The following is a 69,184-nucleotide window of genomic DNA, read 5'->3' as shown; positions in this document are numbered from 1 at the left end:
GGTCTCTACGGGGGTCCAGAAACGTTCGCGGCTGCACAGCCCTGTGGATGTACCAAAAGCCCCGAATTGTGCGTCGCGTGCGGATGGTATCTCAACACGGCTGGGTAAAAAAAAAATCACACCGGTTACCGTTACAGCATCCAGATGGGCTAACGGTTAAGTGCCCGACGGAGCCGAGCTCTGCGGACGATGCCGGCGATCAGGAGGTCTGGCACCAAAACGGGAACAGGTGCGGCGCTTTGAGAAGCAGCTGGGCATGACCCGGGAAAGGTGAAGGCACGTAAATGTCACGACACACACGTCCGCGAACGGTCACAGCGGCCCCAGATTCGCCGTGGAGCAAATGCCCGCCCGAGAGGGATGGCGAAGCCACGTGAACACACGATGGCTAATTTCCAGGAGGCTGCACTCGCCCTGAAGAACGTGGACCGTTTGCGCGGCTGAGGAAGGTAGGGAAAGGGTGTGCGTGCAGCGTGGCCCCGTTCGTGCAGCCCTGAGAAACCGGGGGGGGGGGGGGGGGGCGGCGCTACGGTCTAGGAACCTGTCCTAAGGGGTCACGATAAGGGAAGGCAAGAGAGCTCTTTGCTCGAAACGTAGGGGGTGTCGGGTGTCTGACCGGGAGACTCCACAGAAAGCAGGTCTCTTGGCAGAAACAGAAGGCTCGAGAAACATCGCGCCTGGAAAGGGCCCAGCACGGGACTGTCTGCCGACTCTGTGCTTAGCAATGTCGGCCTGGGGAGCAAACGCTCAGGTAAAACCAAGCAAAAATTAACCGAAAACAATAAAGTGAGTGAATTTTAGGGATAAGAAGCATAGACACTAAATATTAGCCGGTAGCAGGTACAGAGGAGAAAGACTGGGGGTGAGGGCGACGCAGAGATGAACAGTAAACACAGTGAATAATGCCTGTTTTACATCTAACGCACGTTTAATCGGACGTACGGCAAACTTCCCGTCTCGATGCACGGTCCTGTGAGTGCCCCACACGCCACAACCGTGTCCTCCCAGCGCTCAGGGTGCAGGAATGGGACCCCCAACGCGGCTCCGTCCTCCCCGCTTCTGTGAGTGTTTATTTTCGTTGAATTTTGCCCTCCTCTCTGGCTGACACAGCCTCAGAAGTGCGGTGGGTCTGGGCCCCCCCATGGTGCACCCCCAGTTTAGGGAACCCCCATATTGTGTAAGGGCCCCTAGCAAACCCACCGCCTTGCACCCAGAGGGAGACATTACCCACGTTGTTCCGACACCTGCTCTCAGTTTTACTGGTTCTACTAACGTTGGCTGGATGGAAATTTAGATCACTCATTCTAAACCTCTGTTCTTTACTAAGATGACCATGTTAAACTCTTCACTTCCTTCTAAGCAATAACTGTGTCCCACGATGCTGTGTTTTTCTTTTCATTTTTATTTGGCTCAAATGCTCGAATTTCCCTTGGAATTCTTTTTTTTGGGGGGGAGGGTGGGGAGGAGAATATCAAATATTTCAGGACTTTTCTAGGCATCTTTATTTTTTTTTAACTTTTTTTAAAAACGTTTATTCATTTTTGAGAGACAGAGACAGAGCATGAGCAGGGAAGGGACAGAGAGAGGGAGACACAGAATCGGAAGCAGGCTCCAGGCTCCAAGCTGCCAGCACAGAGCCCAATGCGGGGCTCGAACTCACGAGCCGCGAGATCATGACCTGAGCCGAAGTCAGACACTCGACCGACTGAGCCACCCAGGCGCCCCTCTAGGTATCTTTAAAGAAATTTTTTTCTAATTGCCATTGGGTTCAGGTAAACTATTCCATAAGACTTAAATCTTTTGAAAGTTAAAAAAAAATTGTTTTTAATGTTTATTTATTTTTGAGAGAGACAGAACGCAAGAGGGGCGGGGCAGAGAGAGCCAGAGACACAGAAGCCGAAGCAGGCTCCAGGCTCTGAGCTGTCAGCACAGAGCCCGACTCGGGGCTCGGACTCATGAGCAGTGAGATCATGACCTGAGCCTGAGTCGGACGCTCAACCGACTGAGCCACCAGGCGCCCCTCTCAGGAGCCTTTAAATGGCACGTTCAATTTCTCTAGGCGGTTGAGGGCCATTCAGATCATCTGTTTTGTCTCAGTTGAATACAAGTAGTCTGTGAGTTTTTAGGGACTTCTCCGCTTCTGCCAATCTGTCAAACTGGCCCAGCGCAGAGCCGCTGTAGCGTTCCAGTGTTTTTTGTCGCTGCAGACTGCTTACCTCCTCCCCAAGCATGCAGAGCTTGCAAAGACCTCGTCTCGCCCCTGCTGAGAACATTCGTCTTGTCCCCAGGCTTACTGTTGGGGCACGGTGCGCTCCGAGGCCGTGGCCCTCCTGGGGTTTGGATGGACCCCCTAGGTGTGTACCAGGTTCCCCGCTTTGCTGCTGTCGCCTTGCCGAGCACTCTGAAACTCTGGGGTCTTTCAGTGCCCTCGCTGCCGCTTTCAGCCAGGCCCCTGGATCTCCCCCTGCACGTGCTTCGTTCAGGGGTCAGGGGCCCTGGATTTGGAGGGAGTTACGTGCAAATGGAGGGTCCCCTCTCTGTGGCTCCCTCTTACCTGGGGTGTCTTCTGTCACCCCAGGCCCTGCCCTCTGCCCTCCGAGTTCACCAAGGTTGAGATTGCTGCTCGCGCTGGGGCCGCCCTGCTGCGCGGGCCGGAGACCCTCGGGACCAGAGCCCCCGGGGCTCGCCCTCACGTTGAAGCTCATCAAGCTTCTGCCAAGTCCTTTTAAGGAGTTGAGAATGTGTATATTTTGTCTTCGGAGGGCTAGTCTGACACAAGCTGCCTGCAATTTCTGGAACACAGCCTGCACGGAGGATTTAACCGCACGGTTAACAAGCCCCATCTAGCAGGACCCATGCAGTTCTCTGTCCCCGACAGAGTCACCGTTCTCCTCAGGCTCACATTTGCGCTAACCGATGACCTAAGCCCACCGCCTGAGTCTCGTGTACTTTCGTGAATGTGCGCCATACCGACCCCCCATCTCTGATCATACAAGAGAGGAAAACAAAATAACAAGAACCTGTAAAATGCATCCTGAGCCTGGAAAAAAAAAAAAAAGACGTTCTAAACGAGCCGGAGGGCAAAGAATAACTCATAATGGGGGTCAGATAGAGCTTGGCACAAGGCGATGATGAAAACAGGAAATACTGTGGAGCAGAGTCTCGGGAATGCAGCTGACGCCGTGCTTGGGAAAACCGGAAGCTCTCCGCTGGAAAGGAAGCCGGGCTGAGGTCAGCGGGGCGGTCACCTTGCGTACGAAGAAGACAGGGCAAATAACCGCCCTCCAGAATTTGAGGGAAACACATTTTTAAAATGCAATAGGAATTGATGACATTGAAAACAAAGACGTATCAGAAGTGTTCACAAGACCCAAGGGGGTGTGGGGGGAAACCACCCACAACACCAACAGCGAAAAGGAGACAAATACAGATGCATCCGAAACTTTACACGATAAAGAGAGAATGCTATAAACAGCTTTATGCAAAGCAATTTGAATTGTTTTTGGGATAAACGACCTCACAGAAAAAGATAACATTGAACCGACTCAAGAACAGTAAAACCCAAATGTATCTGCCCCTTGGAAGACACGAAATCAGAGGTAGAACACTCCACAAGGAGGAAAGAAAATCAAAGAACAGGAGTTCCGATCTCACACAGGTCCTCTGCTGAATATAAACATAAGTGGGTTTTACTATCCCTTTTACGAGGCTGGTATGACTTCAATACCAGAAGCAGACAAGAACAGTCAAGAAAGAAGAGGTCCAAGGTGAGCCTATTTTAAATGCAAAAATCCTAAACGAAACATCAGCAGGTCATGTCCCGAAGCGTGTAACAAACCCTCCCAAACCAATGTGGGCTTGTTCCAGGAGCGTAAAATGGCTTAACGTTGAAAACTGCATTCATGTAAGGCCACGTCTGAGGGGGAGTTCAGGACGATGCCTCATTCGGGGTGACGGGAGCATCTTTTGGCCGACCGGTCAGAGGCCCCTGGAATCAGCAGCGAGCAAAGCCAGGGAGCTTCCGTTCCGGGGCAGGGCGGGGGCGGGGTGGGGGGGGACAACAGGAATGGAATGAGCAAGGACAAAGACACCTGCTTTGAATACAAGTAAAACCCACTACACTGTTACACGGCCCCTACCTTTGCCAGGGCCCTTGCGTCTTAACAGCCACTGTTTCAGAGTGATGCTTGCTAGTGATGGGACGGAAGCCTGTTCTCTCTCCGTCTCTGTCTCTCTGTGTCTCTCTTCCTCTCTTTCCAGTTACTAAATACAAAGACATTCTTGACAACACTGCTCTTTTATATTAATTTTAGAATCAGCTTGTCTAGTCCCCTGGGAAACTCTGTCCTGTCTGTCTCTCCATTAATTTAGTTTCTTTTTAATCCTTTGACACGTTGTTTGTAATTCTCTGTCTCCACAAACGTCATAAACATGTTTGTTAGTTACCTTTTTTGTTACTGTTGGTCATAAACATGTTTGTTAGTTACCTTTTTTGTTACTGTTGGTCATAAACATGTTAGTTAGTTATCTTTTTTGTTACTGTTGTAATTGATACATGTAATTCTGAAGCATATTGTCTGTTGCTCCTAGTTTGGAGAAAGGCATTTCATTTTTGTCGTTGTTGTATATTAATCTTTTATCCAGGAGCCTTGCTACATTCTCGTATCAAGTTTTTTCTGTAGATTCTCTAGGTTTTCGCAGTGACATCGCCTGAGAATGCTAAGAACTTTCTTCCTTTCATATCCCGGTCCTTTTTCTCCCTCCCCTATCGATCTGGTTGGTCTGCAGACTGGCGAGGCTTCCTGCCAATGTCTAAGAAAAAATGGTGACAGTAGGCATTCTTGTTATATTCTTGATCCGGGAGGGATGCTTTTAATATTTTACCATCCAATATAGTATTTGCCATAGATTTCTGGTAGCTAACTGTTATCAAGCTAAAGAACTTCCCTTCAGTTTTTAATTGGTTATGATACTCATTATAAAAAAAATAATGAATAGACGTTGAATTTCATGAGGAAAATTTCCACAGCTTATAAGATGAACATACGTTTTTTTCTTCTTTTTTGTCTTAATGGATTTTCTTGAAACATGTTTAGAATTCAATTTATTGTTGGGGTGCCTGGGTGGCTCAGTCGGTTGAGTGTCCAAGTTCGGCTCAGGTCACGATCTCTCGGTTGGTGAGTTGGAGCCCCTCATCAGGCTCTGTGCCGACTGCTCGGAGCCTGGAACCTGCTTCGGATTCTGTGTCTCCCTCCCTCTCTCTGGCCCTACCTCACTTGCTCTCTGTCTCTGTCTCTGTATCTCTCTCTCTCAAAAATAAACATCCAAAACAACTTAGAATTCGATTTATTGTTTTTGACTAATATGTTCACATGGCTCTAAATGAAAAGGGGTGTGCAGTCAAAGCTCTCGATGGATGGTTTTCCCTCTCCACCCCCCACCCCCCTTCCTCCCAGAAGACTCCTGGGTCCCCAGGTTCATTTGTGTCCACCCTGAGATATCCCGTAGAAAAAGGGGAGATTAAAATACATTATTTGAATTCCTCTTTCCTATTATATCATACTAATTATTCTGGGCCATGTTTTCTTCTTTTGTTTTTGTTTTGGCTTAACAAATGTCTCCGAGATCATTCCCCAGAGTGTATACAGGGACCCTCCTTATTCTCATTTCTAGCGTAGCCCTCCAGTGCTCCATTGTACCTAGTGTTCCACATGTACCTAGCCAGCCTTCTCGGGACGGACGTCTATGTCTGGCGGACCCCCGCTAGCGTGCGCGGGGCTGTGGTGACGGCACCGCACACGTTCCGTCTGCACACGCACGAGGGTGTCTGCACGACAAATCCCGGAATGAGAACCGGTGGGTCAAAGGTTACGTACACTTGAAACTCAATGCATTTTATCAAATTCCCTTTCCCAGAAGTCGGTCTGATTTATATTTCCTCCAGCAAGGCACGCGAGACTTGTTGCCCCATTCTCTTGTTTCACAAACCTGTGTGCATGTTAAAGGCTTTGTTTTGTTCTGTTTTTCTCATCTGATGAGAAACCGATGGTATCTCTGTTCTCATCCACATTTCTTTTATTACGAGGGGGTTTGAACACGTCTTCGTACAGTTAGGCCAATTATATTTCCTTTCCTCTGAATGCTTGCTTATCTCGGTTGTCAGTGTTTCCACTGGTCCTTGTTAAGAAGATTATTTACAGGAGCTCCCCATATATTAGGGAAACGCAACCCCTTCTGTGATTGCCATCCATTCCGAGTTGGTCCGTGGCCTTTTGACCTGGCCTACTTAGGGTTTTACCTAATTAAACGCTTAAAAAATTTTCGACTTAATTCAACGTAAAAGAAAAAAAGTGTACGTAACCAAATTCATCCGTCTTTCAGGTGTTTGGCCTCTGGGTTCGGTGTCACACTTGGAAAGGCCATCCCGGCTCTGAGGCACTAAAGCGACGCAAGTAAAAACCAGAAGAAAAACCACCAACGATGATGATGAGGGCTAACCCACGTCTAGCGGGTCATCTGGGCCAGGCTGTTTGTTCCAAGAGGGAACTCCGCCATTATTACATGGTACAGATGAGGAATGAGAGGCACGGGGGCTGGTGACCTCCACAAGCTCACAGAGGTCACGCCTGGCCCCGCCGGGATTGGAACCCGGACCCGCCACCTCCAGAGTCTTGTCATCTCCGCTCCTCCGCTGCCCATTGCTTGCCGCGTTCCTTCCACAGTTCCACCTTTTACTGTTAGATCATCTGTACACCTGGGACTGGTTTCCACGGAGGGGGAGGCATGTCCTCCCGGCCGTGAAATAACGATCGCATCGCCACCTTGTCCAACCCTCCATCTTCCTCCCGTTTGAAACGCCTCATGACCTCAGCCTCCGCCCTGTCGCTGCTTTGGGTGTGCCCCGTCCCCAGGGAGCTCGGTCAGTGATGCCTGCAGCCTTCAACTCCACGTATCCACGGACCCTCAGCCCAGACCTCTTGCCTGAACTCGACTCCCGAATCCGACCCATGGGCTGCACCGCAAGCATGTCCCCTCCAAGGCTTCTCCTTCCTCTGATGTCCCCAGCTCTGCAAAGGGAGGCTCTCTTCCCTCAGGCCATGCAGCCTCCTTCCCTCATACCCCACTCCACATCCATCAACCAAGTTCTCACTCAAAACACACAAAATACATCGAAACAGCTATTGGGAGCTATGCGTTCTGTTATTTCCCTCCAGACCGCTCAGTGGGGTCTAGGTAGACATTGCAGTCACCAGCTCATGGCAGGTCACGTTGGTGCCCTTGTTCCATTTTGTCTGTAAGCCTAGTGTCCATACAGAATGACGTTCCAGAGACAGGAGGGTCACTGTGACGAGGTTAGGTCTGCTCAGTCGGTTGAGCATCCCACATCAGCTCAGGTCATGATCTCACGGCTCATGAGTCTGAGCCCTACATCGGGCTCACTATTGTTATCACAGAGCCTGCCTCAGATCCTCTGTCACCCTCTCTGCCCCTGCCACGCTCACACTCTCTTCTCTCTCAAAAATAAATAAATATCTTTAAAAGACATATGATAAAAATAAAAATAAACGTGAAGACCCAAAACACCAATAGGTTAAAGTAAATGGACAGAAACAGATACACCACGGTAACCCTCGTCAACAGAGAAGAGAGTGGCATATATTAACTTCAGACGCTTACGGAACCAGGCCGGATCACTGGCGGAAAAACCAAGCAGCACTCGGAGATCTTGGTGGATCGGAGTTTTATTTTACACCGGCGGGCTCAGAGGAGATCCTTCTCCAGATGTCTGAGTCTTGCGCACAAGCAAGGGGGACAGTTTATCATAATGCATTACTTCTGCGTCCCGCGCTGGTACTAATCTGGCTCACACGGCAAGCAGGGCAGGAAGAAGAACCTGGAAGGAGTTTCTAAGCTAGGAACTAGAGTTATGTTAGTCCCATCAGCCATCTTACGGTGCAGAACTTTACTTATTTTCCCAACAAGACAAAGTACGTTTTGTGCAAAGAATATTACCGGGCATAAAAAAGTCATTTCATAGTGGTAAGTGGGTCAATGCATCGAGAGGTGTAACAATCCTACATGTTAACGCACCTGATAACAGTGCTTCAAAATACATAAGACAGGGGCGCCTGGGTGGCGCAGTCGGTTAAGCGTCCGACTTCAGCCAGGTCATGATCTCACGGTCCGTGAGTTCAAGCCCCACGTCAGGCTCTGGGCTGATGGCTCAGAGCCTGGAGCCTGTTTCCGATTCTGTGTCTCCCTCTCTCTCTGCCCCTCCCCCGTTCATGCTCTGTCTCTCTCTGTCCCAAAAATAAATAAACGTTGAAAAAAAAATAAAAAAATAAAAAAATAAAATAAAATACATAAGACAAAAATTAATGGCGTTGAAAGGAGAAGTAGACAAACCCACAATGGCGGTAGGAGAGTTCAACAACTCTGTCAATAATTGCGGCAACAAGTAAGCAGAAAGTCAGGAAGGACGTGAACTTGGTCCCCGCTGCCCACCCAATGGACATCATTGACATTCATAAAACACTCCACCCTGAAAACAGCAGAATTCACATTCTTTTCAGGTACCCATGAAACATTTACCAAGGTAAACCATACTTCGGGCCGTGAAACAATTCTTAAATAACTTAAAAGGATTCAAATCAGACCAAGTGTGGCTACCGTAGAATTGAATTCTAAATGTAAAAGAGGGCAGTATGTGGGAAACCCCCAAATCCCCGGGGAGGTGGGGGGTGGCGTGAGTGGGGTGGGCAGAATTCTAAGGTGGACTTGTGACCTGTGCCCTCTGGTGTTGGTGTGACTCCTGTGAATTTTCTGTTAAACAAAGGGATTTTTGTATACGTAATTAAGGCACTATTCAGTTGACTTTAAGACGGGGAGATTGTCTGGATGGGCCCAACCTAGTCAGAGAGTTCTAAGTCCGAGGTCTGAAGCTTGAGGGAGAAGAGGTTCATTGTCATTTCGGTAGGTGGAGGGGCATGAGGAGGACCTGAGAGGGGCCTCTGGGAGCTGCGAACAGCAGTCAGGTGGCCACCAGGAGGCCCGGACTTCAGTCCTCCGACGGCAAGGGCCTGAGTTCTGCCAGGCGGGTGTCCGTGCAGGAGAGGACCCACGCTGTCCCGCCACATCCTGGCCTCCGGGACCGGGTGAAAATAAGGGGGTGTTGTTTGAAGCCTCTATTTGCGTAACCGGTCATTCAGCGGCAGGAAACTGATACAATATAGAAAGCAAGCAACACACTCGAGTATAACACGTGCGTCAAAGAAGGAAAACCAGAAAGCATTTCAAGCAGAATGAAAACGGAAACACGACGTAACCCTTCATTGGACGGAACATGGACGGACCTCGAGGGGACAGTGTTGGGTGGGAGGAGTTGGAAAGGCAAAAACACCATGTGATTTCACTTGCACGCACGTGGAGTTTAAGAAACAAAACAAAGGAGCAGAGAAAAAGAGACAAAGAAGCAGACTCTGAACTTCGGAGGGCACGCGTGTCCAGTGGCCGAGGAGGCCGGGGCGGCGACAGGGGCGGGGACTCAGGCGTGTGCTCCTGGCAGGCACCAAGGAGGACCGAGCAGGACTGCTGGGTCACCATACCGCGCACCTGAACCTAATACAATGCGTCCATTAGCCACACTGGGATTTAAAAAGTAAATTAATTTTTAACAAGTTCATCGGATCTGGCTTAAGTCACATGAGAAAAGAGGAGAGGTCTCAAACCTGTGACCTCAGCCTCCGCTTGAAGAGATCGGAGAAGGAAAACAGATGAAATCTGAGGTCGGCAGAAGAAAGGAAGCAACGGACGTGAGGGCAGAAATCTATGAAATTGGAAACGGAAAATCAATGAAACCAAAGCTGGTTTTTTTTTTTGTTTTTTTTTTGTTTTTTTTTTTCAGATTAAACAACTTAATCAACCTTTGACGCGTCGGAGTGATGCGAATAATGAGAGCAGACACGGATTGTCGGTATCAGGAGAGAGACCCTGGTGGTTATCACAGATGCAGCAGAAGCGCGAAGGAGAGTAAGGGACGGTGACGAGCGCCTTTCTTCCAGTTCATCCACGGAGGCGAACTGACCACACGCCCCGGCTTTGCCGAAGGAGGCGCGCGAGCCAGATGACCTCGAACCGACCAAGAAATTGAACTTGTGCTTTAAAGCCTTAGAGACGTCCAGGACCGGACGTCTTCATGATGGATCCTACCCAACACCTAAGAAGGAAATAACACTCATTCTACGTGAACTATTCCAGAAATTTGAAGGGAAGGAAACAGTTCCGGGGGCTCCTCCGAGGCCGGCGTTGCTCTGCGCCCGTAACCAGACACAGGTGTGAGTTATCAGAAACGAAACTACAGGCCGTGAACAGAAATGCGAACATTCTTTTTTTTTTTTTTTTAATTTTTTTTTTCAACGTTTATTTATTTTTGGGACAGAGAGAGACAGAGCATGAACGGGGGAGGGGCAGAGAGAGAGGGAGACACAGAATCGGAAACAGGCTCCAGGCTCTGAGCCGTCAGCCCAGAGCCCGACGCGGGGCTCGAACTCACGGACCGCGAGATCGTGACCTGGCTGAAGTCGGACGCTCAACCGACTGCGCCACCCAGGCGCCCCAGAAATGCGAACATTCTTAACAAAATCTTAACATGACACAGATAATACACAACCAAGTGGGGCTTCTTCCCGGCAGGCCGGGTGGTTGTGACATTTGAAAACTGATGAATTTTAGTTCATCATATAAACAAACAGACTAAAAGAAGCGAACGTGTGTGATCATCTTCAAACGTGCAGAAGATGCATTTTATAAAACCTACCCTCCATTCCTGAGAGAAGGTCCCAGAAAACGGAATGAAAGGGAAATCCCACGACCTGATGACAGGCGTCTATAACACCACCAGGGCGGACATGACCCTTCCTGGTGCAGGACGGAGCACTCTCTCCACTGACGGGAGAGAGGGAGGGTGCCTGCCGTCACCCCTCCTATCCGATGACGTGCTCGAGGTCTTGCCAGTACAAGCAGGGAAGGAAAGCAAAGCATTCAGAGCAGAAAGAAAATAAAACTGGCTCTATTTGAGGAAGACAAAATCATCTTCTTAGAGACCCTACAAAATCTGTGAGTTGCTAGCATCAACCTGTGAGCTCAGCGGGTTTGTAGGATAGAAGGTCAGCACACAAAGTCCGTTGTGTTTCTCTCTTTCTTTCTTTTTAATGTTTATTTATTTTTGAGAGAGAGAGAGATAGAGGGAGAGAGAGAGAGCATGAGCAGGGGAGGAGCAGAGAGAGAGGGAGACACAGAATCTGAAGCAGCTCCAGGCTCCAAGCTGTCGGCACAGAGCCCGACGCGGGGCTCGAACTCATGAACCACGAGATCATGACCTGAGCCGAAGTCGGACGCTCAACCGACTGAGCCACCCAGGCGCCCCTATTATTGTATTTCTTACACTAGAAACGAACATTTGGAAATCGAGGTTTCAAAATGCCATTTTAAAAAGAATAAAAACATAGAAAATATTTGTAGGTAAATTTGACAAAAGGCGTCTAAGACTCGCACTCTAAAAACTGCAAGATGCTCCAAGAGAAGGTAGGAAGCTGAAATAATGGACAGAGGCAGGGTTCACGGACAGGAAAAAATTCCATGTGACCGGGGTGCCTGCTCTTCCCAAGCTGCTGTATAGATTCAACCCAGTGTGAATCAAACCCCGGGAGTTTTTTTTTTCTTTGTTTCTTTCTTTCTTTCTTTCTTTCTTTCTTTTTTTTTTTTTTACAAATTAACAAGCTGATTCCAGACTGTAAAAATGCAAGGATGTAAGGGAGGTGAACTCACTTTGATGCAGAGGAACAGTGAATGACTCAGTGACCTGACCCGGAGACTCCGGTCGGAGCAGCGTCCACGCGTGAGGTCGCCCAGTTTTCAGCCAGGTTGCCGAGGCAATCCTGTGGAGAAAGGATTGCCTTTGCAAGAATTAATTCAAAAGGGAGGGTATACCTCATGTCGGAGATCAGACTGTGTAGCTTGTGGAAGAAAGCAGGGATGAAAATCTTACTGACCTTGAGCTCGGCAAAGATTTATTAAACACGAGACTTGACATGGGGCACCTGGGGGGCTCAGTCGGTTAAGCGTCCGACTTCAGCTCAGGTCACAATCTCACGTTCCGTGAGTTCGAGCCCCGCATCGGGCTCTGGGCTGATGGCTCAGAGCCTGGAGCCTGCTTCCGGTTCTGTGTCTCCCTCTCTCTCTGCCCCTCCCCCACTCATGCTCTGTCTCTTTCTGTCTCAAAATAAATAGGCGTTAAAAAAAAATTAAAAAAACAAACAAACACGATACTTGACAGAAAAAGCAGTATAAAAGAAAACAATCAATAAATTTGAATTCACCAAAAATTTTTTTGAACTTCTCTTCGAAAGACACTGTCAAAAGGATGTGAGAAGAAACCACCAGCTGGGAGAGAATATTTGCAAAACACGTATATTTTGCAAAACGACAAAGGACGTGTAGCTAGCATATATAAAGAACTTTCCCCACCAACGATAAGACAAGTGCACCAATAAAGAAACGGGGAAGGGTCTGCAGGCACGCTCCACGAAGATTCACAAGTGGCCGATGAGCACCTGAAAAGATGCGCAAATTCCTAAGTCGTTCGGGACACGCAAAAGAAACCCACGGCGAGAGGCCACAAAACACCTAGTACAGCGGCTAAAATGGGAAGTAGAGACCCTACCAAGTGCCGGTGAGGGCACTGGAGGCACTGGGGCCCCCACGCGGCCCTGGCGCGAGGGGAGAGCCACACAGGCACTCTGCAGAGGCCGTTTGGACAGGCCTTTGAACATCCCACACGCCCCTCCCCACGAGGCAGCAATCCGTTCCACGGGACAGTCAGGCATACACCCCCGCGAAGACGGGTACGTGAATGTTCTAGCAGCTTTGTTTGGAACAGCCAGAAACCGGAAGCCACCCAAATGTGCGCCCGCGCTGAAAAGGAGGGACAGGTTGCGACACGTGCATGTTCTGGAACACTATTCATCGGTGAAAAGTAATGTGACATTGATCATGGCAGGCAGAACAACGTCCCGGAAGACGGGCGTGCCCCGACCCTCGGAACAGCGGGTGGCACCGGAGGAGAGGTTGCAGACGGCGTTAGGATTGCTAGGCAGCTGACCTTGAAAGAGGGAGATCATCCCGGATTAGCTGAGGGAGCCCTGTCATCACAGGGGGGCTTAAGGTGGGAGAGGCGCATGTGGCTTCCCGGAAGGAGGGCCGGAGGGAGGCCACAGGGGACTGGCCGCCGTGGCTGCCTCTGGAGATGGAAGGCGGCCACAAGCCGAGGAGTGTGGGGCCTCGAGCGGCCAGAAAGGACAAGGAGCCGGGGTGTCCTTGGAGCCTCTGAGGGAGCGCGGCCCAGGGACACCTGGGTTTTGGCCCAGTGAACCCCATTCAGGTTTCTGACGTCCGGGATCGTAAAATGATATATTCGTGCTGTTTTGAGGCACGGAGAGAATGGTCATGTGTTACTGGGCAACGGTAAAGCAACATTGATAAAGGCAGTGACAAGGACACATCGCGGAATAATTATGCTGAAGGGCAAGAGACCAGAGGAAGGGGCGCCCGGGTGGCTCAGTCTGTTGGGCGTCTGACTTCGGCTCGGGTCATGATCTCATGGTCTGTGGGTTCGAGCCCCACGTCGGGCTCTGTGCCGTCAGTGTGGAGCCTGCTTCGGATCCTCTGCCTCCCTCTTTCTCCGTCTCAAAAATAAATAAATAAACATTGAGAGAGAGAGAGAGAGAGAGAGAGAGGCCAGAGAAAGATACTAGTGCTATCTGACTACGACCACACCAAAGCCCAGACTGCGCAAACTCCGGCAGGTGCTGCTGGGTGGGTGGGGGCAGGGAGGGGCCGGGAGGGCGGATGTCGGTGAGTGGGTCACAGGGCACCAGGGGGCCCCCAGTGTGCTCACCCCCCTCAACCGCAGAGCCGCGTTCCTTGGGACAGCCGGACGCCAAGACTGGTTAGACTAACTTTAAGGACGGGTTCACACCACAGGTCACCGGGACAGCAAACGCAGCGGGAAGAGAGGTGCGGCACCATCTGAATACCTGAGCAGGTGCAGTGAAAACGGTGCCAGGTGGTTCAGATTCGGGCTGGGGAGCCCCCTGTCGGGGCCCTGGGGGGGCTTCTCTGCACGGGGTGGGGGCAGGACCTCAGGACAGGAGGGGAAGGGGGCCCAGAGCAGGCAGGCACCGGGGACGGCACTCTCGAGGCTGCTTGGGAAAGGTCTGCGGGGCGAGTCGGCAGCCGGGCTGAGCAGGGGTGAAGTGCACGAGGCGCGGGGGCCTGGGGAGAACCACGTGGACCTGCGTCCTGTGTCCAAGTGCACCGGGAACCATTAGCAGGTGTTCAGAGGAGCGGAAAGGGAGCTGTGGGGGGGGTGGGCAAAGGAGTCTGCGGGCCCCAGGGTGCAGAGAACAGAGGACTGTGGGCCCGGGTGGGCCGGCGGAGGGGGTCGTGGGGACCCGGGGCCTGAGCGGGAGAGCCCCGTCTCTAGTGCACAGTGGGAGGTCAGCAGGCCGCGGTTCCAGGAGGCTACTTGGAAATACGCAGGTGCGTGTGCGCACAGGAAAGAGGTGCGTGTGCGGGGGTGAGGACGTGGAAGAGGCAGGGGTGCTGCCGTGACGGCTGAGTTGTGCCCCCAGATCCATGTTGGAGTTCTGGCCCCAGGACTTCAGGACGTGACCACACACGGGGATGGCATCTGTGAATGTTTAAGGTGACACGGGGTCACCGTGGTGGGCCCTGGTCCTGTGTGGCCGGGGTCCTTGTAAGAAGAGGGGATCGGGACTCAGACACGCACGGAGGGACAACCCCGTGAGGACACAGGGAGAGGACGGCCATCCACACGCAGGAGAGGGGCCTTGGGGGGACCCTGCCCCGCCCACGCCTGGACCTCGGGCTCCAGCCTCCAGGGCGGGGGCCGGTGACCGTCTGCGGTGTGAGCCACCCCGTGTGTGTGTGGGGGGGGGTGTGAACGTGGTCTGAGCCCCGTGTGTGCGTATGGGGTGGGGTGTGACCGCGGCTCTAAACACGTGCGTGCACTGCTTTTCTGAATACACCTCTTGGAGCTAATTGCCTGCACCGCCGAGAGCGTAAAAGTGACCAACAGAAACAACGCTCCTTGGGAGTGAGGGGCAGGAAGGCCCCTGATCCTGTGGGGCCGCTCCCAGGGCAGTACAGGAGGTGACAGGGCCCTGTCCTCTGTCCCCGGCCCACAGGGGAGCGGGGAGGGCAGGAGGAGGGCCGAGCAGACTCTTGTCACCGCCCTGCCGGGGTGCGCCTGCCGCTGTCGGTGACTGGGGGCTCCCTTTCCCCGCCAGACCCAGCTCCTGGCACCCACTCTGGGAGGGCTCCTGGGTCTCAGCGGGGGGCTGTGCTTGGTGACCCAGCAAGGTCAACGAGAGGTGAAGCACAGGGGCCCAGGAAGGGGCGGGGGCCGGGAAAGCACCCCTGCTCCGGGGCGCAGTCTGGAGGGGAGACTCCTCCCTGTGCCCCTGGGGGTGGTGGCAGGGCTCAGGCCCCCCCCCCCCCCCCCCCCCCCCGCCCCGGAGAGCTGCTTGAGCAGCCTGTTCCATCCCTCCCCTGGCTCTGAGGAGTCGGCACGTGGACAATGTCGCCCCCCCTTGGCAAGTCAGGGACTCACACGTGAGGGGGACCAGGAGCCTGACCCAATGCCCCCAGGCCGGCTGGAGGCCTGTGTCCCCTTCCCACAGCCAACATCAAGGCTCAAAGCCACACCCACCACCACCTGATGGTCTGGGAGCTGCTGGGAGTCCAACATGGGTGTCACTGGGCTCAAGTCCAGGGGGTCCCCGGGGCTGGCTCCTTCCGGAGGCTCCACGGCAAATCCATTCCTGGCCTTTTCCAGCTTCTGGGGATCCCAGTCCGTGGCCCCGTCCCCCAACCACATGGGCAGCGGCTGGCATCTTCCAGACTCTCCTTGTCTCTGGCCCTCCTGCCTCCGTCTCATCGGGACACTTGTGATTGCCTTTAGGGCCCACCCAAACCACCCAGGGCAATCCCCCCAGCTCAGGGTCGTCCACTCAAGTCCATCTGCAAAGTCCCTTTGCTGTGTGAGGTCATGTGCTCACAGGTTCTCGGCATTAGGATGCTGTGTTAGTCAGGGTTCTCCAGAGAGACAGCCGACAGGATGTCTGTCTGTCTGTCTGTCTGTCTGTCTGTCTATCATCTGTCAATCATGTATCCTCAATCAATCTGCGTATCTATCCACCTGTCTGTTTTATAAGGAATCGGGTCACATGATTACAGAGGCTGGCAAGTCCCGAGATCTCTAGGTGGCAAGCTGCAGCCCCAGGAGAGCCGACGTTCCAGTTCTAGTCCAAAAGGCAGGAAAAAGCCGACATCCCAGGCTAAAAGCCATCAGGCAGGAAGAGTTCCCTCTCACTCAGGGGACGGTCAGCCTTTTGTTCTAGTCAGACCTTCAACTGATTGGACGAGGCCCACCCACCCTGTGGAAAACCAACTTCACTCAGTCCACCGATTCACCTGTTAGTCTCATCCAGAAACACGTGCATAGACACACTCAGAATCAACTTCCACCAAATGTCAGCCCTCCCCCCCACCCCCCCACCTGCCATGGCCCAGCCCAGTTGACACAGAAAATTGACCCTTACAGGTATGCCTATCTCTTGTTGGGAGGGGGTGCTATTCAACCCAGCACCAGGACAAGGGGACCGGTTGGCAGGAAGGGACAGGGCAGGGTGAGCGGACTGAGGGTCAGGGACGGGGAGAAGTGGCATTCGTGCTCTGTTCCCCACGGGGGCACGGGGCCTGGACCCCACTCGCCGCCGGGCAGGTCCTGAGATCTTCCGTGGCCGGGGGGCGGGGGGAAGGACAGGCAGGGCCACCCAGATGGCAGAAACCAGCAGGGCCAATGGGCTGTGGCCGCTCTGAAGGGGCTTCGAGAGCCTCTGTCCCCGCTCCAGGCTCAGGCGGCTGTGGGCAGAGACCGGCCGAGGCTGAGCAGAGGGGCCGCCTCCCCCAGGGGGTGCTGCAAGGCAGAGGATGGCCCAGGGCGCAGCCCAGCCTCCCACGACCGCCCCCACCCGCAGCGCGCAGAGGCCGCTTCGGGAAAGGGAAGGAAGTGGCCGGCCAGGCCCTGCTGACCACAAGAAGGCCTCTCATCATGCGCTCAGAGGTCGGCGGGGCCTGGGGCCTCCCCGCTGTCCTGTGCCAGGCGGGACCCCGCAGTCATCTTGGCGATCCGCCTCCTTCTCCCTGTCTCCCCCGGGGGGCTCTCCCTGGGGAGGCTTGTCCCCAGCTGTCCCTCTGGCCGCATTGGCCATGTCCCTCGGGGCCGGTCCTGCCCCTGGCCTGCCACGCTCCCCGGGGTTAGCGACAGGCACCAGCCACTCCAGCACCTCTGAGGGCGGCTCCCAGGCTCAGCGGTTTGGGGCCCCCGGCGCCTTCCTGTTGGCCGAACCCACCTCCTTTGGGTCCTTCCCACTTGCTGCCCCGTCCCTTGGCTGGGACGCTTGCCCCAGTGGTCAGGAGGCTCGCTTTCCCCCGGGTCATCACCCTGACCTCCCATGTAAGTTGTGATGTGCCCCCAGCCAGTGCCCCGTGCCCCCTCCCTCGACGGCTCCTGAAGTTGCCACCCCCCCCAACTTGCCCAGGCTCCCAGCTCCCGGAGGGCAGGGTTTGCGTGGGTTCTGCCCATCATGCGTCCCCAGGGCCCCCACGGGCGCCGCATGGATGTCCCCTTGCTGTGGCCGCTCCTCCCGAGGCCACCCCTGCAGGCACTCTGTGGTACCAGGTTTTCCCGAACATACTCCTGAGGGGAGGCCTGCACAGCCCCAGGTGCCCTCCGGGGGCCCTGTGAGACCCCACCCCCTGCCCAGGGCCTGGGCCTCCCCGTGCCCTCCTTTGCCAGCATCCAGGGTAGGGGCCCCGTCCTGCAAACTCGCGGCAGAGCAGTGAGTGGGGGTCCTCCTCGGGTCCCCCCTTCAGCATGTGGCCAGAGGGGGCAAAGTTCAGAGAGGCGCGTGGCCGGGGCGTGGGGGGCAAGGACACCTGGCTCAGGGGTCCTGAACAGACCCGGTTCGGCCGCTCGCCACTCACAACATCCAAAGGCAGAGGCCGGGTGGTGGTGGTGACACAGAGGCTGTTTCAGCGAGGCGAGCTCTGGGAGGACGGCGGGCCCGCGTCTCAAGAACAGTCTCCTCAGTGCTGAGACTGGCTGGTTTCTGTAGGGAAATGGGGCGAGTGGGTGGGCGTGGGCCGGTGGGCGGCGAGGGTCAGGTGGGTGCCATCTGCCATCTCGGGGCGGTCAGGGAGTCTCGCTGGCTCCCGGCAGGCTTGTGCTGGAGACATGGTTTCCGTCCCCATCAGGGGATGCTGCCCCGGGGGCTTCTGCCCGATGAGAGGCCAGCTGGAAAGAACTTCACCAGTTAGAAGGTACAGACGAGGTCAGAACAGAGGTGGCCAAAGTCCTCGTTCAGACAGAGGGGGGTGGGCTATGCCTCGGGCACCGGGCACTGCGCCCTCCCTGCAGGAGAGGCTCTGTATCAGTCCCATTTTACAGACAAGAGGCCAAGGCTCCAGGAGCAGCCTCTGAGGGCCTGCCTGGGGTCTCGCAGCAGGGGACCCGCGTGTCTCCAGAGCCACGTTTCCCCAGAGCGAGTGTGGGAAGTGCAAGGGACAGCCCTGGGTCACCTGCAGGGCAGGGGACTGGCACCCACGGTCTGGGTCCCTCCAGACTGAAAGTGGAGGCCTCCAGGGGGCGGGGCCCAGGCCCATCGTCCCTGTCCCTCTGCCTACTGACTATCTGAGCCAGAGTCGCAGGAACACTTGGGGTCACGGAGGAAGAAACGGGGCATTGTGCACGGGACACGGGGCCACTGCCCCCACCCACCCTCCCTGCCTTTCTGAGTCACCGCTCCCAAGAGAGGGGGCGTTACAGCCCCAGACCCGTTTGTCCGGCTGCCTGGGAGGGGCTGGGTGCCACAGAGGAGCTGGCATTCCCCAGAGCAGGTGGGTACTGACCGCCGGCCACCGGCCCAGCCCTGGGAACAAGCCTGGCAGCCCTTCGGGCCGTGGGCAGAGGGCGGAGGGCTGCAGGAGAGATAACATCTGTTCCGGTCACACTGAGGCCAAGCAGGTTCTCCCAGGAGTGGAGATGATCTGGGATCTGGCCCGCACCCACCTGTGCACCCATCGATGTGAGGCTGTGCTGGGCTCACATGGCCCTGCCCCTGCGGGGCACTGAGGCAGACACCCCCTTCCCCTGCAAGGACACTTCTGGTGGACTGAGGCAAGATGGCCCCAGGCCCCTTTCCAGGGGCAAAGCCGGCTCCCCTTAGAATGGGATGCTTCTGGGGAAAGGTCAGCTGCAGCCAGCTGCCAGGAAGGTGGTCACTGGCACATCTGGGTGGAGCCCGATGCAGGTGTTTGGGCAGCACCCCTCCCTGGCATCAGCCTCCACCTGCCGGGAGCGACAGAAGTCACACCTTCTTCTGTGGGACACTTGGAGTACCTAGGGGAAGCCACAGGCATCGCCCAGCTCTTCCTGACACAGAGCAGGACTGACAAACAACCCACCCAATCCAGCCCAGCAGACTTGGGACAGACAGTCTAACCACCACTGCCACCCCAGTTGAACCAACCTTCCCTTCCCACCCAACCTGGCCCCCATGACCCAATTCACCCACCCAACCCGGCCCCCATGACCCAATTCACCCACCCGACCAGCCCCCATGACCCAGCCCCCAGGGCCCACTCCATCCAACCCAACCCAGACCCCATGACCCATTCTATCCAACCGAACCCAGCCCCCATGACCTATTCCATCCAACTCAACCCAGCCCCCATGACCCATTCTATACAACCCAACGCAGTGCCCATGACCCATTCTATCCAACCGAACCCAGCCCCCATGACCCCAGCCCCCATGACCTATTCCATCCAACTCAACCCAGCCCCCATGACCCATTCTATACAACCCAACGCAGTGCCCATGACCCATTCTATCCAACCGAACCCAGCCCCCATGACCCCAGCCCCCATGACCTATTCCATCCAACTCAACCCAGCCCCCATGACCCATTCTATACAACCCAACGCAGTGCCCATGACCCATTCTATCCAACCGAACCCAGCCCCCATGACCCCAGCCCCAATGACCTATTCCATCCAACTCAACCCAGCCCCCATGACCCATTCTATACAACCCAACGCAGTGCCCACTACCCATTCTATCCAACCGAACCCAGCCCCCACAACCCCAACCTAGCCCCCAGGGCCCATTCCATCCAACCCAGCCCCAAGGGCCCCACTCTACCTAGTCCATCCCCCGTGGCCTATCTTCTCACAGTCCAGTCAGCTCTCTCAAGTCCAGCCACCCACCCATCCCATCTCCAGCCCCTCAACTCAGCCTCCCTCGGGTTATGGGGCACTTGCCCCAGGCCCCATTATGGGCCACTCAGATGCCCTTCCTTTCTTTACCTGTCCCTTTGCTCTAGTTTTCCTGTATGTGCCCCCTGGCACCCCCCCCCCCACCGGCAGCCTGCTCCCACAACTGTCCCTCCCCTGGCCTCGCTCTGACTTCGCCCCTCATGTCCAAGTACCAGCGAGGCCAGAGGGTCAGAGCGGAGAGGGAGGATGCTAGGTGGCTGGCTGTGAGGACGGAGCAAGAGACCCTGAGCTAAGGAATGCAGGCGCCTCCCCGGAGCTTCCAGAAGGAACCAGACCTGTGACATGTCTGTTTTAACCCAGTGAGGCTGGTTTCGGACTTCTGGCCTCCAGAACTGGGAGAATACTTGTTGTTATTTCAAGCCACTGACAGAGGATTCCTAACACAGTGGGCTTGGCCCGGACCCGTCCCCTCCCCGTCCCCCAGGGCCCTCCCCCCCCCCACCCTGCCACAAGGCAGGCTGGCCACGTCACTCATTCTGCGTCGTCGGTACTCTAACCGGGCGCTTGCCCAGAGCCTGCAGACCAGACCCCGTCACCTCCCACCCTGCGGGGCCTGGTCACCACCATTGATTGGCGTGGTGCGCAACCCACCTCGGGGGCACCCTCCCCAGGAAGGTTTTCCTGAACCCAGTGCCCCAGAGAAACTAAAACCAAGAGGGTGTGAATATCACACAGAGAGAAACTCCTTTCAAGGAATTGGCTCATCGTCGGGGGGGCTGCAGGCTGGACACCAGGGAAGAGCGAATGTTGCTCTGGCCTCAAGGCCCATCTGCGGACAGAATTTCCTCCCTCTGACCCCCGCTCGTGCATGCTCCCCACCTCTCCCAGCCCCGGGAGCCTTCTCTCCATCCCTGGAAGCCACCAGACTCAGGTCCGGCCTCGGGTCTCTGGAGTTTTCTTTCCAAGCCTGAGAGCCTCTCCCTACCTTCCCGGGCCCCAGCCCCCCAGCCCCCCAGCCCTGCGCCGTTCCCAGGCCAGCCCCTGTTCATCACCTCGCCGTTGTCCTGAAGACAAGCTCCCTCCTCACCTTTCTTTTCATGTTTAATTTTTATCGTTTTAAATATACATCCAAGCTAGTTACCTTATAGTGTAATAATGATTTCATGGATAGAATTTAATGATTCATCACTTACTCATAACACCCAGTGCTCATCCCAGCAAGTGCCCTCCTAATGCCTGTCACCCATTTAGCCCATCTCCCCACCCAAAGCCCCTCCAGCAACCCTCAGTGTGTTCCCTGTATTTAAGAGTCTCTTAGGGTTTGTCTCCCTCCCTGTGTTTATATTATGTTTTGCTTCTCTTCCCTTATGTTCATCTGTTTTGTATCTTAAATTCCTCGTATGAGTCATATGATATTTGTTTTTCTCTGACTGATTTCACTTAGCATAATACCCTCCAGTTCCATCCACATAGTTGCAATTGGCAAGATTTCATTCTTTTCGGTTGCCGAGTAATACTCCATTGTGTGTATATCCCACATCTTCTCGATCCATTCATCCGTCGATGGACATTTGGGCTCTTTCCTTCCTTTGGCTATTGTCGATAGGGCTGCTATAAACATGGGGGTGCATGTGTCCCTTCGAAGCAGCACACCTGTATCCCTTGGATAAACACCTAGTAGTGAAATTGCTGGGTCTAGGGTAGTTCTATTTCAGTTTTTGGAGGAACCTTCCTACTATTTTCCAGAGTGGCTGCACCAGTTTGCCAGAGGGTTCCCCTTTCTCCGCATCCTCGCCAACATCTGTTGTTGCCTGAGTTGTTAATGTCAGCCGTTCTGACGGGTGTCAGGTGGTATCTCATTGTGGTTTTGATGTGTATTTTCCTGAGGATGAGTGATGTGGAGCATCTTTTCATGTGTCTGTTGGCCATCTGGATGTCTTCTGACCATTTCTTACTGTCTTTTGCTTATTTCTTCACTTGATTGTTTGGTTTTTGGGTGTTGAGTGTGACAAGTTCTTGATGGATTTTGTATACCCTTTATCCAATATTGCATTTGCAAATATCTTCTCCCATTCTGCTGGTTGCCTTTTAGTTTTGCAGATTGTTTCTTTCACTGTACAGTAAGTAGCTTTTTATCTTGATGAGGTCCCAATAACTCATTAAAATTTTTTTTTAATGTTTTTTTTTATTTTGGAGAGAGAGAGAATAGACAGATGCAGCGGGGGAGGGGCAGAGAGAAGGAAGACACAGAATCCGAAGCAGGCCCCAGGCTCTGAGCTGTCAGCACAGAGCCCGATGTGGGGCTCACACCCACGAACCGTGAGAGCATGACCTGAGCTGAAGTCAGACGCTTAACCGACTGAGCCACCCAGGTGCCCCCCAATAGTTCATTTTTGCTTTTGTTTCCTTTGCCTCCGGAGACGCGTTGAGTAAGAAGTTGCTGCGGCCGAGATCAAAGAGGTTTTTGCCTGCTTTCTCCTCAAGGATTCTGATGGCTTCCTGTCTTACATTGAGGTCTTTCATCCATTTTGAGTTTATTTTTGTGTCTGGTGTAAGAAAATGGTCCAGGTTCATTCTTCTGCAGGTCTCTGTCCAGTTTTCCCAGCACCCCTTGCTGAAGACGCTGCCTTCATTCCATCGGATATTCTTTCCTGCTTTGTCAAAGATCAGTTGGCCATTCGTCTGTGGGTCCATTTCTGGGTTCTGTATTCTGTTCCATTATCTGGGTGTCTGTTCTTCTGCCAGTACCGTACTGTCTTGATGATGACAGCTTTGTGATACAGCTTGAAGTCCGGGATTGTGATGCCTCCTGCTTTGGCTTTCTTTTTCAAGATTGCTTTGGCTACTTGGGGTCTTTTCTGGTTCCATACAAATTTTAGGATTGTTTGTTCTAGCTCTGTGAAGAATGTTGGTGTTATTTTCACAGGGATTGCATTGCATATGTAGATTACTTTGGGCAGTATCGGCATTTAAACAATATTTGTTCTTCCTATGGAGCATGGAATCTTTTTCCATTTTTTTGTGTCTTCTTCAACTTCTTCATTCAGCTTTCTGTAGTTTTCAGTGTACAGATCTTTTTTTTTTTATAAATTTTTTTTTAACGTTTATTTATTTTTGAGACAGAGAGAGACAGAGCAGGAACGGGAGAAGGTCAGAGAGAGAGGGGGAGACACAGAATCTGAAACAGGCTCCAGGCTCTGAGCTGTCGGCACAGAGCCCGACGCGGGGCTCGAACCCATGGGCCGTGAGATCGTGACCTGAGCCGAAGTCGGACGCTTCACCGACCGAGCCACCCAGGCACCCCTTCAGTGTACAGATCTTTAACCTTTTTGGTTGGGTTTATCCCTGCATATTTTATGGGTTTTGGTGCCCGGCCCTCATCTTTAGAGCGGCAGCCTCAGCTGTCCCTCGGCCCATGCCACAGCCCATACGAGGCCATTTATTGGCTGAGGACCTGGTCTGTGTCTAGCCGCCCCAAAAAGGCAGGTCTGCATCTGCCTTGCTCAGCGCAGTGTGTATGTAGCACAGTGGCCGGCACCCTCCAGTACGGTGGGTTTTGACAAAGAGTAAAACCAGGGGTCCCCAACCAAGCTCCAGGACCAGAGAGTCTGCACACAGTGATTCCAGGTTTGGGGTTGCTGCTGAGGCAGGTCCCTGACCCCTGGGCCGCTGGGGACCCCTAAAGGTCCCATGTGGCCGCCAGCCCCTCACCCCGCCTCCCCAGGGCAGCCATGATGGAGGAAGACCACGGCTCGGGGCTCAACCCTTGGGGCTGGGAGGGTCTACTCCAGAGGACTTGTGAGCCACTGGGACCCTAACTGTGCCACAGGCGAAGAAGTCGGGGTGGGGTGCCAGGCACCTCCCTCCTTCCACCTGTGCCTGGGCACCCCACCCCCGCTTCTTCGCCTGTGCCTGGGCACCCCCTCCCCCACCCTAACCGTGTCAGCCACTCCCACCCTCCCCCACAAGCTGCCCAAGGTCAGCTGATCTGAAGCTAATTCCCTCACATGGCCTCCCACACAGCCCTTCCAGAACTAAGAGCACGGGCCTGTGGCTGGGGCCCCGGGGCGCTGCACCCTCACCTTCCTCCCAAGGGCCAGTGTAGCCGGCTCTGAGGGCTGAGCGTGGGCTGACTCAGGCCCAGGAGGAGGGCAGGGCAGGGAGGACGCGAAGAGGCAGAGTAGGCATGACTCAGCATCTCAGTGGCTCACTCGTAGCCCCGTGGGAGGAGGGACCTGATGAAAACCATTATCCCCTCCCTGGGGTTCTGCCCCTTGGCAAGTCCCCCAGCTCCAGGGCTGAGCTCAGGACCCGCAGACCCTCCTTTTACGTCGGGGCGGGGGGTGGGGGGGGTCCAGGAAGCCACAAGTGCAAGCCCAGAACTCTAGTGGGAGGGAGGGCCTGGCAGTTTCCAGCCTGCTTTGCACGGGGAGCCACTGGGGGGTCTCAGAGCCTCTGCAAGAGATCCTGGCCTGGGGCAGGGAGACCAAGGCAGAGAAGAGCTAGCGGGGAGTCCCCACTCTCCTCCTTCTTTTTTTTTAAATTTTTAAATATTTATTTATTTTTGAGAAAGAGAGAGAAACCGAGCACAAGCAGGGGAGGGGCAGAGAGAAAGGGAGACAATCTGAAGCTCCGAGCTGTCAGCACAGAGCCCGATGCGGGGCTCGAACTCACAAACTGTGAGATCATGACCTGAGCTGAAGTCAGACACTCAACCGACTGAGCCTCCCAGGCACCCCCCCTCCTCCTCCTTTAACTGAGGGGTGGGGGGCGAGGGAGAGAAGGGCCACGGGTGCAGTGGGGTTTGAGGGGTTCCTCGCGGTGCGCGTGATGCTAATTCGTTCATTCTCAAGGACGTGAGCCCCCATCGTGTGACTTTGTCACGAATCGTTCGTCCCTTCCACAGCCTTGGGGACAAGCTTCTCCAGGCTTTGGCGTCCTCGTCCCCGACTTGGTGGCTGGGTGCATTTCGGTTGGATGTGGCCTGAAGAGATGCCACCGACCTGGGACAACTTCTTACCATCTTGGGTTTGCCTTTTCCAGAACGTCATAGCGTGGGGTTCACACAGTCTGGGGCACCCGGTTGGTTTCTTGCACGGAGTGAGGTGCATTCAAGACGCCTCCTTGTCTTTTCACGGTTCGTAGCTGGTTCTGTTTCCACGCTGAACGGACCACGGTTTATTCACCACCTACTTGGACATCGCGGTTGCTTCCAAGTTGTGGCAGTTAAGAACACAGCTTCTATGAACGTCCACATGCTGGCTTTCATGTGGACATACCTCTTCAATTCCTTCGGGTAAACCGATGCCAAGGAGCGTGATGGCTGACGGAACGTCGGCGTAAGTTCGGTTTTGTGCCGTCGCTGGCTGGGGTTCGGCCATCCTAACAAGTGTGGAGTCGGATCTCGTGGTTGGGATGTGCATTTCCCCCCTGACGTGAGCATCTTTTCACGGGTTTATTTGCACTCTTGTTTCTTCCGCGGGGTCCCGGTTTGGGTCTTTGCCCATTGTTCAACGGGTTGTTCATCTTCTTGTTGTTGAGTTTTAAACGGTCTGGGGCGCCTGGAGCGGGGGCTCGGTCGGTGGAGCGTCCGGCTTCGGCTCAGGTCCCGATCTCATGCTTTGCGACTTTGGGCCCCACCGTCTGGCTCTTTGCTGCCAGTGCAGAGCCCCACTTGGGATCCTCTGTCCCCCTCTCTCTGCCCCTCCCTCCCTCCCTCCCTCCCCCTCCTCCAAGAAATACATGTCAAGAAAAAAGGAGTTCTTCACACATTTTGGACATCGGTCCATTACCAGGGGCGTATTTTACGAACGTGTTCCTCCGTGTACAGTTTGTCGTCTCATCTCGATAACGTCTCTTGCAGGTTTGGCCTCATTTTTTGTATTTCCTACTTAAACAACGAATCTCGGTCGGTGAAACCCGTGATCCCAAGATCACGAAGATGTTCTCCTCCGCCTTCTTCCCCCTCAGGGATTTCCCCTTGACTGTTTATGTCTCTAATCCCCCCGGACTGGGTGGCTGTGCATGCCGTGAGGGGGAGACCCACATCCTCCCGTCCACCTGCCCATTCACGGAGACGTTCGTCCCTCTCAGTGTGTGGGACCCTGCCGTCCCCGCCGTCTACTTGGCTTCTCTGTGTCAACACCCCTCTGTGTTCACCACTGGATCTTTACAACTACTCCCCAGCCCCTCCCTGAAACTGCTCTCCTCGAGGTCAGATTGCCAAATCCAGTGGTCGGCGTGCAATCCCAACCTGCACCTGGTCCGCGGTGGGGCTGACGCGGCCGGCCGCCACCTCCTCCGGCTGGTCTTCGTCCGGCTTCCAGGCTGTCCCTTCTTGGTCTCTCCCGTCCCCGGCCGCTCCTGCCCAGTCTCCTTTGCTGTCGTTCCCTCTCGATCTCCTCACCTCTCAGAGTCGAGGGGCTCATCGTCTCCGTCTACATTCAGCCCTGGCTGCCTCCAACCTCCGCCCCCAGCTCCGGCAGCTGCTGCCCCTCAACCGTGCTCCCTGCAGCTCAGCCCCCCTCAGAGACAAACAAGGTCCTCCCGGTGGCCGCACAGCAGAGTGACCCAGCTGGGCAGCCCCTCTCTGGCCCCGGGACCGTCGCGTGCTCTCGGCCCCCACCCGCTGCGCTCAGCCTGCTCCTGCCCAGTGTGTTGACCCATCACCTCCTTAGTCTGCTCTCAGGAGCTCCTCCCTTCGCTCCTCCTCGTTTCTGCTGAGTCCTCCCTGTGTCCCGAGTCCCCTGTGCTGTCCCCTACATTTCCTCAGCACCCAGAGCAGTGCCTGGCCTGTGGCAGGTGCTGGACAGCTGTGCGGGGGAGAGAAGACAGGTGCCTAAGGTCCCAGAGGGGCTGACCCGGGAGGCCTGAGAGAGGAGGTCAAGGGGAGGGGCTTCCGGGAGGCCTGGTGGCTCAGTCGGTTGAGCGTCAGCCATCAGCTCAGGTCATGATCTCACAGTTGGCGGGTTGGAGCCCCACATCGGGCTTTGTGCTGACAGCTCAGAGCCTGTGCGGGATTCTCTGTCACCCCCTCTCTCTGCCCCTCCCCCACTCACACATATATGTGTGTGTGTGTGTGTGTGTTCTCTCTCTCTCATAAATATAAACATTTAAAAAAATTTTTTTTAAGTTAAAAAAAAAAGAAGGGAAGTGGCTTCCAACCGCTCTCACCCTCTGACTCACCCAGGCCCACCAACCCGTCAGGGCTTTGGTTCTCCCTGCTAGAGTCCATCCAGGGTCGGGCTGGACAGTCTCCAGACCATGGCCCCACCCACTAGGAGCCAGAGACACCAGAACCACGCGCGGGACTCTTCACTGGGTTCAGCTTTCTGGGACACACACACCCGCTGGACTGACTTGGGAGACCTGTTCCCACCAGGTTTGCCTTGGGGCCCCCAGTCAGTGGGCACCAAAATGCCTCTAGGCCCTGTAGTTCTGTGCTGGGCCCACTGCCTTTGGCCCAAAAGGGGAGTGCCTCTCCTGGCCTTTGCCAGGGGCAGGGAACGGGGCCCTCTTCGGGACCCTTGCACCTGGCTGAGGCTATACAGGGTTTTGTGTAAGGTGGGGACACAGCTCCGTCTGGTGCCGGCCGTGGATCCCAGCCCAGCCCAGATCCCAGCCCACGCGGTCCTGTGGCACCGCCCACCGGGGATGGAGCCCCGCACTGCCCTCTGGGGAGCAGCCGCAGGGCCCGGGGGCAGCCCCTTCGGCTCCCTTTCCACCCCCAAGCCTCTCCCGGGTGCTGGAGAGGTAGGGAGGCAGGGTATTGCGGAGAGCTTTGTGGGGGAGGGGCACAGAAACCAGCCAGGAGCCAGCCAGCACCACGCAGGGCCAACGCCTGTTGGTGGGCACATGCCAGGCCCTGCTCTGGGTGCTGGGGGATCATGGGAACAAGCAGCACAGACACAACGTCCTCGCGGCCTACGGAACGGATGGACACGCGGTCTCTCTGCCCAGGGCCACCGGCGGCTCCCCACTGTCCTCAGGGGAAAGCCAAGGGTCTCAGGCCGGCACAACTGACTACTGGTCACGCCCCTGACCTCTCTGACCAGCCACTCTGCCTCTCCTGTCCACACTGGCTGCTGGCCTCACCGGCCTTGTAAATGTTTCTGTGGGTAAAGCAGATGGGACCCTGCGAAGGTGTCTTTTCTCACACATCTGTGTCTGAGCATCATGGGACACACACGGTCTTGTCCGCTAGTGGGCACTGGGACCCAGGGGGACACCAGCTAGGACCACCTTCAAGTGATCGTGGCGTCCAGCCCATCCAGAGCCCAGCTGACCTCCCAAGACAGCGGTCTGCTCTGCCGGGGACGGGGAGAGGGTAGAGAGGGAGGTGATAGTGACCAGTGCAAGGGTCCCGCTTGGGCCTGCATGGGGCGAGGCCTGGACCCACGCGCCTGGGTCAGACTCTGAGGGCAGGATGTTTGCCTGCTTCGGTCCTGGCTTGAGTCCCCATATCCGGCGCCACACCAGATGATGAGCCCAGGTCAACTGTGTAGACTGCTGAGTGTGGAGGCAGGGCAGGCCACTCCTCTGTGGCCATCAGGCCAAGCCGGGTGGGAGGGTGTTGGCTGGGGTCAGGGTCCTGATTTATTCAGGGGTCACAGAATCTGTTTGCCCCCTGTGAGTGGGGCACTCAAGAAAAAGTGCCCTAGGGGAGCCCCTTTGTGAAAGTTCCTCGTTGTTCCCATCCTGCTCAAATATCACCATCCCAGAGAGGCCTGCTCTCAACAATGGTCACTTTCTAGCACATTCCTCTGATTTATTTCCTTCTTGACATGGACCCTCTCTGAAATGACCCATCCAAGCTCCTTTTCTCCTTCATGCCCGGTCCTCCTTCTGGCTGGGAGTGAGGGCGGAGAAGCGGGATGTGGCCCTGCCCTCCGACAGCAAGCTGGGCACGACTGGGTGATTTGGCGGGGTCCTGGAGGTCAGCGGGTCACTGTGGCCCCAGCGAGGGACTCACTCTCTCAGCCCTCCGAGGCTGGTGAAAACCACCTGAGCTGCTCAAGGTGGGAGACCTGTTCCTCATCTGATCCCACTGGGCGGTGTCCTTTGAGATGGGGCCTGGAAAGGGCCAGTGGGCCCCCAGAGGAAGCAGGATGCAGGGTGGCCCCGGTAGGACAGGTGGACACTTGAGAGGCGATGAGGTCCGGACGACCCCAGGGTTGAGAGAAGAGTGAGAGCGGTAGAAGCTTCGGCGAACGGTGGGAGGGAGGGGAGGAGGGCGGTGCAGCGGGTGCAGTGCGGGGGCAGGACGGTGGAGCAGGGGCCTCGGAAAGGCTGCGAGGCCCCACGCGGCGCACAGCCCGCGTGTCTACGGCGGCGACGGAGCCCCAGGCTCCGGAAGCTCCCCGGCCGCCGGCGCGCAGAGCCCCAGCGCCCGGTGCCCGCCCCGCGCGCGCGTCCCCCTGCGCCGGCAGGCCTGCGTGCGCGTCCCCGAGCGCCGTGCGCGGGCCCGGCGGGAACGCGGCCGGGGCGGCCGGGGCCACCCCGCCCAGACCCCGCCCAGACCCCGCCCCGCGCACGCCGGCCGAGGCCCGCGTGACCGGTCCGGGTGCAAACAGTCCGGTCAGCTGACTTTGCCAAGTGCGCCGTCATCCAGGCTATAAGCGCTCGACCTCTGGGCGCTCCGGTCCGACCCGGCCGCCGCCACCATGCAGCCCCCCAGCGTGCTGCTGCTCGTTCTCGGCCTGCTGGCCGCGTCCGCCGCCGCGCTCATCAGGTGAGGCCCTGCGACCCCGTGCACCCCGCGACCCCTCCGTGTACCCCCCCCTTCCGTGTACCCCTCCCTCGTGCACCCTCCCGTGCACCCCGCGCCCCCGGTGCCCTCCGTACGCCCTGCGCTCTGGAATGCGGGCTGTGCCGGCCCGCGCGGCCTCCTGCAGGGCCTCACCCGGGGTCCCCCGCCAGCCCGGGGACCCCTCTTCTCTACCACGGTGGAGTCTGCCTTGGGGGGGGGGGGCAGGAGGCGGCGGGAGGGAGGATGGCGGAGACCCAGGCCGACGAGCCTCCCCAGGACAGGTGGGGCCGCGGCACCTGTACTCAAGGCCCACCTGTATGGAAGTCTGGAGACCCAGGTGTATCTGGGCAAGTTATTTTCCCGCTTCTCCCCCTGCCCTTTGCCAGCTGTGGATTGGGCATGGTCGCCTTTGGTTTGGGTCTTGGGCTCTTACCCGGGAGACCTTCTGGGTGCTGGGGGCCCCCGGGGGTCTCAGATACAGTAGGGAGTTAGCCTAAGGAGAGGGTCCGAGTGAGGGGCGCAGCTGGCACGGGGCTGCGGGGTTCTCCACCTGTGCCCTCGCTCTAGTGAGGACCACACCTTCTTCAGGTCTCTAGGGCCTGCCCCCCCTGTACCAGGAGAGGCCACCAACCCCAGGCCTTGTGGGCCACCCAGGCCGAGGAGGGCGCTTCCATCCCCCACTCCCACTCTGGCAAGGCAGCCTGAGCGCCCCCCGCCCCCCCCCCCCCCCCCCCCCGCTTGGGGAGGGGTGTGGTGGGCCAGCCCCTCTGCTCCTGCACCCACCCTTGCCCCCCTTCCCCCCGCCCCGGGGCCTGGGAAGGCATCCTTCCAACTCCAAGGCGGGCCTTTTGCCCAGGGGCAGATGGGTGAGGTCATAGGGCCGTGGGAGCTGGGGGGGGGGGGGGGGGCGCCAGTGGGACTAAGCCTTGCCAAAGGGCTGCACCATGGGCTGTGGCCTGGGGGCGTGTGGCCCCTAATGGACCCTCCCCTGACACCACCCACAGGCCTCCTCTCCAGGGATGCGTGGCTGTCTGGGGACTGAACCTGGGTTGCTTGGGGCTGGGCAGCTGAACCAGAGCCCCTCACACCTCCTCCCTGTCCTCTGGGACTGCTGGTGCCTGTTTCCTGGGTTACTGGAGGGCGTGCCCCTCTCCCCCCAAGCAAGAACCTTGGGCTTTTACGGCCTACAAGGTCTTAGACAAGAGTCCCATCTTTTTTTTTTTTTAATTTTTTTTTTCAACGTTTATTTATTTTTGGGACAGAGAGAGACAGAGCATGAACGGGGGAGGGGCAGAGAGAGAGGGAGACACAGAATCGGAAACAGGCTCCAGGCTCTGAGCCATCAGTCCAGAGCCTGACGCGGGGCTTGAACTCACGGACCGCGAGATCGTGACCTGGCTGAAGTCGGACGCTTAACCGACTGTGCCACCCAGGCGCCCCAAGAGTCCCATCTTCTGAAGCAGCCCTTGGCTTGCTGGGAAGGGCCAGCCGTGACCTTGAACTCCCAAATCCCCTGGGCTGGGAGGACCTGTCATCCAGGTGTGTGAGTTTGCTCAGGTCTGCTCTCCTGCCCCACCCCTGCGCCATGGAAGCAGGGGTGCAAGCTTAAGGCCTGGAGGAGCCAAGGGTCCGGGTGGGGGAGGGACCTCAGGCACAGGAACCGGGACACCTGACCTCAACCCCGTGCTCTTTCTGCCCAGGCAGACTGCCAAGGCTGGGAGGCAGGGGCTGCCCGTGGGGGTGCCCTGGGGCATCTCCGAGGAAGGCAGACCCGGGAGCACGGACCCCTAGCCTTCCAGTGCAGTCCTTGCCCTCCTGGGGTCTGTACCGTGGTGGGGACAGAGCACAGACCAGCAGTAAATAAATTCACTACAGCATCGCAGAGGGCCCTGGATGGAAGCGGGGTCACATGAGGGATGGCCAAGGAGGGCTTCTCCGAGGTGGCAGTCTTGAGTCCCATCTGGTGGCCAGGAGACGGCCAACCAGAGGCCACACACGGGGAGTGGGGACCTCTCTGCATGGCGTCTGTGGAGAACAGATTGAGAGGGCCAGGCGGATGGGTCACCTGTGACGCTGATGTCCTAACAGACCCCCATGGGCCACTGTCCCAGAAGAGACCAGAGCAGACACAAAGCGGGGGACGGGGATGGGGTGGGTGCTTTTGGAGCCCCTGGCGGCTGAGGGTGCAGAGGGGGAGGCGAGCCCTGACAGGCCCCCTCCTCTTGACAGAATCCCACTGCACAAGTTCACATCTGTGCGTCGAACCATGTCGGAGTTGGGGGGCCCCGTGGAAGATCTGATTGCCAAGGGCCCCGTTTCGAAATACGCCCAGGGAGTGCCCGCTGTGACTGGGGGGCCCATTCCCGAGATACTGAAGAACTACCTGGACGTGAGTATGGGGGTCTCCCCTTGGGGCGGGGGCCCGGTCGGTGGCGAACACTGATTTGATGGGAACTGATAAGCCAGCACGAAATACTCTTTTTTTTTTTTTTTTTTTTTAACGTTTATTTATTTTTGAGACAGAGAGAAACAGAGCATGAATGGGGGAGGGGCAGAGAGAGAGGGAGACACAGAATGGGAAGCAGGCTCCAGGCTCTGAGCCATCAGCCCAGAGCCCGACGCGGGGCTCGAACTCACGGACCGCGAGATCGTGACCTGAGCTGAAGTCGGCCGCTTAACCGACTGAGCCACCCAGGCGCCCCAAAATACTCTTTAGCAAGCAGCGCTTTTGCTGAACCCCCCTGCTCGGTGCGGGGGAGGGGCTTCTGCTCAGCCACATCCTCCCCTGCGGTCACCCCTGCCAGGTGGAGGACTCGCACGGTGTCCTGGGGGGTCTGCACGGCTCCCCTGCAGGGCCTGCTTGTGTAGGGTGAGGGTGGGTTGGGGTGCCCTTGGCCCCTACATGACCTCTCCCCCTGCGTCCCGCTGACCATCACCGACCTCAGAAGCCGCCTTGTTCTTTTCTTATTTTTAATTTTTTTTTTTAAACGTTTACTTATTTTTGAGAGAGAGACAGAGCGCGAGCAGGGGAGGGGCAGAGAGAGAGGGAGGCACAGAATCCGAAGCAGGCTCCGGGCTCCGAGCTGTCGGCACAGAGCCGGATGCGGGGCTCGAACTCACAAACCGTGACATCATGACCTGAGCCGAAGTCGGACGCTCGACTGACTGAGCCACCCAGGCCCCCCAGAAGCCACCTTGTTCTTGAGGCCGGTCTGTGGGATTGTGGGACAGGGCCACCCTCTGCAAATCACCGGGCTGGGCCCAGGGCCGTCAGCTGGGCACGGAGGAGCCTGCGTCAGGCCCCGAGAGGCTGTGGGGTCCTCGTGGGTCATCTGGGCCAGCCCGCCCAGGCGTAACTAACTGCCTTGGAGCTTCTGTGGGGGTGCATGTCCCGCCGGGAGGCCTGGCGCCACCCGCGACCCAGTTCCGCCTCCTTACCTCCTTCCTCTGGCCAGCAGCCAGCCCTGCACCTGCCCCGTGCTCCTTGAGGGATGTTTTATAAGCTACATAGCACGCCAGAGCTGGCCCGGCCTGGTCCCGCCTCTGGGGCCAGGTTCTGGGGCTGCCCGGGTGGGCGTCCTTCTGTCTCTCCTGCCCCTGAGTCTTGGGGACCTCGCTCCTTGCTGCCATCCAGCCTCTGGCCCCCCTGTGGCTGGGACAGGTGGCTCCGGCCTTTGTCCTCTCTTGCCAGAGCCCCAGCAGTGCCAGGAAGCTGTGGCCTCACGGGCATGTGACTGGACTCGGCGGGGGGGTTGGGGGGTGCTGACTGACCGGTTCCTGGTCCCCCAATTCAGGCACACACACACATTTGCTGAGTCATCCCCCAGCCCCCCCATATCTGGACACTTCTGCTTGGTCATGAGGCAGCAGCTGTGGGTTTTCCCTGGAGCCAAGTGGCAGCAGAGAGGCTCCCACAGGGACCAGAGCCGGAATCCCATGGTGACCTGTGGTCTAGGCCGCCTCTCAGGGGACGGGGGCGCCCAGGCCGGCAGGACCCGGGGGCCTCAAACTCGTATCTCACATCCAAGCCCTCGTGTCCTCTGACCTATGAGAGCATCGACGACGAGGTTTGAGGCTCGGGGGGCGTGTGCCCCCTTCATGGTCACCTGAGCCTTGAGCCAAGTACCCTGGGCTTCTCAGGCTGCCCTCCTCCGCTGTGTACAGATGGGGAAACTGAGGCTCAGAGCAGGGAAGGCAGGGAGTCTAGGCAGTGAGGGACTCTGAGCCAACACTGTCGGTCTCCAGGGTGCACCTCCTCCCTTTGGCCGTTCGCATGCCTCCACCTAGAAGTCCTCCAGGCTTGGCCCTGTGGGACAAGGGCAGGGTGGGAACTGAGGTCCCAGAGGCGAGCTGTGACTTGGCTCCCATCCTGGGGAAGAAGTCTCCCCTTCTGGGCCTGGATCTGTGAGGCAGAGGGGTCTTCCAGGGTATGGGGACCAGCGGCTGGGGGGGGGGAGGGGGGCGGGAGGGGGTAGGCTCCAGTGTCTCCTCAGACTTGGGCCTTCCAGAGTCTGACTCCCAAGGCAACCAGTGGTCCCTCTGCGGCCCAGCGGGAACGCGGGATGCCCCCCGCCACGCCGCGGCCCTGAGGCACGCCCCTCCCCTGCCCAGGCCCAGTACTACGGGGAGATCGGCATTGGGACGCCCCCACAGTGCTTCACGGTCGTCTTCGACACCGGTTCCGCCAACCTGTGGGTCCCCTCGATCCACTGCAAGCTGCTGGACATCGCCTGCTGTGAGTCACAGCCCCGCCTCGTGCGGCCGAAGGGAGCAGGCAGGGAGGGGAGGGCCCCAGGGTGTGGGTACGCGGCCTGGACGCCACCTCACACGCATGCAACCCCCCTCCCACCCCCGGCCGCACACTCTCCCCCGGGCTCCGGGCCCTGCCGCCCTACCTCGGGTGCAGCCCCGTGCGCGGGGGCCAGCAGGCCAGGCCTTGGGCCTTCGGTGGCCCTGCCTCGGCCCCTCTTGGGCGACGTGCGGCTTCCAGCTCTTAGCCCCACCAGACGCGCTTGGCCGCTCTGCCCTCCCCGGGCACCCCGCTTTCCAGGTGTCTGTGCAGGGCCCCGGGGTGGCCAAGGGTGGAGGAGGCCAGGTCAGAGCACTGCTGGCCGAGGCCCAGGCTGGCGGGGGCGGGGGGGGGGGGGCTCCGTGGCAGGCGCCCAGGGCCTGGCGGGGGCAGCGGGCTGACGGTGGCTCTGCCCGCAGGGCTCCACAACAAGTATAACAGCGGCAAGTCCAGCACGTACGTCAAGAATGGCACGTCCTTCGACATCCACTATGGCTCCGGCAGCCTCTCTGGGTACCTGAGCCAGGACACCGTGTCGGTGAGTCTGTGGCGAGGCCGCTGCTGGGCCCTGGGATGCTCCCCGTGACCCCGGCCCCACCGCAGGGCCGGGCCGCTGAGCGTTGAAGTGGGGAGAGCGGGCCAGCCAGGGTCTCGACGCCCGTGGAGCCACCGGGGCACGGGTGTGGAACCGGGACCCGGCAGGCAAGCGAGTGATTGGCGGTGCGGCCTCCTCCCAGCCTCGCGGCCGGCGGCCAGGCAGGGGAGCCGGTCAGGGAGGGCTGAGGTGTGCCAGAGCCCCTGTGGAGGATGCCAGGAGGGCCGTCTGGGCACCCGAAGCCCCAGCCGGACCAGGAGGCTGCAGGGCACGCCAGGGCCTGCTTGTCTGGACGGTGGGGAGGGCCGTGGCGGCTGGGGACCTTCCTGCAGGCGCACTGCCCCTGCCCCGTATCCACCTGCTCTGTTAGGGTCCCCTCCTCCTGGACTCTGTGGGTCCACAACAGGATGTCGTCTGCCACGCTCCCCTGTTCCCGGTGTTGCAGGGTGTCAACCCCAAACAGACGTTTCTTCCCACATCCTGCCCTGCCTCTCTGTCAGCTGCCTGGCCCGTGGTGGGGGAGGGGCGGCGTGGCCTCAAGTCTGCTGAGTTGGGTCATGGGGTTGGGTCATGGGGTTCCAGCAGGCCAAGGGCAGGAGCAGGCCTGGGCCGGCGGGGGGAGGGGGCCAGGAGGCCAGAGCCGAGCACGGAGCCCAGCCCTCTGAGCTGACTCCAGCTCAGTCGGTGCCCCGACCAGCACAGACCCCACGTCCCTGTCCCACCAGTGCCGCCAGCCTTTCTCCCGGGCCCTCTGCCCGTCTCAGGTCCTGGGTGCGCAGTGGCGGGCGGGGGCCGAGCACCGCTGCTCCGTGGGGACAGAGTGGGTATTGGAGCTGTGGCCGTGAGCGCACGCGCGGGACCTGGGGTCGGGCCCCGCAGGCCCCTGCGGCCCGCTGACCACCCCCCTCCGGCCTGCAGGTACCCTGCCAGACTCCGACCGTGGCTGGCGTCAAGGTGGAGAGGCAGATCTTCGGTGAGGCCATCAAGCAGCCGGGCATCACCTTCATCGCAGCCAAGTTCGACGGCATTCTCGGCATGGCCTACCCCCGTATCTCTGTTGACGACGTACTCCCCGTCTTTGATAACCTGATGAAGCAGAAGTTGGTGGAGAAGAACATCTTCTCCTTCTACCTGAACAGGTGGGGTGGGAGGGCCGGCCCCCTCTCTGCCCCAGTCCTCACCCCGCTTCCCAGCTCAGTGTGGCTGAGTGCAGGGGGCTCGGGCCACCACCTCCCTGGCCACCCTCCAGGCGCCGGGCTGCAGCTTCTGACCTCTGACCGGAGGCGGGACTGGCCCCCCTCTTGCAGACCCACGGGCAGCCGCACAGCCCGGGCTTCCCACCGGGAGCGGCTCGGGCTATGGGTCCAGCATCTTGCTCAGCGGGCCGCCTGGGGAGAACCGGACCCCGGTCGGGAGTCACCACAACTCCTCCTGGGTCCGTCAGCCCGGCTTTCCCTGGGCCTGATGAGAGGAAGACGTGGCCCGGGTCACTGATGGCCTAGAGGGGACAAAGCCGTGGGCCCCAACCTGAAGCAGGGCCTCTGGAGACGAGGATTCTGGGGGCTTTCCACGGAAGGTGACCCCAGTTGGGCCTTGAGTGCCAGATGCTGCTAGAGGCGGCCGTGGGCCAAGATTGGTGTGGAGTGCGGCCTCCGTCACGCCATCTGGAAGCAGCCCCCAGTGTGTCCGTGCCTGCCGCAGAGAAGGCCCCCACCCCGGTGGCCCTTGCCCCACACGGAGGGTGGGGTCACCTATGTGCAGGGGCCTCGTCTCTCCCCTCAGGGCAGTGCCAGAGGCCCTGATGGGGGTGTGCCAGGCCTGGACGTGTGGGCAGCATGTGAGCGGGCAACCCTGCCGACCACCGGTGGTCACCGCGCCACCTTCCCCCCCCCCCCCAAAGCCCTCACCCTCCAGAGCCTGCCCACTTGCCCTTCTGGCTGAATGCCAGCTCGAACCCTGCCCTCAGCCTGGCCCCTGCCTGGGTGCTGCGCTCTGTCCCTTGATCAGAGCTTGGTCGGTGTAAATACCCAGCGGCCGGGCCGGGCAGAGCCACCCCTGGAGGCTGGTCTTTTCCTGTGAAGCCTCGGGCCCAGGGTGGGTGGACAGGGGGAGGGGACCCAGGAGGTTGGCCAGGCCCAGGCCCAGGCCCAGGCCCAGGGACGGACAGTGCGGTCAGTGCGGTCAGTGCTGTCAGTGCTGGGTGGGGGCCGACGGACAAGGGCAGGGAGGTGGGGCAGGGCTGCGGGTGGGGAGCGGACAGGAGGCCGTGGTCTGGGATTTCAGAGGTGATGGGCGGTGAAGGCCAGGGGGGAGGGCTGGAGGCCACAGGTAGTGGAGGGAAGGCCACGTTTGGCCTGGTGCTTTCTGGGTGTGGGGACAGCCCAGGAAGAAGACCGCGAGCTCAAACACTAAGTCTGGAGAAGGGTCTGGAGGTGGGAGGGTGCTCAGTGCAGGCTGAGCGGAGATGTGGGGGTGGGGGCAGTTGGGTGAGGATGTGGACGGAGAGCGTCCCTGGAACAGCAGGTGCACGGGCCCCAGGGCAGGAGTGAGCTGACTTCGGTGCCGCCTCCTGCAAGCCCTCCCTGGTTTGTGTTGTTTTCACGCAGAGGAGGGTCCCCTCCTTGGGCTCCTAGCTTTCACTTCCCTGTCTGCCCGCTGTCTTGACCCTGGCCCATTTCCGCTGGCAGACCAGGAGCGCCTGAGGTCTGGGCGGTATCTCGTGGCCTGCAGGCCACACGGGGTGTGGGATTGGAGCCCCTCCCCTCGGGGAGAAGGAAGTCCCCTCCCTTCCAGAACCTTCCATCCTTGTGGGTCTTTGGAGAGCACCCCCCCCATCCTCCACCCTTCACCCTTTGCTTCTGACTTGGCTCCAGCTGGTGCCGGTGGCACCCGACGCTCAGGCCGGAGGCTTGGTGTGGGGGCGGGCAGGGGTCCCCCGTGCTCGAGGGGCAAGGGCGGCCGACTTCCTCTTTTCTCTCTTCCCAGGGACCCTAACGCGCAGCCCGGGGGTGAGCTGATGCTGGGTGGCACGGACTCCAAGTACTACAAGGGCTCCCTGTCCTACCTGAACGTCACCCGCAAGGCGTACTGGCAGGTCCACATGGACCAGTGAGTGTGGGGCCCCTCCCAGCCCCCCCGCAGCCTCTGGGCAGCTCCAGCTCTCGGGGCTGGGAGGCTGCAGTGGGCGTGCTGGGCCCTGGACCCCCCTGGCCCTGGGTGCCTGTCCCACCTCCTGGCACCCAGCTGAGCCCCTGGCCCCTGGGCTCGGGCCCTGCCCCGCTCGTGATGTCAAAGGCGGCTGTTGACCTGCTGTTGGCCTCTTGGGCCCCAGCCAGCCTCCACCCCCAGCCAAAGAGAGGAAGAGAGGGTCCTGAAGAGGCGGGGGTCCCAGGCGGCCCTGGCGGTAGGACTGACCCCCCCCCCCCCCAACCCCCCGGCCCCACCCCGAGCCCAGCCAGGGGCCTTACACCTCCTCCCCCTCAGGGTGGACGTGGGCACCAGCCTGACTCTGTGCAAGGGGGGCTGTGAGGCCATCCTGGACACGGGCACCTCCCTCATGGTGGGCCCCGTGGACGAGGTGCGCGAGCTGCAGAAGGCCATTGGGGCTGTGCCGCTGATCCAGGGCGAGGTGAGTGGGCCCAGCAGTGTGGGCAGGATGCCGCCCTCCACCCCCCCCCCGCCCCACCACCGGCCACACCTAAACTCTCTTCCCTCCCTCAGTACATGATCCCCTGCGAGAAGGTGTCCACCCTGCCCGAGGTCACTGTGAAGCTGGGGGGCAAAGGGTACAAGCTGTCCTCGAAGGACTACACGCTCAAGGTCAGTGGGGGCAGGGGCAGGTGGGCGGGGCGCTGACCACCAGGGCACAGGGCACAAGCTGTCCTCGAAGGCCTACACGCTCGAGGTCAGCGGGGGCTGGGGGGGCAGGGCAGGGGCAGGTGGGCGGGGCGCTGACCACCAGGGCCGTCCCAGGTGTCGCAGGGCGGGAAGACCATATGCCTGAGCGGCTTCATGGGTATGGACATCCCCCCGCCCGGTGGGCCGCTCTGGATCCTGGGTGACGTCTTCATCGGCCGCTACTACACCGTGTTCGACCGGGACGAGAACCGGGTGGGCCTGGCCGAGGCCACCAGGCTGTAGCCGCCACGCCCGCCGCGGAGGAGGGAGTCCAGGAGGAGGAGGCCGGCCGCCCCCGCCCTCCTGGCCGCCCCGCCACACACTTTCACACTCACACCCCCGCTCTGCGGGCGCCTCCGGCCCGCCGATTTCTTCTGAGGTTTTCCCCAGCCCTGGTTGTGGAAGTCCCGCCCACACGCCCGTCTGTCCGTCTGTCTGTCTGTCTGTCTGATGGAGGGCCGGGTGTGGGCAGCAGCCGTGGGCTGATCGGCGCGGAGCCGCTGCACTAACTCGGATGACCGGGCCCCGCTTTGCAGCCGTCCCCTTTGTATCCCAGGGCCCGTCCCCCGGGTCGTCCCCCGCCTCCCCAGCCCCGGGGGCCTGGCTGCCCAGGCAGGGCCTCTGGACTGAGCCCACACCCTGTGCCAGGCTGTTCTCTGGGTTCCTCTTCTGCCTGGCCTGGGGTCCCGGCCCCACCCGTGCTTCTGCGTGGGCCCGTCGAGGAAGGGCCAGCCGAGGCCCGAGGACAAGCAGGAAGGGGTTGGAAGGATAGGGGCTCAGAGACCAAAGCCAGCCTTGTGACACGTGTGGGGTCATCCTGGGGCTTGACCTCGTCCAGGAGGGCACTCGTGGGTCCAGGGTTGGGGAAAAAGGGGAAGGGGGCTGGTGCCTCCGTCTCTGGTGGCTGGGAGCCAATGTTGATGTGAAAATACAGTTGTTTGGGCCTCTTTTTTCTGTGTTGGCATGTGTCGTGTTTGGTGGGAGGGAGGTTCTGAATGCGGACGTGGGAAGGAGCTGGTGTGGCCGGTGTGAGGCTGTTTCAGAGGGCTGACTCACAGCCAGGCTGGGGCGAGGGGCGGGGAGGGGCCTTTGGGGGTGCCCTGGCTCCCAGCCCCCAACCCCCCTGCCCTGCACAAGGGACCCTGGAGGCTTTGGTTTGCCGCCCAGCCTCGAGGCTGAGAGGCCACTGGCCGGGAGCGGGCTGGTAGTGAGCCCCGGGGCTGCGACCAGCCGGATGTGGCCTTGGCGGGAGGCCGCAGGACGGGGCTTTCAGAGTGGTCCAGGTGAGTACCTGCCACACTTTCCGCCAGCGGCGGGGCCCTGGACTTCCCTGGTCCCCCTGCACACCCGTTAGAGTCTAGGACAGGCGCCTGAGTGGGGCTGATGGCAAGGGCACCCCGCCTCCCCCTGGGGCTCCCAGCCAGCACCTGAACGCAGCCTCTGTGCGAAGCCGGCACCAGAGCAGGCCAGCCTGGGGTCCTGAGACCTCGGCTCGGGGGGTCCCAGTTAGGAAGCCCTCAGGTGGCGTGACCTTCCTGGTGGTCCAGCCTGTTGGGAGTTCCCTGAGGGGCCCTCAGGAGTATCTACCCAGATGCAGCTGCACGGCCAGGAGGTTTTAAGGGATGAATAGGAGTTTGTGAGCAGCTGGGATCGGTGGCTCCGGACCCTTGCCGGGTGCCCACCCCCTGCAGGTGTGAAGAAACAGCAAACGTTTCACGCGGCACTGTGCCGGTACCCCCTCAGCCTTCAAGGGCGTGGCTGTCGAGGGGGTCAGGGGGCCGCACCCCAGAACTGAGCCCTCACTGGCACCTTTAACAGACATTCGGCTAGAATCGCAGGGAGGCTGGTAACATGCGCCTGAAACATGAGTGGGGAGCCTGGAGTCGCAGAGCCGCAGGGCCTGGCAAGGCTGCCGGGGGGGCCGCCTCATCCGAGCCCTTGTGCGCCGAGAGGCCTGGCATCAGGGCGGGCCGGGAGGGAGGCCGCACTCTGCACCACTGCCCGGCTCCTGCCGGCTGCCCTGGGCTCTGTCTCCCACCACCCGCCGTGCCGCTTGTCACACAGCTCTGGCCCTCGGCCAGGACGCCCCCCCCATCCCCTCTCTGGGACTTGGGGACCAGCACCGCTGGATGCCCCCGGCCCTTCCCCCGACGCTACGGCGATGAGCGCAGGCTGGGCCTCCAGCCCCTACCGGCCACTGGGGTGCTGACGCCCCTGCCCAGAGCCGGGACCTTACGGCTGGCTGGCCTGGGCTGCTGGTCGGCGTCCTCCGGACTCCGGAGTCTGACTCCGGGCTCAGGTCCAGCCTCTACTGTCCAACCAACCTTAAGCCTCTGGTCTGTCTTTAGAAGATGGGTGATAACAGGGCACTCCTCGCCAGGGGCCTGGGTGCCCAGCTCAGCGCCTGGCACTCTTCCTGGCGGGCTTGCTGGGCTCTGCATCAGCACTGCAGGCTCCAGTGGGCATTTCCTGCCTCTTGCCCTTGCCTGGAGGACACCCCCCCCCAAATCGAGCCCCTTCCTTCACCTACTGGGTGGAGGCCCGTGGGGGCTGGAGCCCCCTTCCCCCAACCGCGCTGGGTTCTGGGGTCCTCAGAAGGAGGCAGCCTCAAGGCAGTCTGGAGCAGGCCCCCGGGGCCAGGAGGACTCCTGTGCAGACCAGCTCTGTTGGCCGCTGCCTGCAGCCTGCCTGCCTAGAGCAGCATGGGGCGGGGCCTGGGGCAGGTGAGGCAGTGCTGGGCCCCCGGGGACCCGGCGGTGTGGCTGCAGACCGCAGGCGGGCCACACCTTAGGTCAGGCGCCTCCTGAGGCCTGGGGGTCCAGGTGCCCCCAAGCGAGGGCCCTTGGCAAGGGGGCAGTGGGTGTCGTGTGAAGGAGAACTGAATCCTGGTCCCCCCACAGTCCCCATCACCTTCATGCCTGGGGGCTCTTGGTCTGGGTCCAGCTGTGCCCAGGGCGTGGGCCAGGATGGAGGGTGGCCCTGGTGCTTGGGACCTCTCCCACTCACAGAGGGTTTTGTCAGCCTCCTGGAGGTTCTGGGGGTTCCTGAGGCCATGGATGAGGCTGGGCCTGGGAGGCCAGGGGGCGGGGCTGGAAAAGGGAGGGCTGCAGAGGGGGTGGGGCCTGTCCAGGGTTCAGAGAGGGCCTAGGGCTCATAGCACACAGAGGTTCGGGGAGAGCAGGGGGTTGGCAGAGGACTGGGGCAGAGGCGGGCAAGGATTCCCGGAGAGAAGGGGCCCCTGGGAAGGCCCAGGCTCAGAGGAGAGAGGGTCGTGGAGACGGCGGATTGACCAGATTGAGCTGGTCAGAGGAAAAGGGGGCTTTAGGAGAGGAGAGGCTCTGGGTGCAGTCAGGGCCTCAGAGGAGGACAGGGACTTGGAGGGAGCTGGGGAAGGAAACCTGGGGCCCCGGTGCATAGACACAACTTCTGGGGGGCTTTGGATTCTGTGGAGGCTGCTGGGTTGGTAAAGAGAACCCAGCTCGGAGGCCACTTGCATGGTGAGGTGAGGGGCTCCGGGAGAGGCAAAGAGGGCCGCGGCTTCCCCCTTGCAGACGGACCCGCTGGGACTTCTGCAGGAAGGGGAGGTCAGCTGGGGACAACTGTGAGAGGGAATGAGAGGGTGTGGCATGAATGGAGGCTCCCAGAAGGGGCTGGGCCGGGTGGGCCGGTGTTGATTAGGGGAAGGGGCATCTGCAGGGGACCAGGCCCAGGTGGGCCAGGCAGGGCTGGCAGAGAGGCATGGGCAGCTGAGTGGACTTGTCTCCAAGCAGATAAGTGTCATTAGGGGCTTGGACAAGGACATCTGGGCCCACGGGCAGAGGGGACGAACGGGTGAGAGGTCACGGCCTTGGAGACTGGACTGTATGAGGAATGCAGGTTCAGGAGGCGGGGCTCGGGGCTCTGGGCTGGGCTGTGTGGGGTCAGACCTGGGGAAAGGGGGTCTGGAGCTTCCACGAGGGTGGGCCCAGAAAGGACAGGGCCACGTGGGGGCCAGCCAGCACGGCTCAGGGAAGGCCTGGACTTGGTGGCCTCTGGGGCTGGGGACCCGGTTAGTGGCAGCATTGTGCAGAGGTGGGTAACGGGATGGGGGCTCAGTGAGGTGCACCCTGCTCAGGCAGGTGCTACAGCTGGGGACCTGGGGCCTTCGAGGGGCTTGGTTTTGGCGAGGGATGCACGAGAACAGGAGAGCAGATGGGGGCTGGGCTGGGTGAGGGGCACGGGCCAGAGTACCCGGGGGCTCTGCGTGGGCTGGGTGCTTGGTGAGGCCAGGACTCCAGGAGGGGCAAGGATGGACATGTGGGGAGGGGAGGGACACAGCAGTCAGAGAGGGGCAGCAGAGGGGAAGGGCTCAGACAGCCTTGCCGGTGGCCACGGTGGGGCAGAGGGGGACAGCAGGAGGATGAAGGGGCTCCCTCCTGGAGAGACAGACAGGGGTGGGCCTGGGGGCTCAGCAAGAGGGAGGGACAGGGAGGGAGGCGAGGGAGACACAGCAGGAGAGGACACCGGCTGGCCCTGTGGGAGGACCCGTCCCGGAGCCCCCCACAGCCCTCACCCCTGGCTCTGCGCCCCCTCCCCAGGGTCCGGCTTCCGGCCGGTGCCTGAGGCCCCCACCCTGCGGGTGGGAGGAGGCGGGGAGGTGGCTGCGGCCGCCGGCGCCGTGAGTCAGGCTGGGGCTGCAGCCGCGCGGCCGGCCTGGCGCTGCGGAGGGAGCTCAGGAGCGGGGACAGCGGCGCCGCCAGCCCCGCGTGCTCCCCCCGCCGAGGCTGGGCCGCCGGGACGCGGAGCGGCCGGGCAGACAGCGAGCCGCGGGCCGGCGGAAGGACGCGCGGACCGCGGTGCAGGGATCCGCCTGCCCGCCCAGGAGTCGCCGGCAGGTGAGGGCGCGCCGTCCGCGCTGCCGTTCAGACCCCGGCGGCCCCGGGCGGCGGGGCGATGGCCACAGACCCCCGCGGGGGTGGGGGTGGGGGTGGGGGGTCGCAGGGCGCGAGCGTCTCGGTGCCTGGCCGGAGGGGTGCTCGTCTGGCAGAGTGTCCTTGCGCGTCTGTTTGTGGCGCGGGCTGGGTGGCTCCCTGGGAGCGTGTGCTCGGGGTCCCGGGGCCGCTCTGGGCCGGCGGGGGTTGGGGGCGGGGACGGCGTGCGCGAGTTTGGAGCCCCTGCAGTCGCCCCGCTGCCATCCCTGGGCGATTGCGTCGGATCCTGTGTGGCTGTGTGTGTATAAGCTGCGTGTCACAGGGCAGGGCTTTTCCCTGGCATCTCGGCGCACAGCGTGCCCAGGGTCTGGGGAGCCTTTGGTGTCCCATGTGTTAGGGGCGTCAGCGTGCAGGTGCCCCAGAGGGCTCTGCTCATTCTGCCAGATGGTGGCCGAGACACCGTCATCGTGGGTCTGTGTGCCCTGTGCGTGTACCGGGGTGTTTGGGACGCTGGCGTGCTGTGTTTATTGCAACAGCGTGTTGGTTGGGGCGTTGCTGGGTACAGGGGGGGGGTGCTCTTGTGTGTCAGTGGGTGAATGTTTGTGCGCAGATGGCAAAGTGATGAAAAGCCCCCGATGTTCCTGCCAAGGCTGCTGTGAAGGGCTGTGGCACCGGGGTGCCTGGGGCGGGTGGGGGAGGCAGGTGGCAGGCTGGCGGCCTCGGCGGGGATTTCCAGCTCCTCTGGGGCTGCTCGCGAGTCTGCAGGGGAGATGCTGCAGGACATCAGGGCGAGCCCTGCAGGGCGGGCGGGACCCAGCTCCCTCCTCCTCTCCCCCCGCCTCCAGGCCCAGGGCCCAGGCCAGTGCCCAGCCCCGCTGGGAGCCCCGGCCAGCACCACGGACGGCGCCCAGGAAGCCCGAGTCCCCCTGGACGGGGCCTTCTGGATTCCGAGGCCCCCGGCAGGCTCCCCGAAGGGTTGTTTTGCCTGCGTGTCCAAGCCCCCGGCTCTGCAGGCTCCAGCGGCCCCGGCCCCTGAGCCCTCAGCATCGCCCCCCATGGCGCCCACCCTGTTCCCCATGGAATCCAAGAGCAGCAAGACGGACAGCATGCGGGCTTCTGGCGCCCCCCAGGCCTGCAAACACCTGGCCGAGAAGAAGACCATGACGAACCCCACAACGGTCATCGAGGTCTACCCGGACACCACCGAGGTCAACGACTACTACCTGTGGTCCATCTTCAACTTCGTCTACCTCAACTTCTGCTGCCTGGGCTTCATTGCGCTGGCCTACTCCCTCAAAGTGAGCCGGGCAGGGGCGCGGGGGGCAGAGGAGCGGGTCCCGGCAGGTGGGGGCCGCCTCGCGGGATCCGGAGACACGTGGATGCTGGCCAGCTCTGAGCCCGCAGGGAGGGGCTGCCCTCCCCATCCTGGGCTGCGGAAGCTTCCAGGGCGTCTTGACAGGGCTCGGGGGCCGCAGGACTGGGTTCTCTACACAGCCAGCTTAGGCCTCAAGGTGCAGACTCGGGGCTCGGTCTGTCCTCTGGGCCGTGGGAATTACACTCAGATGTAGCTGCCCCTGGGCACTCGGGGGGTGGGGGGAGCCAGCACATAGATGCAGACCCTCAGCACCCTTCCTGTGTCAGCAGGAGGACGGCTCGGGCCCCTCACAGGGGGACCTGAAACCAGGCAGACCTTCAGAAGGAGGCCACGGTAGCCGGGGTCTCCGACCACGGTGGACAAGGTCACTGCTTTCTGCCTTCCTTCTCCCACACTCTTTCTAGACGTCCGTCCTGGTGGCCGGGGAGGGGGGGGTGTCCAGGGGGAGAGAGGCATGACCCCAAACCCTGAGTGCGTACAACTTTGGGAAGCCCCTGACTGCTGGGAGAGGAGCCGGCTGGGAGCAGAGCAGGGTGCCAGGCAGACAGGACCCCACGTCCCTGGGGCAGAGGGGAAAGAAATGGGCCCAGATTGCAGGAAGGGGCCTGTGACCCACTCACATCTGAGGTGAGGAGCCCCGTGCAAGTGTGTAAGAACTGAAGAGCCAGGGCTGTTGGAACCCAAGCAGCAGGACCCGCCTCCCTGTCACTCCGGACGGGTTTGGCTCCTGTAGAGTCAGAGGTCACTGTCCCTGGATTCGCGTGTCCGAGGCCAGGTGCACATCACCGACTGCAGCTGCCCGGTGAGGTGGGGGCAGGGGGGTGGGCAGCGGTGGGATGTGGGGCTGCAGGGAGAGGAGGGTCTGGGCCAGGGAGGCTGCGGGGGGGAAGGACAGCAGCTTCCTCTGCTGTCTCTGCCTCTGCGCATCTTCGAGCCCCACCCCTGCCCCTGGCATCACATGCCCCAGCCGCCTGGCTCTCCCGACCTCCTGACTCTTCGTCAGCGTCCCCCACCGCCAGGCACACCTTCACCCCCAGGCTGGTGCACGGAGCTCTGGGCCTCTGCCATGTGGGGCCTGTGTGGTGTGAATGAGTGTGTGTGAGTGTGCATGGATGCACGAGCGTGTGTGCCCACGTAGGTGTGAATGCGCATGTGCACAGGTGTGTAGGTGTGGATGTGTAAGTGTAATTGCATGTGTGCATGAGTGTGTGGATGTGAATGCGTGTGTATATTTGTGCACGTGAGTGTGTTATGTGTGGGCTCGCGTGTGTGCATGTATATAAGTGAGTGTGCGTGTGTATGGGTGTGCATATGTGTGCGAGTGTATACAGGTGTGGGTGTGCGTGTAATTCATTGCATCGCGTGTGCGTGCGTGAGTGTGCATATATTTGTGACTGTGCGGGTGAGTGGTACGTGACTTTGTCCGCATGTGTGCGTGCGTGTGCCTGTGTGTGCTGTGAAAGCACACCGGAAAGGGCCCCTGGGGATTAGGGGTGAAGGCCCCCAGGCCAACCCCAGCTCTGGCCCCAACGGAACAGTGCCAGGCAGAGGGCACCGTGGTGGGGGCAGCTGGTGACGCTCTGCTTCCCCTGGGGCCCTCTTGCCATGCCCTGATGATGGCCTGTGGACACGGGTCTGGCCGCGTGGGCTCCTGTCCGGAAGCTGTCCCCCCCCCTTCCCCTTGGCTCGGCTGTGGGCGCCGGCTGGCACAGGGCAGGCCCATCTGGTGCAGGTTGTAGGTAGGTCACAGACTTCTCAATGGTGCAGGATTTGTGCTCTGACGGGATGGGCAGGAATTGGTCCTTCTGAGGGGGGGAAGGGAGATCACGCTGCCTCCACCCCGGGGCTGCTCCCCCACGTCCTTCCTGGGGGACAGCCAGGGCAGAAAGGCCCGGGGCTTCTGGGGAAGGAGTGTGCAAGGTGAGCTGTCTCTGGCCTGGGCAGAGGGGGTGCAGGAGCGGCGGGCTCGGGCTCCTGCACCTGGGAGCTTGTCCATCTGTCCATCCAGCTGTCTCCTGGCCTGCTGCACCCGACGCTATTTGCAGCCAGTCATGGGCACTTCCAAGGGCGCCTAACGGACTTGGGGTCAGAAGGCCTTGGCTGAAGTCCCAGCTTGGTCCCTGAAGAGGGGTGAGCTCTTCACAAACCACGTTCCTCTGAGCTGGTTCCTGTGTCTGCTCACAAAACAAACAGAAATGAAAACAACGCCCAAGTCAGCACGCGTGAGCGGGGCAGAGGCTGGCATTCGGTGGGTGTGAAGCAGACATTGTGTCCTTGTCACGGGCGCCTGTCCATCCGCTGTCTCCACCCACGTGGGCCCGTTCCCTTCGATGCCAGCTGGGTCTGCGACACTCCCCTGCCCCAGGCATGGTTGCCCACCCAACCAGACCCATCCCTCCATCTTGCCGTCACCGGTGCCGAGGCAGGGCCGGCCACTGTAGGGGTCAGACAGGGCTGTACGAGGGGGTAGGTGGACAGAGGGCACCTGCAAGGTGGAGTAAGTGTCACGGTGTTTCAGAAAAAGAATATTTCCTTCCTGGTTTGGGGTGAGTTTGGAGTCCAGAGTGGGAGACTTCCAGGAGGAAGCATCATCTTCGCTGGGCTCTGAAGGGCAGGTGAGGTGACAGGTGTTCCAGATATAAACTAGGACATGAGGGTGGGGCGATCTGGGGGGAACTGCAAGGCCCCCATATTCTTTGGGGGCGAGACGACAGTCCTGGAAAACCAGACTGAGGCCATGCAGTGAAGGATTTGGAAAAATATGAGGGGTTTGGATGTCATCATGTGGAAGACCCAGAAGGGAAGATATGACCAGAGCTATGAAATCTGCAGCCGGTTTGAAGGAAGAGGATGAGAGAAGCCCCAGGGCAGAGAAAAGCTAGGGTCCCAGTGTGGTGTCCAGGAAAGGGGGCACATGGCCTGAACCAGGGCAGGGATGGTGGGCAGGAGACGAGGAGCAGATATAATGATATGGTGGTTGTTCCATGTGGGCCCAAGAGGTTGTGGACTTCCCAGTGACAGGGAAGTCAAAAAAATTGATTGGGGGTATTGTGTCAGTTTTTGTATATACATATTTGCCCGCTACCTGCTTTCTGAATGTCAACAGCATCCACCCATCTACCCACCCATCCATCCATCCACCATCCATTCACCCACCCACCCATCCACCCATCCATCCACCCACACACTCATCCATCCACCCACACATCCATCCATCCATCCATCCAACCAACCATCCATCCATCCACCCACCCATCCATCCATCCACCATCCATCCATCCACCCACCCATCTATCCATCCATCCAACCATCCATCCAACCATCCATCTGTCCATCCATCCATCCATCCACCATCCATTCATCCACCATCCATCCACCCACACGCTCATCCATCCACCCACACATCCATCCATCCACCCACACATCCATCTATCCATCCATCCATCCAACCAACCATCCATCCATCCACCCACCCATCCATCCATCCACCATCCATCCATCCACCCACCCATTTATCCATCCATCCATCCGTCCAACCATCCATCTGTCCATCCATCCATCTATCCACCATCCATCCATCCACCCATCCCTCCACCCACACGCTCATCCATCCACCGACACATCCATCCATCCATCCATCCAACCAACCATCCATCTGTCCATCCATCCATCCATCCACCATCCATCCACCCACACGCTCATCCATCCACCCACACATCCATCCATCCATCCATCCAACCAACCATCCATCCATCCATCCACCATCCATCCACCCACCCATCCATCCATCCACCATCCATCCATCCACCCACCCATCTATCCATCCATCCATCCATCCAACCATCCATCTGTCCACCATCCATCCATCCATCCACCCATCCACACACACATCCATCCATCCAACCATCCATACATCCACCATCCATCCATCCATCCATCCATCTGTCTATCCACCATCCATCCATCTATCCATCCACCATCCATTCACCCATCCACCCATCCATCCACCCACACGCTCATCCATCCACCCACACATCCATCCATCCATCCACCCACACATCCATCCATCCAACCAACCATCCATCCATCCATCCATCTATCCACCATCCATCCATCTATCCATCCATCCACCCATCCATCCATCCATCCATCCATCCATCCATCCATCCATTCACCATCCCTTATACATTGATCCCTGCTCCTTTGTTCCCTTCAACCCATTCAAATAGTCACCCACTCCTCTATTCATCTGTGTTTATACATGTTCATTTTGCTTCCTCCTCCCTTCCGTACTCTGCCCCATCCCGTCCCCATGTATTTTGTACATCAGTTCACTTGACTATTCATCTAACCTTACTTCCCCCCAGTAGCATTCCCTGCTTTACTTACCACCGCTACATGTCAGCCATCCATCCATCCTCTGACCCAGCACACCAATAAATCCACTCATCCTTCAAGCTGACAGCATCCCTTCTTTCCACTGCTCCTCTAGCTGAGCCGCGTGCATCCATTCATCATGTACCTGTCTTCACAGTCACCCTTGCTCACTCTCACCTTGTTATCCCTTATGTCATCTCATCCATCCATATGACCCATGCACTATCATTTTTTTCTATTTTCCCTCCCTTCTCATCCATCCACAAATCCAACTACGCTTCTTTGGACTTTGTGGAGGGAGAACGTGCTGAAGAGAGGGAAATCCTAGGATTTACCCTGCATGAGGGTGGCTTCCTCCTTGGGAGCACCTCTTCACAACCAGAGAATCTTGGAAATGGGTCCAGCTCTGCCCACTGTCTTCCCTGTATCTTAACATCCCTTCCCAGAGACCACGGGGCCCGCTGCCTGTTCTGTCTAGTGCCTATTCTTAGGTAACCCCTGTGAATTTTAGATTAAGGAGACGCTCAGACTAGGGCACACTTACAACCTCCATTGGCTGATCATATAACTCTCTGAGACCAACTTTCTCCTTTGTCTTGTGAATTCATTTGTCGATCCCAGCTTTATTGAGCTACAGTTGACCTACAACATTGGAGAAGTCCAACGTGCACAACGTTGCAATTCGATACACGTACATCCTGCAAGATGATCGTAACAAGAGGGTTCGTTAGCACATCTGCCACCTCACATAATTATTGTTTTTGTGGTTGGTGGGGGTTTTGGTGGTAGGAACACTTACAATCTGCTCTCGCCAACTTTCTTTTTTTTTTAATGTTTATTTATTTATTTTGTGTGTGTGTGTGTGTGAGAGAGAGAGAGAGAGAGAGAGTTCAAGCAGGGGAAGGACAGAGAGAATCGGAGAGAGAATCCCAGGCTGCGCTGACAGTGCAGAGCCCGATTCAGGGCTCGAACCCATGAACCGTGAGATCATGACCTGAGCCGAAATCCAGAGTCGGATGCTTAATTGACCGAGCCACCCAGGTGTCACCCCCCCCCCCCCGCCCCACCGCCTCCTTGATTCAGTAACTTTCGATTGAATAGTACAGTATTGTTAAACAGTCCTGTTTTATTTTAAATAATTTCAGACGTGGAAAAGTTGCAAAAAGAACCACAAAGAATTCTCGGGTGCCCTCCACACAGAGGTGCCCCATACCCGTATTTGCCTTTCCCTGGTCTCTGGCCTCGGGCCTCACCTCCCCCCTCTGGCTGCAGGTTCGAGACAAGAAGCTTCTCAATGACCTGAATGGAGCAGTGGAAGACGCCAAGACCGCCCGGCTGTTCAACATCACCAGCTCTGCCCTGGCGGCCTCTTGTATCATCCTCGTCTTCATTTTCCTGCGGTACCCACTCACCGACTACTAGGACCCCGCCGGGCGCCGCCGGCCGTGGAGACGAAGCCCCGAGACACGTCCGTTGTCATGACTGACGTGACACGGGATGCGGAGTGGTTGGGGCAGAGCAGGGCGCGGGCCCTGGGACCCCCCTGAAGCTGTGAAGCGGGCAGCGAGGCCACCAGAAGCTCCGCACAGTAAGGGGGCAGCGAGCTTCGGGCCAGCCCACCCTCTCTGCCTCTGCCCGTTCCCGGGGTCTGGGTTTCTCCCTGTGTTGCCGCACCCTGGCTTCCAGCGGCTGCCCCCCGCCCCGCCCTCCTGTGCCCTTCCCGGGCTCCTGGGGCCCCTCTGGCCCGACACCCAGCAAGAAGGGCTTCTGTGGGAGCTCCCCGGCTTGGGGGGGCTGCCAGCATCTGGGGACTCACTCTCTCCTCTCTGACCCCACCTCCTCCAAGCTGTGACCCTGCTCAGAGCTCTTGTATCTGTGAACTTTCAATAAAATACCTGTCTGGCTCCAGCCCAGCCTCTGTCCCAGGGCCGAGCAGGGAGGGCATGGGGGTGGGTGGATTTGGCAGCTTTGGGGGCCCCACTCAGGCACTGCCTGGCGGTTCAGGGCCCCCCCCCCCAGTGCCAACACCGCCGGGGAGGGTTTGCTCCACGACCTGGCAGTCTTCTGCCCATGGTGCAAGGGGACCGAGGGGGACTTTGGCAGAAGGTGACCCAAACACGAGTCCTCTCGAGGATTAGGCAGCACGAACAGAGCTGTCTGCCCAGCTATAAGTTAGAGTGGAGAAAACCAGCGTGTTCCCGGGGAGGGAGCAGAACCCTCGTGGCACGGGGTCGCGGCTCGTCTGGGAAACCAGAGGACGTCTGGGCAGCTCAAGTGCAGAGAGTGAAGGAGGAAGGCCTGCTGACCTCACCCCCAGGCCCAGGGGTGGCTTCGCAGTGGAGGGACTGGGCTTGCTTTGTGGGCTTCGAGGACGGTGGGGGGGAGGCAGGGGACAAGGCTGTCACAGAAGTGGGAACCGTGCAGGCTGGGGCTGGGGCGGATGAAAGAATTTGGTGACAGACTGGATGTGCTGTGAGGCGGGCGGGAGGAGCCGGGGGTCCCTGCATGTCCGACTTGGCCGGGGCTATGCCCTCACATGGGGACCTGGGGAGGAGCCCTGTGGAAGCAGAGGGGCCCGGCAGTGACAGCCAGCGTGGAGCCCAAGGAACACCACCCCTCTCTGGAAGGCTGGCAGGAAGAGGGGGTGTCCCAGCACCCAGAGTGTCGGGGGCAGAGGAGGGAGAAGCCAGAGGCGCCCATCGGGTTTCTGGGAATGTGATGGAGGAAGGAAGGAGGTAAGGGAAGGGAGGAAAGGTGTGCTTGGCGGGGCAGGGAGGTGGCCGCCAAGGGACAAGAGCCCCGGGGATGTCATCAGAGCAGGGCGCCAAGCCCGGGGCTCAGGGTCGGCAGTGATGGACAGCCACGGGGAGGAGGCCAGGTGACCGAGGGGTCACCAGGGCATGGGTGTCAGAGAAGGGCGGAGAGCACAGACGGAGCCCTGTCTGGGCAGCGTCCAGACAGCAGGAGAGAGACTCCTCCCTCACGCAGGACAGAGGCACAGGTGCTGACGACGGGGTGGGTGTGTGGACGTGGGGCCGAGGACTGGGGTTCCCCTGAGACCTCCCTGGGAGGGGGACACGCGGGGGGGCAGGGCTCAGGGCAGGGGTGAGGTGTTTGGGGTCTTTCCTGGGCGAGTGGACCGGTGTGGCTGTGGTCAGCTGGGGGCACGTGCTGGGGGCTCCGAGACAGAAGCGTGGAGGGGACTTGGGAGCGGGACGCTGGGGGTGGGGCAGCGTTGCCGTGAGAGGGTCAGGGCTTCCGAGAGCAGCGGGTCAGGTCTGGAGAGGTGTTTCCCAGGTGAGTGTGCTGAGAGGCTGGGGGTGGGGGCTTCAAGCAAAAGGGGGCCGGGGTGGGTGGCGAAAGGCACACTAGTGAGGGGGCCAGGTTCCAGCCCCCGGCCCCACCCAGAAGCCCAGGGGAGGGGCCCGGAACACCATGGCATGACTCCTGACCCCAGGCAGTGGCAGGACGGCAGGGGGGCTGGCACCCCTGCAGGGTTGCACGGATTTATGTTGTGGCCACCCATGGAGGGGAGCTGGGAGCCTTCCGGGTGGCCCCCAGGAGGGCGGTTGGAGGGGCTGGAGGCCAGCGAGCTCAGTCCTGGATCCTTCCGGAGCTTCCAGATCAGGCCCAGGTGGGTTCCCACCACTGCCCATCGGCTTCCCGGAGGACTCAGGGCCGGATGGTCACGGGGGGGGGGGGGGGCATCTGGGGAGACAGGGACCGGAGGTCATGAGCTCAGGCCCTACCCTGGGGTCCAGGTGGCTTCATTACCCCTGACGGGGCCGGGAAAGTGGAGGCAAAATGTTTTCTTCTCTCCTTTTCCTTAAGCCTTTGCTGCCAGCAGCCGCTGACCTCCCGGGACGTCACCCGGAGGAACCGCATCCTCAGGAAGGAGGCCTCGGCCTGGCCTCTCGCTGGAACCTGTCCCTCGCGGCTGAGGCTTTCGGGCTCCGGTCGCAAACAAGTTACGACCGCCTTGCGGGCACCGAAGGCACGCTTAGCCCCCACAGACGTTTGTGTCCATTCCTGGGCAGCGGGGGCCACACCACGGAGGCGCTGCCTCCGCCCCCCGGCCACCCCCCCCCCCCGCCACCTTGGGCTCAGGAGAGGGTGCTGGCACCTGCCGGGTGGGGTGTCTATGGCCGTGCAGCCCAGACCCCGGCGGGCGGGCGGGCACGGGGTCCTGCCTTGGTCTCTGGCTTCCAGGTCTGCGTCTTTGCCTCTCTGGGCCCCGCCCTGACCTTCCGACCCTCCCCGCCCCACCCCCTCCCCGCATGCGCTCTCTTCCTGCCCTTCTCCGCGTGCCCCTGGCTTCACGCATCTTTGGGGGGGGGGGGGGGGACGCTCCCCGCCCTCCCCTCCCCCATGCTGCCCCGATTGGCCCTGGCCACCGCCCTTGTGACCTCCAGCTCCGGGACCCGTTTGAAAGGCCCAAGGATGGAGAGAGTGTCTGGAGGCTGGCGCTGGCCGTGTGCAAGCGTGCGCGTGTGCGCCTGTGCGATGAGGGGCTGCTGGGCGGTTAGTCCCCAGCTTCTCTTGCCTTGGCCACAGTGGCCCCAGGTGTCCCAGGTCCCCATCATCCGCTGGCCAAAAACGCTGCCCCCGCTCCAGCCTGACCCTCTCCACACACTGGAAAGGCGCAGAAGATTCCTTCTTCATCGCGTGCCCTCGGCTTCCCTCCTGGGTGTGGAGATACCCCCGGAGGCCCCCTACTCCCACAGAATAGCGACCACCGACCGCCGGCTCAGACAGGGGGCACGCGGACGAACGGGTCCCTGACCCCGTCGGGCCGCAGGGCCCCCCTGAGATCTGCTCAATCCCGCTTCATGGGGGTGGGCCTGGGAGGTGGCTGCCATAGGAAGAGCCACCATCCCTTCCCCCACCTGCCCCACCCGAGGCACCTGCTGGGCTGCGGAGGCCAAGACTCAGTGGCTCAGGGGTGGTTTGAAGGACACAAGAGGCTCCTGGAGCCCGGCCAGCAGGGCTGAAGGGCAGCGCGGCAGGGGCAGCGGTTGAGAAATTTCGCCTCCGGTGCCCGGCTCCCTTCCTTTCGGCCACGGCGTGGGGGAGGGGAGGAGGGGCTCCCTGTGGCTGCAGTTTATGCCCCCCTCACACTCCTGATGCATCTGACTCATACGCGGACTGCCGTTTGGACGCCCTCTTGCTGAACGCGTGTCTTATCACCTAGAGCACATCCTTCCTACTGGGCTGTGGGTTTCTTAGTGGCACCCAGGTGTCTCCGCCCACGTCCCCCCTCCGTCCCCTGACAGCCCTGCCCCGCTCGGAGACCCTCACTGCCCTCTCTCCCTGGCATGTTCTAATAAACACAAGTGTCCAATCTCAATACGGTCACAACTGCCACTGTCTTCATCGGTGGAGGCTTTTCGCCCAGGACGCGGAAAGGAGTGCACGGAGAGAAAAACACCAACACGTTTGCCAAATCAGGGCACACGTGGGTGACTTCAGGCACCGATCAAGTTCTACTTCTGGACTCCAGTGGTGGTTACGTGAGTGTTTGTTTTATAAAAGCGATATGGGCGCCTGGGTGGCTCAGTCGGTTAAGCGTCCGACTTCGGCTCAGGTCACGATCTCGCGGTCCGTGAGATCGAGCCCTGCGTCGGGCTCTGTGCTGACAGCTGGGAGCCTGGAGCCTGCTTCGGATTCCGTGTCTCCCTCTGTCTGCCTCTCCCCTGCTCACACTGTCTCTCTCTCTCTCTCTCAAAAATAAACATTAAAAAAATTTTTAAAAAGTTGTATAGTCATGCCTTATGGTAGCCCTCTGCACGACATCCGTGCACTTACACAAATATGTTCACAGACGCCACGGATGGGAAAAAACTCATGTGCGTTAATGTCTATTTTCACATACGGGTGAAAACCAGTTGATAAATGCACAGCCTTGTTTGTAATGTCCCTGGGAACTTAGCCTTTTATTTATTCAAAATAAGCACGATGCATAGGACAGAATGTCTCTGGAAGAAACCACACGGACGAGAGTGAGATGGGCCCCCAGGTGCTGGTGGCTGCACCCCAGAGAGGGGAACCGCTGGGAGATTGGAGCCAACAAGGTTTATGGGGAGAAGGCGGGTGCATGGGGTGGGGTCAGTAAAGACAACAGGAGGCCAGATACACACAGGATTTGGTCAAATAATTACATATATATATATTTTAATGTTTATTAGTTTTTGAGAGAGACAGAGTGTGACTGGGGGAGGGGTAGAGACAGGGAGACACAGAGTCCAAAGCAGGCTCCAGGCTCCGAGCTGTCAGCAGAGAGCCCGACGTGGGGCTGGAACCCACGAACCGCGAGATCATGACCCGAGCTGAGGTCGGACGCCCAACCGACTGAGCCACCCAGGTGCCTCCCCTCCCCCCGCCCCCAGCCAATAATTACATATATTAAGGCTGATGGGAGTCTGTGACAAAAGTGGGGTGGGACAGAGAGGAGCCAAGGTGGGGTTAGGGGAACCTGTGCATCCCCAGCTCTCCCCACTGGCAGGGTCTGCAAGACCCCCAATAGCCCCAAAACAACAAGCTCACTGGCACCCAGATGTTGGCTCTTAAGGTCACTGCCCCCCTGCAGGGACCGGGCCCCCTGGGGACGGCTGGTTGCAGGCGGTGCCTGGGGGGGCTTGGACCCTGACGTACAAGACCACCTGGGACACCTGGGGCCAGGAAGCAAAGACCTGATGAGGTATGAGCCCCACTCCGGCCAAATCAGGGACAACTGGGCCTCAGGGTAAATCCACTGAATGAAATAGGAAACCATGAGTCCACACGGAGACTCATAAATAAACTGGAGGCTCACTGAGCAAGGGGGTCTCTAGTCTGAGAGGCCAGCCTGGAGGACAGTCATGACTGCAGAGGGAGATGGAGACCCAGCGGGCGGTACCCCAGAGGTGCCCACCTCCCCTCCTGGGCGTCCCCCCATTTTCTAGGGCGGTTCACAGGACCCCGGAGAACCGTGCACTTGCACTCGTCAGTGTATGCGAGGGAGGGGCGCCTGGGGGTTGCAGACGAACGGGCAGGGGGAGGCGTGCGGGAAGGGCGTGGGGCTCCCGTGCCCTCGCCCCAAACCTGCGTGTGTTCCCCAGCCTGGAAGCCGGCCGGACCCCACGTCTCCGGGCTGTTCCTGGAGGCTCCTCCCCGCGTAGGCTTGACTGACCATCAACTCCACGACGTGCTGGAGGTTCTCATGAGGTCTCGGTCTTTCTGGTGGCCGCCCCCACCCGGGCCCCCCACCCCCACCCCACAGTCACCTCGGGAGAACAAAGGATGCTCCCGTCACCCAGGAAATTCCAAGGGCTTTAGGAGGTCAGTGTCGGGAGTCCGGCCAGGGACCCACAGAGATGTTCCCTGCGATCTCACGCGGCCCGAGCTCACTAACACACGGCCAGAAATACGTAAGCAAGCGCCAGACAGGCCCCTTGCGAGGGATAACCAAATAGAAGGGTCCTGCCCTCTGCAGAAGGCTCGCGGCCACGGGAGCCACAGGAAGAGGGGCACCGCTCCGGTCAGAGCTGGTCACCACAGACAGGATCCGCGCCTGCGCGGTCTTTCCCTAAACCCACGCGATTGCGTGTCATCAAGTCTCATTCATAAGCTTTCTCTCGCCTGATTAATGTTTTTGCTGATAGGATTCACGTCGCCCGGACGCCTCTCACGCTGTCGGCTGCTTCCTCTGATCTAAGGTTTGGACAGCTGCCCTCGGTTGATTGCTCGGCGTGGACATCTCTGCGGTGCAGGAAATGTCCGTTCCTGCAGGGACTGTCTGACCCTGACGTGGCACCACGTAATCAGAACCACTGTAGCTTTACGGCGAGCCCAGACATCTCGAGGCCTCCCTCACCGGTCTTCTTCAGGGGTTTCTTGGCCATTCCACTTACGGTATTCGTTTAATTGGAGAACTTACCAAGCAGGGGGGAGAAAGACGACTGGGATTGTGATTAAATCCACAGAGACACATTTGGGAGGAACTTACATTTTTATAAGACTGAGTTTTTCAAATCTGTAAGCTTAGCGCCATAGGCTTTGATTTGCTTCCGTCTCTTTAAAGCGCTCCCCAAACGCGCCATGGTTTCCCGCGTCGAGGTCTCACACAGGACTCGTGAGACTTACTTGCAGATACTTGATTTTGGTGCTATGGCAAATGTTACAGTGTGAAATGTTTTCTTTCCTGAGTGTCTGTTGCGTTTGCCTTTTGAGGAGCCATCCTGCACTCGGCATCCTCGCTAAGAGGATTTTTATTTTCATGATATTTTTCGTAACGTCCGGATTTTCCACGTGTTCGGCCGCAGCGCCTGTCGATGTGCAAAATCAGAGTTTCCTTTCTCCCTTTCTGACCCACATACCTTATGCTTGTTTTTCTCAGTGCGTTTGCTAGAACTTCAGTCACACTGGGAAACAGAGGTCGCGACAGCAGGGTTTTCTTTTGTAACTTATCCCCAAGATAAATCCTTCCAGGCTGCATGATTTCGGATGATATTTGCTCTAGGTGTTTGGAGACCTCCGCGATTAGCTTAAGGCACTTCCCTGTTAGTCATAATATGCTAATATTGACATTTTTGCTGTAGTGCCACAGACATGAGAAACTTAGCACCCTGCAAAGGCACAGACTGCAAATAAAAGAGACAACGGGAAAAGACGCGGGGGCAGACTGCGCGAGACCCGGGGGGGACCTTTGCGACCCAGCAAATAGCAGCAGCGGCTCCAAGCGGCCCGACTGGGCTTGCAGCCAGCGCCCCAGGCCACCCACACTCTCTGCCGGCTGCAACCACTTGCCACCCTTAATTTCCACGAGGTCCCTAAGGGCGTTCACTCCAGGTCTCAGCCGACTTCATCGTCCGGCCCAGAGCACAGACATGTCCCGCCCTTCTTTCACACGAGGGGGGTGTCTTTCCAGGGTCCTGATCGGTGCCTGGGCCTCTCTGGATCCACTAACCAACGTGTGACTGCTGCAGCCCGCCCAGGGCTCCGGGGCCTTCCCCACAGTCCGTGAGATTCTCTTGAACTGTGCACACGCCCACCGCAGTTCTGTAAAGCCATTGACACGCTGGGGGAAGTGTGTCCGCACGGGCCTAATTCGCGTGCCGGGCCCATAGCTCCGTATTTACACATCGCTTTTGAGCCGATTTGTGAACGTGCGTCGTAGCAGAAATGGTTCAGTCTTATTAAATTAATACGGAATACCACGGAATCATTGCCTGCCTCTTCTGGTTTGATTATGTAATTTTCCTCTTAAAAATTTTTTTGTGATGTTTATTTATTTTTGAGACACAGACATGAGAGGGAGACCCAGAATCGGAAGCAGGTTCCAGGCTCTGAGCTGTCAGCCCAGAGCCCGATGCGGGGCTCGAAGCCATGAACGGCGAGATCATGACCTGAGCTGAAGTCGGACGCTTAACTGACTGAGCCATCCAGGCGCCCCTAAATATATAAATAGATTACAAAAAAATTTTTTTAACATTTATTCAGTTTTGAGAGACAGAGCACAAGCAGAGGTGGGGCAGAGAGAGGGGGAGACACAGAATCCGAAGCAGGCTCCGGGCTCTGAACTGTCAGCACAGAGCCCGAAGTGGGGCTCGAACCCGTGAACTGCGAGGTTGTGACCTGAGCTGAAGTCGGACACTGAACTGACTGAGCCCCCCAGGTGCCCCCTGACATTACATTTTAGGCACAAACTACAGTCATTTCCAACTGTTTTCATTGTTTGATGGAACCAAGTGTCTGTTTGTTAAAAGAGTTTTTGATATTTTGGGTTGTGACAAAACACATCGTAATTTGTCACATTAAAATGAAGGGAAATATTATTTTGTCCTCTGGTTTCTCACAAGTGGCAGGGTTTTCAGAGAAAAAAGAAAATCATCATGGGATCAGAAATGCTCTAATTTAAGCCATGCCTTCTTCTCTCTCTTTCTCTCGTTCATTAAAGTCATTCTCCTAGCTTTGACGTGCAGTGTTTTCATGACATTGGATGGAACCATTTGAAATGGCTGCTTTCAGGGATGCCTGGGGGCTCAGTCGGTTCAGCGTCCGGCTTCAGCTCAGGTCGTGATCTCACAGCTCGTGAGTTCCAGCCCCGCGTCGGGCTCTGTGCTGACAGCTCAGAGCCTGGAGCCTGCTTCAGATTCTGTGTCTCTGTCTCTGCCCCTCTACTCTCTCTCTGTCTCTCAAAAATAAACATTTTAAATAATTTCTAAAAAATGAAATGGCTGCTTTCACAGGTAAAAAGAGTCAAGTGTTAGCAATTGCATCCAGTCGGCCTGAGAGGGTCTAACATTATTAGCTGCACTAAAAACATTTCGCCCATCACATTCTATTTTCATCCACCCCAGCACGTCCATAAGGACGGCTCTCAATATCCAAACGTGAATGTTCTAGTTCAGTTTCTTCACAGACTTGTAGCATAAGTGCGTTGTGGGCACAGAATACTTTCTGTAAGATTTCAACCTTTCGAAATGTTTCGAAACTTATTTTAGGGCCAATCTGTGTCCAAATGTCCCTCAAGAAACTTATTTTATAGCATTGGAGTCGGGCTTTTTGTGGGGCCTCCAGGTAAAATGCATTCCTTGTGGTGTTCCGTCTTCTGTAGGCTTTCTGGCTTTGCAAAGTGGGGAGCGGTCGATCAGGGCCCCTGTGGCCGTGCCCCGAGACCTCACATGTCGCTCACACCGAAGTCAGCCCTTCCCGGGCCACCCTCCTCTGTCGGAGCCTGAGGCCTCGGCACCTGGAGGCCTTGCTTCTGAGGCCTTGCCAGGCCCTTCTGAGTGTGTATCCCAGTCTCACAGGCTTCCTGCCCCCGCGCCCCCCCTAACCTTGAGTCGGGGTCAGGTGCGCATCTGGCCTCACACCATCTCTGGGCCACGGCTCCTTCCCACCTTCTCTCTCACAGCCTTTCCTCAGTGAAGTCCTCTGCTTGGGTCCCGTCTTGGTGTCCATTCCCTAGAAGACCCTAACCCTCAGGAGCACCACCGAGAGGATCCGAGAGGACGGCAGGGGGAGGGGGTGCGGGGGGTTGAGGCACCTGATCTGGTTGTCGGACGGGACACGGATGGCACCTGGAACACCCTGGAGGCCCCGTTGTTTCGTTAAAGATTTCACCCCAGCCGATGAGGAGAAGTCCCTCCCGGGGCAGGGGCGCCCTGGGGCGGGTGTGACGATGCAGGTGTTTGGGGGACACACAGGGACGGGGCCCAGAGAGACAGCAGAGATGGTGGTTAGGGCAGAGTTGTAGCAATGCCCATCCAGGGACAAAGAAACACCGATGGCTGTGACAGGAGGTAAGGGACCCTGAGGACAGAGATGGGGACGCCCAGCTGGACTCTGAGCCGACAGAGGTGGTCCCCCTCCCGTGACGGAGCTGGCACTTCCCGGACGGACAGACGGGCGAGGCTGCAGACGAAGCCCCTCCAGAGTCACGGGACAAGCGGGCACAGTGGCAGGAGCCAGGGACGTGTTCCTGGGATTGGACTTCTTTCTCCATGAAAAAAAGTAGTGTTTAAGTGACACGCAGTAAAACCCACAGTTCTTTGGACAAATACATGGTCGCATAACCTCCACCAAAACCAAGAAACGGAAGAGTTCCCACGTCACCAAAAAACTCCCCTGTGCCATTTTGTGGTCAAGGCCCCTCCCCGCCCCAGGCCCCGGCAACCATGGGTGTCTCTTCTGTCCCTAAGACGTCGCTTTTTCCGGAAGGCCGTCAAAATGGCACCACACAGCATCCACCCTATCAAGCTCTCTGCTCCGTCCTCAGACCGAGCCTGAGCCTCTCCCACCGTGGCGGGTGCCGCGGTCGTTCACTCTGCACGCCAAGAGGTGGCGCCCCACGTGGCTGCCCTGTGTGTCCACCCCCAGGGGGAGGGACAGGCCACACCGCCTCTCTTGGCAGGGATCACAGGTCAACGTGTGCACACAGGCTTTCTCCTCCTTCCCTCCAGTCGGCGTCTGTCAGCAGGGCCGACTCATACGATGTGCGTGCGCTTAATTCTGGAAGGACCCGCCAAGCGCAGCCCACACGGGGCTGTGTCACCGTGGCTTCCTACGGGTCACGCCATGGGCTGTTCCGAGCGCCCCTTGGGGGAGGGGTCCCTACGTCTTTGGCCCAAGGCTCGATATTGCGCTGTTTTCTTTTTCTTGGTGGTTGAGAATTGCTCACCAGGATGATGCTTGTTTCCAAATGCCCTCTTCCCACCCTTCTCTTCCCGGTGCCTTCCGAACGCAAAATCTCTCCGTTTCGGTGAGGTCCAATGTATCTCGTTTTTTTTCCTTTCACATCTATTCGGCTGAGCCCCAGCGTCACCAAGATTTTCTCCCAGACTCTGCATTTCGATCTGGGACCCAGTGGAAGTGATTTTTGCGTATGGTCTAAACTACGACTCCAAGCGCATTGTTCACGCAGAATTCCAATTGTTCCGGCGCCTTCTGCCGAGAGGACCGTCAGCCGTCCGTGTAAGCGTGTCTGTCTCCAGACCCTCTACAGGTTTCTTCGTGTGCCGTGTGGCGTCTGGGCCTCGGCTCTGCTGACCCTTGGTGCCAGGCGGCTCTCCACGGTGTGGCCACTCGTGCCCTGCAGACTGTTTGCAGCAGCCCAGCCCTGGCCGGATGCCTGGACACCCCCACCGCCAGGTGTAACAGTCAAAAATGTCTGCAGACACCGCTGGGGTCACCTGCCACGGCCGCTGTGACGAGGGTTCGCACATGAGGCAGCTGACACCGGAGAGACTCATTGTCCCCCTGTCCTGGGGGCTGGAGCCCAAGGTCCAGGCGTGGGCAGGGCCGGGCCTCCCAAGCCCCTCTCCTTGTGTGTGGACGGCCGTCCTCTCCCTGTGTCCTCACGGGGTCATCCCTCTGTGCGTGTCTGTGTCCCGATCCCCTCTTCTTACAAGGACCCCGGTCACACGGGATCAGGACCCACCCTGGCGACCTCATGTCACCTCAGTCACCTCTGTAAGTCCCCTCTCCAGATACGGTCATGTCCTGAGGTGCTGGGGGTCAGGGCTTCAACATGAATTTGGGGGGACACAGCTCAGCCCGTAACAATTGCCCTACCGGTGACTTCCTAAGAGCGCCCAGCGTCATGGGGGGACAGGGCCCCCACTAACCCCCACCCTTCGCTCAGGGCGAGAGATTTGTGATGACAGATCCAGCCTCGCAGGCGGCTGCTCCGGGCCTGACCCTCAGAAGCACTGGGCCAGTGAAGATTCCGGGTTTCTTCACTGGGAGAACTTCATCGTGTTTCTGTCTTTTGGTCATTTGGAGACACTCCTGGATGTGGTTTGCTCGGTGGCATCTATAATTGCACTCTTTGTTTCTTCAGAAAAAAATACACACACCATGAAGAGTGAGTCCCAGTATCCATCTCGGGTTGATGATGACATATCCACGGAGGTCCATGAACTGTACAGACAAGCGACCCGGTGGGGGTGTCGATAGTGGGAGCCCACGTGGGTGCGGGCATACTTACCACCCAATTTTGTTGTGAACCTAAAACTGCTCTAAAAACTGAAGTCTATTTTATTTTAACGTTTATATATGTTTTTGAGAGAGAGAGAGAGAGAGAGAGAGAGAGAATGTGCATGTGCTGGAGGAGCAGAGAGAGGGAGACAGGATCCAAAGCAGGCTCAGTGCTCTGAGCACAGAGCCCAGTATGAGGTTCGAACCCACGAACCATGATATCATGACCTGAGCTGAAATCAAGAGTCAGATGCTTAACTGACTGAGCCACACAGGCACCCCCCAAAAATAAAATCTATTTTAAGATAAATAGATCTACCCTATGACCCAGCAATAGCACTGCTAGGAATTTACCCAAAGGATACAGGGGTGCCGATGCATAGGGGAACATGCACCCCAATGTTTATAGCAGCACTTTCAACAATAGCCAAATGATGGAAAGAGCCTAAATGTCCATCAACTGATGAATGGATAAAGAAACTGTGGTTTATATACACAATGGAATACTACGCGGCAATGAGAAAGAATGAAATGTGGCCCTTTGGAGCAACGTGGATGGAACTGGAGAGTGTTATGCTAAGTGAAATAAATCATACAGAGAAAGACAGATACCATATGGTTTCACTCTTAACCCTGAGAAACTTAACGGAAGACCATGGGGGAGGGGAAGGGAGGGAAAAAAAAAGTTAGAGAGGGAGGGAGGCAAACCGTAAGAGACTCCTAAATACTGAGAACAAACTGAGGGTTGATGGGGGGGGTGGGAGGGAGGGGAAAGCGGGTGATGGGCCTTGAGGAGGGCACCTGTTGGGATGAGCACTGGGTGTTGTATGGAAACCAATTGGGCAATAAATTTCATATTAAAAAAATAATAAAAATAAATAAATAAATAACATCAGTTTTGAAAATATAGTCCCCCCAGATGAAATATTTAGGTGTAAATCTAATAAAACCTGTCCAGAATCAGCCCGCTGACCACCGCACAAACACCCGTGAAAGAAATCGAACAAGACATAACAGAGGGAACGTGTCCACGGGTTGGAAGATACGCTCCCAGCCCTGACCTGCTAGTTTAACGGGATTCCAATAAAAAGCAGGATTCTCCTGTAGATACAGACCAAATGAAGTTTCGCGTGTTTGTGAAATCTAGGGTAGAAAGGCAGAAACAGTCGAAAAGCCAAAACAATTTTGAAAACGGAAATAAAGTAGGAGGAATGTATTTGCTCCTTTACGACGAGTCAGCAAAGCCGCGGCGGTCCAGACCGGGGCGCACGCACCTCGACGTGGAAGGACCGGGTCCGCACGCGGGTGACAGCAGCAGGCCACCGCGTTCCGACACAGCGGGGACAGCCGACTGGGGAAGGTTGAGTTCTCCACCAGTGGGGCTAGAGCACACGAGAAAGGCCCAAACCCCAAGTTTTGCACGAAAGTAACTCCCGGTCAGTCACAAGTGTACGTGCAAAATCCAGAACGCTCAAACCTTTAGAAGGAAGCCTCCGAGAAGGTCTTTATGACCTTGAGTAACGAGAACTGTTGCATACAGGCGACAAAAGTACTGAGTGGAATTCATTCCGCTCTGAATCTAAGGGGTAAGGTGATAAAACCTTACTGTTCTCCCCAAAGGAAGGAGGGGAAAGCTGGCCTTGGGGACGTCACGTCAAGCATCCCTTCGGAAGGGACAGCTGCTTTCTTCATTTTCTTCACCAAATGTTTAAGCCTTTGGGGGAGCTCGTGGTTATCGGAAAATTTCACTTACGGGGGTTTTGCCTCCAGGGTGACGTCCGGGGGGCTCCACGGTTCAGCCCCGTGTGAAATAGAGAAAGTCGTTTTGTTTCTTTGGGTGTTTTTTTTTTTTTTTTTTTATGAAAACATTGATATTTAGATTTAGCCAGCTGGACTTGGTTTGATGACCCCAGTTTTGCTGGCAACACGCAGGGCGTCCTCGTCAGGAGCCAGGGGACCTACGCCTTCTCTCCATCGGGCCTGATGGCGCTGTTGATCTGGAGTTGGGGCCGTGACATCCACAATGAACACACGTGTGTCATCTGTCGTGCCTTCTTTCATCCTGGCTGACTCGGGGGTCGGGGGGACCTTGATGATGGCCTAGAGGACAAGTCAGTTTCTCCTGGGGGCTCTTTGGACAATATTGGGGCTGCCTTCGGAGACCCAGTGTCTTGGGCCATCAGAATGCAGGTGACATTCAGACCTTCTGTTTTTGTGACCGAGGATGCCTTTCAGCCCTGCTTTCCTGGCCTTCAAAGCCTTTGTTTTGGCTTCGGCTTTAGGAAGGGCTTCCTTCTCTGCCTTCGGCGCCATCTTTGAGGAAGGGCTGAAATAGAGAAAATCTTAAAAAAAAACAAAAACGGCCACTTAGTCTCTGGCAATGGCCCTACAGTCACTTCAAATGAAGAAGCATTTACTCGGGGCGCCTGGGTGGCTCAGTTGGTTAAGTGCCGACTTTGGCACAGGTCATGATCTCACATTTCGTGAGTTCGAGCCCCGCGTCGGGCTCTGTGCTGACAGCTCGGAGCCTGGAGCCTGCTTCACATGTCCCCCTCTCTCTCTGACCCTCCCCCACTTGTGCTCTGTTTCTGTCTCTCAAAAATAAATAAAAACATTATAAAAAATTTTTTTTTAAAAAGAAGCATTTATTCAGTGAAATCTAGTAAACGCCGATGCCAACCGGGGGTCTGTGGTATTTGAACCAAGACGTGTGCTGTCCTTCCCGCCACAGCTCCACTGGGTTCCCACATGGCACAGCCGCGAACACGGGGTGCCCTGCTCACCTCCCTCCTCCTGCCCCAGTCGCCTGTTTGGGGGGCTGCCTTTTGAGTGGGTGTGGCTGAGAGGTGGGGGCGCCCTCCTGCCCCTAGGACCCCGCCTTCGGGAGCTGAAGATGTCACTTCTCCGGACCTCAGACTCCGAGCAGGGGGGTCTCCTGCCCTCTCCTTCGGATGCCACGCAGTCTCCTAGCCCACCCTGCCCCCGGGGCCCAGGGTGGGGGCCTCAGGAGTGTCCCCTGCAGGCCGAGCCCTCAGCCCCCACTGCCTGCCATGCTGCCCCGCGTCTGTCTCCGGCCCTCCCTCCAAAGTCTCGGCGTGCGGGTGCTGGTGCCCCCACAGGGGAGTGCCCTCGGCCAGAGCAGTGGCCACCTGCGGCCGTGCAGGGGGAGCCCCCGGGGCACCTGCATCAGGAGACAGCAGTGTGTGTTTGCATTTGCATGGGCTCCAGCAACAGGGGGGACTCATTCACCTGGGGGAGTCAGGGGACGGTCAGCTGGGGTGAGGGCAGTGTCTCCTGGGGTGCCGGACTGTTCTCGATCTGAGGGCTGGGTGCACAGGGGCTTGTGAAAACCAGGTGAGGTCTCCTGCATGCTTTGTCCACCTTTCCGTGGTTTCATTTCCATTCGGTTCGCCAGAAACGAGAAGCAACATCTTGGGGGGTCTTTGCCAGGGGCACGGGAGGCCCGGGACCGCGCGGTCGCTCACCCCTAGCCCCCCTTTGTTGCTCCACCGTGACCGTGAGCTTCTATAAGCTCAGCGAAGGATTTAAAAGGATTTTGCTCACCGTACCCCACAATCATTTTTACAAAGGTTTTAAGGGTGCAGGGTTTTCCAGGTCTGCGCCTTCTTGAGTTTCTAGAACCGGAAGCCATCGCACGGAGCAGAGAACCGCCCCCTCCTACCAGCGCGGGCAGCTTGCCCTCTCCCACACCCCTGCCGTGTCTTTGATGTTGAGACTGCCCGCCTTTGGCGTGGGCGACCTGCTGTTCACGAGACTCCGACCCCCCGCAGCCCTGGGGCCTGTGTCTCCCAGGAGGCCCGTGGGTTCCGCACGCGTGAGCACCTGCTGAGGTGAAGGGCTACGGTCTTCCCGAGGGGGAGGCATCTTTCCCAGCACTGCTTAGTTGAGCTCTGGCTTCCGCTGTCCTAGGAGCCATCGTGCTGAAGAGGCTCAGGGGGGGCCAGAGGTGTCTGTGGGTGGCGTCCCCACAACCATCGGTTAGTGTGTGGGGCAGTGTTCTCCAGAGCAACAGCACCAGCAGGATGTGAAGACAGAGAATGGTACTTATGTTAACGAACCGCGGAGGCTCAGTGAGCGGGGAGGCCAGCCCCGGAGACTCGGCTGAGAGTCGCAGTTGTAGCCCAAAGGCTGTCTGCTGGCGGAATTTCCTCTCGCTTGGGGAAGTCGGTCTTTTATGCTCTGCAGGCCTTCAACTGATTGGATGAGGCCCACCCACAATGTGGGCAGCCTGCTGTTTTATTCAGAGTCTACTGATCTAAACATCAATCCCATCTGAAGACACATCCAGAATAGCGTTTGGCCAACTGTCTGGGCACCACGGCCCAGCCAAGTTGACACATAAGATTAACCATCACGGTCGGGAATGCGCAGGTCACATCCTTGCTCTGTGTTGGATCGGTCGTGATTTCTCTGGACATTAACCTCAAATCCATTGCCCCATGCACGAATTCATCAAGCTTTAGGCTTGCAAAAGTGCCACTCTTCCAAATCAGGCCTGTGAATTGGTCCTCGTGTCTCCCTAAGGCAGCACTGGGGATCCTCTGCCCTGGAGGGCGTCCTCTATTCTGGGGCCTGACCCCACATGACCCTTCACTCTGAAATGAGATGAAAGTCATTCTTCTGTGAACCTCTCCACTCCCTCTCCCAGGTGACAAGGCCTAGGCGGCATCTCTTTCCCTTTTTGTCCTGGCTGCTAGGGAGCTCACAGCAAAAGCTGGGCTCTTTGGCTGTCATTTCTGTGTACCTGGATGTCACGATGTCACTGAGCTCTCCACTCTCTCTCTCCTTTTGGGCCGTCACATGCTTGCTGAGCTTTTGTTCTGAGATAATCTACACCCTCTGGGTGAGTCAACTGGAATCCAAGCAAGGCAGGGTGGCATCAGGCCTTGGGGACAAAGGGCCATTGCTTTAGATCCCAGCTCTGCTCTTACTGCCTTTATGGCTTGGGGAAAATTCCTTTACGTTCAGGTCCTCTGCGTTTTTAATTATGCACTTGGGATGAAGCACGTAAAACATCTAACTCAGGGCCTGGTGCATGACACCCAGTAAAGATTAGCTCTGAGTGTTTTGTGACCCGTTTTCATGCTAAGGGAAATGCTGGATTAGGTCCACAGGGGGTGGACCCCTCCGGCCGCAGAGCACCCCTGGCCCAGGACAGCCAGGCGGGAAGGTGCCACCTTTCTGATGCTCCTGACACTGGGGGCAGGGGCCGAGCCTGTCACAGAGCACCCCTGCCCAGCCCGGGCCCTCTCCAGGCCTTGTGGGGGCGCTGCCCCAGCCCCGCCCACCCTTTGCAGGCTCTGGGGTGGGAAGCAAGAACCCAGGATGGGGAGGGATCCAGCATTAGGCAGGGCTTCTTCCTGGTGGCCCCAGAGCTAAGCGGGGCTCCTGAAGGGGGAGCAGAGACTCTCGGTGGCTACGAGGGGTGGGCAGTCTGGGCAGGAAGGTGGGGCTTGGGGACCTGGGCTCAGAGCTCTCTGACCCCTCTGGCACCCCCTCATAGTGGATTTAGAAGGACAGTGGCTCTGGCGGGGCTCAAGTCACAGTCCCGAGCCTCCTGCAAGCCCCTGATATACACAGGGCAAGTGGCCAA

General features: G+C 58.6%; 2 protein-coding genes across 2 annotated transcripts; both read left to right on the top strand.

Annotated features, from left to right (window-relative positions):
* Window positions 1–29,980: 29,980 nt before the first annotated feature.
* CTSD (cathepsin D) lies at window positions 29,981–40,400 on the top strand. The gene is made up of 9 exons (XM_086696532.1): window positions 29,981–30,151; window positions 32,399–32,558; window positions 34,781–34,904; window positions 35,378–35,496; window positions 36,472–36,692; window positions 38,539–38,661; window positions 39,037–39,181; window positions 39,274–39,372; window positions 39,526–40,400. Exons 1-9 carry the CDS (start codon window positions 30,084–30,086, stop codon window positions 39,691–39,693), a joined length of 1,227 nt encoding a protein of 408 aa, XP_086552658.1. The 5' UTR covers window positions 29,981–30,083; the 3' UTR covers window positions 39,694–40,400.
* Window positions 40,401–45,113: 4,713 nt separating this feature from the next.
* On the top strand, window positions 45,114–52,020 carry IFITM10 (interferon induced transmembrane protein 10). The gene is made up of 2 exons (XM_086696524.1): window positions 45,114–45,658; window positions 51,385–52,020. The coding sequence occupies exons 1-2, from the start codon at window positions 45,131–45,133 to the stop codon at window positions 51,532–51,534; spliced, it is 678 nt and encodes a 225-aa protein (XP_086552650.1). The 5' UTR covers window positions 45,114–45,130; the 3' UTR covers window positions 51,535–52,020.
* Window positions 52,021–69,184: the final 17,164 nt, after the last annotated feature.

The sequence above is a fragment of the Puma concolor genome, unplaced genomic scaffold (assembly GCF_028749965.1).
Source record: "Puma concolor isolate L17-30 unplaced genomic scaffold, mPumCon1.1.hap2 unalloc_scaffold_40, whole genome shotgun sequence".
Lineage (NCBI taxonomy): Eukaryota > Metazoa > Chordata > Mammalia > Carnivora > Felidae > Puma > Puma concolor.
The sequence above is the reverse complement of the archived record's forward strand: the minus strand, read 5'-3'. Positions and strand labels throughout refer to the sequence as shown.

What these genes read in the sequence shown, in the direction of transcription:
- CTSD (XM_086696532.1), top strand. Translation starts at nt 30,084, where the DNA reads ATGCAGCCCCCCAGCGTGCTGCTGCTCGTTCTCGGCCTGCTGGCCGCG. An exon ending in TCCGCCGCCGCGCTCATCAG is followed by an intron (nt 30,152 to 32,398) that starts GTGAGGCCCTGC and finishes TCCTCTTGACAG; the next exon opens with AATCCCACTGCACAAGTTCA. An exon ending in GCTGCTGGACATCGCCTGCT is followed by an intron (nt 34,905 to 35,377) that starts GTGAGTCACAGC and finishes CTCTGCCCGCAG; the next exon opens with GGCTCCACAACAAGTATAAC.
- IFITM10 (XM_086696524.1), top strand. Translation starts at nt 45,131, where the DNA reads ATGCTGCAGGACATCAGGGCGAGCCCTGCAGGGCGGGCGGGACCCAGC. An exon ending in CGCTGGCCTACTCCCTCAAA is followed by an intron (nt 45,659 to 51,384) that starts GTGAGCCGGGCA and finishes CTCTGGCTGCAG; the next exon opens with GTTCGAGACAAGAAGCTTCT.